At 40.7% G+C, this 72,089-nt stretch overlaps 1 protein-coding gene across 1 annotated transcript; it reads left to right on the top strand.

Annotated features, from left to right (window-relative positions):
- Window positions 1–7,239: 7,239 nt before the first annotated feature.
- On the top strand, window positions 7,240–49,361 carry COL6A6 (collagen type VI alpha 6 chain; the record flags this gene model as incomplete). Its single annotated transcript, XM_084281611.1, has 38 exons — window positions 7,240–7,360; window positions 8,293–8,883; window positions 10,350–10,946; window positions 11,427–12,050; window positions 13,168–13,719; window positions 14,527–15,075; window positions 15,601–16,185; window positions 17,734–18,309; window positions 21,742–22,091; window positions 23,316–23,394; window positions 24,802–24,947; window positions 25,052–25,144; window positions 26,581–26,634; window positions 27,607–27,686; window positions 28,171–28,189; window positions 30,848–30,892; window positions 31,148–31,201; window positions 31,451–31,513; window positions 32,516–32,581; window positions 33,437–33,490; window positions 34,417–34,452; window positions 35,084–35,146; window positions 35,960–36,022; window positions 36,909–36,971; window positions 38,315–38,377; window positions 38,798–38,848; window positions 40,619–40,654; window positions 40,768–40,830; window positions 40,995–41,057; window positions 41,458–41,493; window positions 42,380–42,416; window positions 42,956–42,967; window positions 43,070–43,563; window positions 45,186–45,276; window positions 45,903–46,574; window positions 47,189–47,282; window positions 47,549–47,814; window positions 49,189–49,361. 38 exons carry the CDS (start codon window positions 7,240–7,242, stop codon window positions 49,359–49,361), a joined length of 7,674 nt encoding a protein of 2,557 aa, XP_084137737.1.
- Between the last annotated feature and the right edge of the window lie 22,728 nt (window positions 49,362–72,089).

Consider the following 72,089-nt stretch of genomic DNA (forward strand, 5'->3'; position numbering starts at 1 on the left):
CTATGCTACGGTCAGCCTGCCAAGTATGTATCAATGGAACAAACTTTAACAGAGCACATCTTTTCTCTTAAAGTCTGTGGCAGGGTCTGCTCTTTCTTCTGGTTTCTAGCTTAATCACCTAGCAGCTACGAGCCAGTGTGAAGTCATGCAGGTAGATGTGGAGTACGCTCTGGGCCAAGGATTTTCACTTTTAGGTAAAAGAGCTGTTCTTCCTCATTCAGATAACTTGGGAGCTTTCTCTGTTTCCCTGACTCACCGTACTGACCTTTCTCTAAAAAAGGGAGACCTAAGATTGTGTTGTCTTCGTTATTTTACTCTTGGAGACAATATCAGTCAGACTAGGTTGGAAGAAGCATGGCAGGACTATATGCTGTCAGAATGCCATCTTCCATTTAAATAAAAATGCTTCAAGTAATTAGTTTTTTTTTTTTCTTTTCCTTTTTTTTTTTTAAGAGACTGCAAACATTGATATGTTTTTAGAGAACACTGATATATATTTTTATCTCTTTGAAGTAATGTTTTTGTTTGTTTGTTTTTAGCTTATTTCAGCGTTTAAAAGCTTGGCTTTGCAGTATAACAAAAGTTTAAAAAAAAAAGAAAAAAAAAAAAAGTGGACACTGCATTTGTAATATCCTTGGGCTAAAATCTCTGTTGCTATCAGAAAGACATTTCATTTGGCAAGACATGATGAGTTTTGAACTCATTAATTACAGATGATGTGGTAGCTTTGGTGGTTTGCACTAAGGAAAAATAGGACTGTTGCTTTCTCAGCTTTCCAGAGTTGTTACAATGAGAAAAACACTGAAAAGTTGCAGAGGAGCTATTAAAATTAACAGCATTCTACTTTGTTTCCTATTTCAGCGTATGCATTTTTTGCATCTTGGTGAAAGTTTTACTTACATTTTATTTACTTTAAAATCAGTGCCTAGAACTGTCGAGAAAGATGAGATACGTTTCACATCTTTAGCTACAAAACAACAGTTTTTCAGTTGTTTTCAGGGCAAATCTTGTGAAGATACAAGTCTTGATTATCTCTAGCTTTGTGTTTTCCTCCTATCAAAAGTGGTAAATTCTGGTAAAAACAACATGATTTCCATAATTAGAAATGAAAGGACTTCTGGCCTTTTTTTTTTTAAAGCCATGTGATATATACGTAAGTTTTACATCTATGCCTGTTGCAAGGTCACAGTTCTCTTGCTTAAAGCTTTTTAAAAGTAAGAATCTGCATCCTGCTATTGTACGGTCCTACTTCAAAGGTACGTATGTTAGTAGGTAATGTATTGGTGGCTCAAAGACTTCTGTAGCATTCATTGTGAACTGAGCTAGTGTTCTAGCATTCTGAACTGAAATCAAATGTTGCCTTTTATTTTGAGGTGATTTATGTTATTGCTATTCCAAAGCAAGACTTTTTGTAAAAGTAATTTTTTCCAGCTGAGACTGGGTTTGAGTATTTAGTCCCGTGTATAAGATACTTTCCCACTCAGTATTCTTGGGAGCAAGAGTCACATCTGCTAGGTCTCCTAAGCACTTTTGGCTTTGCAGAGCTGCTTTTATGAATGAAAGGTTTGTGTTTAGATCACTTAATATCCTTTACTAAATGAGTTAGTGAAGCATGTGCAGGTAAAGAGTTGATATTTTTAGTCCTTACGCTGTTCACCTTTGTCTACCTTCCAGTCAAAGGAACTGACAAAGATATTACAAATTATTTGTATCATTCCTGGAGTTTAGCTGGCATGTTTTACAAGACCTGACAAATGGTTTTAGTTTCCTGCTTTAATGCTTTTTTATTGGTCAATTTAATGCTTTTTTATTGTGACCTCCTTTACTCTCTCTTAATAAATCCTGGAGTAGGAGACAAATCCACCTTGCTGTGAAATACATGTAAATATATATATAGATGTTATTGATTACAACCATAAATTAGCGCCCTGTGTGTGTGTACATAGGAGGTATTCAATTCTTATAGCCACATCTTTTACAGCTATGGCTTCTAAGCCCTGAATGAAAGCACCTTTTGGAACATCTGGAACTTTGTGCTGATCACACTGACCTCCACAGTCAGGTAAGTCACCCTGGGACTCCGTGCTTGAATCAGTGTCTGGCCATGAGACTGTAGCTGGAATCATTAGAAAACCCAGCTTTCCTGTGAAAAATCTGGAATAGGTGAAGCTGCATCTTTCCTGAGACATTTCAATGCTAACAAAAAGATATAGGAGAAAAAAAAAAAAAAAAAAAAGATGTGTAGAGAGGAAATAACTGATAAACTGATAAGATTTCTTTGTTTTCCAAATGCCAGCTCACTGTAAATATTTTACATAACTCCTACAACCACATTTATCTTTCTTCTGGTATTACTGTGTCTTAGTGGTTAAAGTTCAGTATGTGGACATATGAGGAGAGTAGTCAGGTGTGGGGGCGGGATGAATTTCCCTTGGCTTTGCTGTTTGGTGATACTGGGAACTCATACAAATCAGTAGGCTTTAAATTCTCTTCAGTGAGAGAAAAGGGTTAGGAAGAAAGGAATAACCAAGGGGCGTGTGAGGCAAAGCTGTCTGTCTGCTCTACTCCAGGACTCTTTTTTTTCCCCAAAGACTTCAGAAGAAATGAAACCAGAGTGAAAATCTGGAGAAATCTATCAGGGGTGCTTCAGTAGGTAAGAAAAAGCTACATGATCATATTCATTTGCACTGATAGAGGTGGAATTTGAAGTTATCACAAGGAAATTGTGTTCTTTCTCTTAATATATGCAAACAGAAGAGGGAAAATACCCCTACACCAGGGTGTTTCAGAGATCATGCATGCAGCATGGTTATTATAAATCATAGGTGAAAAACAGATGTTGCCTCAAAATATCTATGATAAATGCACTTCAGGTGTATATTTACATCTAATTGTGCATTTCTCTCTGGCAGCAATAATCTAGAGAATCGTTTCCTTTAAGTGCATAAAACATTAAAACATTGAAGCAACTGAAGATTAAACTGGGACAGTAGCTGATTATATTATATATATATATATATATATATATTTTTTTTTTAATCCTCATGAAGACTTTAAAGAATTTAGAAGCACTGTTGATCTGTTTCTTCCTCTGAGATTTATTGTATATGTATGGGTGGGTCTCTGAGATCAAACAAGAAGGAAAAATGCTGACATTAAAGTATGCTGTAAAATATGTAACTTTTTTATGCTGGTTTCTAAGGGATTTTAATAATTGTCACCCTGCCTTTTCACAAAATAAGATTAAAGTGGTAATTGCTGTCTTAACATCTTACATAGATTATACCTATATGTATTTATATAATTAACTACTGATATATGTGTTTAGGTAGCCAAAGATATGCAGTGTTACGTTCAAATACGTTTTCATCTTAATATTTTGCTAGTTTAATATGTAGAATTGGTAATGCTCTGTGACACTGCATGTCTCTGAGTAATTTAAGGTTTGAACTGTAGTATCTGAGCTGTATGACTTGGTTTCCATTACGTTAGTTTCATTTTTGTTTAGCTAATATTGAAGAATGCACATAAGAGGCAAAAAGTACTTCTGTTTATGCAGCATGTAGCGTATGACTGGAAGTTCATGTGGTTTTATGAAGATAAAGACAAATAAACAGTGCAAGTAGGGAAATCAGTCTGCATGTATTTTAAAATTGCAGTTTCTCTGTGTATTTAAAGAAGTTGCCTATAGTGGACTGATCTCAGTATGGGTTACTGAAGGGAAAAATAAAGATCAAGTGGGTAACAGGTTCCCTTCTGCTCCTGCTGTTTAATGAGAGTAGGAGTTCTTCAGGCACAGGGTATCTGACCGTAAGAGCAGGAAAGATTGTGAGTCATAAAGTTGGAAGAAGCTGGAGGATTTCAACAGAGACTAAAGCTGCTAGGAAGTGTAGAAATAGTTGCATAGCTCAATAACCACCAATTATTGTGTATCTTACTGTGTAACAGCAAGGGCTAGACTTTGGTACAAAATTTGAATGGTTAAATAGTTACATTACTGTGGAAAGTCAAGCCCCTTGCTAAAACATCAACTCTGTTTTGCATATATGACTGCAGGCAGTCATACACACCCGAAACACAGTGATATTAGTGCCCTTGAGTTTTTCACAAACTCAGTATTTTGCTCTAAAAATTTCCACCACTGTTGTTACAGGAAAGTAAAACTTTGGAATTAGTGGCAGCATTTTAATTTTCTGCCCTTGAATAGGTATTTTCTGGCTGTGTTGAGAGACATGTTTATGCTTTGTTAAAATCGTATATTTCTAGATGCTTACTGCTTTGGTGCATTTACTTTGCTATAAAAGGAGGTATACACAATACACTAATGAATACCGATTCTTTTTATTTTGGAAGTCATTAAAATATTTATCTACCGCCATTTAAGTTTTTTGCTGATTAACATGTAAAAAAGGCTGATGTAATGATGCAAAGTAGTGAACATAGGTAACCAGTAATAAAGTCTGTCAAAGTGATCAGGGAGAACTCAAGAGGGTCTGTAACTATCAGGGATATATAGAGAAAATTTAAGTAAAATTTAAATATGAAGATGGCTTTTTGATGGCAAAACATTTTTATTTGGTATGGTTTTGTATATGACAGTATATATCACAGTTTTTCCTTTTCTTAGAAGTGCTTATTAAAGAAAACTGCAATGTGCAGAGACATTGATGAAGTTTTCCACAAAGTGCAAAATCAAGTTTTGCTTTCCCCTTGTCCTTTTTAAGGACCGTATGGTACCTGGAACACCTGCTGGTGTAGTACTGCAGTACTAGTAAGAGGTAAAGTGTCCCTATGTGATATCTTCCTTGAAATACAGCAGATGTGGCTTTTTCCTCCTCCAAGACATTCCAAAGAACCCTCCAAGAACTAGAACGTGGCTTAATGTCATGATACTTGGAAATGATGTTCTGTCCTTGCCTAAGGGTAGAACACAAACTCAAGCAGATTATTTTTATTCATTGTTTTTTGTTATTTACAAGACCTACAATAGTACTGCATGCCATTAATTTAGGAACTTGGAACTTAATCTCATGCTATGATGTAAGACCGGCTGCGGTTTTTCCAACGAACTGTGTTTGCAGATCCAAGATATAATTTAAAAGCCAGTGTAATGAAGTGTTAACAGCAGAATTTGGTCATTAACTTTATCTTCACAAATACTTGACTTGCTTTCCAGTAGAACATAACTGATGTTGATGTTGAGAATATGATAAACAATCAAATTGGCTCAGTAATACAAAACTGCAGCTGGTTTCAAAAGAAATTAGAACTTGTGGAAAGTGTGTTCTTCACCCAAATGTAACCTGAAAACCTTTGAAAGAGTCCGTGGAGAAGGGAGAATATCCCTGCATTGCTTAACTTTGTTTTTATACTCTTTCCTTAATCTAGTAGCCATTGTCAAAGATAAGGGATTGGGCAAGATGGATCGTTGTTCTGATACGACTTTTTTGGACACTAGTGGCAAGCAGATGTTCATCAAACAAAAGTGACAGAAATAAAGAGAAATAATATGCGTGGGAATGTACATATCCTGCCCCCAGCATATACCCTGAAGATATTGAGAAATCTAATGTGTGGATTAAGCTGTTATGCTGTAGCCATATCTTGTATACCCATAACAGCTTATGCTGTAGCAGTATCTTGGATATCCTCTCCCTCTTTATAGATTCAGTTCCTCATCATTTCACCACAGGAATTTACCCATGACTGAGAGGGGTTGCTTCTGAGAAAGATGCTTTTCAATTCCAACGAGTGTGCCTAGGAATCCCTCCAGCTGCTGGGAGGATGATCTGGCTTGTTTTTTGCCTGCTGTTTGATTGCTTTTGTGTAATTTCTCATACATTTTTGTCTCTGCTACTAATAAGTCTAGGCAGTATCCAATCCAGCATAGATATTAGGCCTTAAAGCAATGTCAGAGAGACAGATGCTGGAGAAATTTGTGTTCAAGTCAGCTCTGAAATTAGATTATAGAAGAATTGTTCTCATCAGGGTTCCAGAAGTCCTGATTTTATTTTTTTTAAAGAAAAAAAAAAAGAAAAAAAAAGGCAGGATCCAGAGTCTACTGAAGTTATACTCTGTGTCAAACTTGAGCCTCAAATATAAGTAGCTCAAGCTATCTCTTTGTTCTGAGTGTCTGCCAGGATGAGCCAAGGTGTTCAAACAATAGCCTGAGACAAAGCAGAGTTTGGATCATTCTATACTTCTAGTAGTTCAGCAGTGCTTGGTATAAAATTTGTTCTATACAGATGGTAGAACAGTAGAACATAAAGATAAGTAGCCATGCATTTTTCAAATATGCCTCTAGTGCAAGCTGTATATTAAGTATGAGATTCTTAGTGAAACCCCGATGCCTGGAATACCTTTTTCAGTCAATTCAGTTATTTAATGGAACGTCTTTTTCAAACACATGCTTGATCATGATATCTGAGTTATGTCAGTTGACAGATAGGATGTAAGACCTCTTCCCAGAAGAAAAATCTGAGGATTAGGGTGGGTATTCCCATGAACATGTCAGCTAAGTAACATTTAAAAAATACAAGCAAGTGCTAGCTATTATTAAGAAAGACATAAGAAATGAAACAGAAACCATCATTATGTCCTGGCTTATTTTATTTTATTCTTTAAACTATTTAGTATACATGTGTTCTACAATTGAAAGCCTTTCAAAACTGTGTTCTTCATTGTTTAGTATTCTTAAGCTTAGTGTGGCTTAATTTTGTACTTTTTTTGCTGAGATTTTTCATTCCCATTTCCATTAGCATTGAGTTTTGGCTCTATTATACGCCGTGTGTCTTCATTACTGGTCAACTGGCATGTTTAATTTGTAAATGAATGCTTGTTCTTATCTATGTCTATCTTATACAGAGGAAGCCACCAAAATTTTCTTTTAAATAATGTGTGGGTGGGGATTTCCAAGGCTAGCAGGGAATCTTGGAAGCTTAATTCCCATTAATCTTGCCTTGTGAATAACTTACTTTCAGCTGAATTTGGGATTGCGGTAAATATAGCTGTATAAATCAGAACACGGTATGTCTGTGAACTGTTCATTTCAGTTATATTCTGTACATCAGTGTCCAAACTAGCAGCTCTGTGTTCAAAACACGTTTGTTACAACCTGAGGGAAGAAAACATGAATTTGAAGTGTTGCTTTGAATGTATACAGCTAGAAAGCCTCCATGATGTTAATAAAATGTGCTTTTACGTTTTCCCCACAATTAATAAACTTCTTCTGAGGAAATAATGCTCTGTATTTCTTACTGTGTTTGTTTTTCTAGGGAGACATTCAAAATGGATAACTGGAAACCTCTTCTTGTTCTTCTCTTTGTATCCACCTTCTGCTCTATGGATGCACAGCAGACTGGTAATACATGAAAGAAAAGTCTCTTCAAACTCATAGCAATTCTTTTTCCCAGGTGCATCCAGTTCTGAAGAGAAAGATGAAGAATTGGTGATAGTTTATCCTTTGTTTAACTAGGGATGATATGATATATTTTTATGAAGCACATATTTATACTAGGTTAGGAGAATTGTCTGAAAAACAGAAAAATAATGTGCAATAGCTCATTAAAATTTGTTTTTAGCCTCAGACACTCTATATGAAGAACAGGGGAAAAGAAGGAGTTAATGAATGCTGAAAATTTACTAGGATAGATGGAAGATTTTTCTGCAAAAGACCAAAAGGTGTCAGATTCTGAAAAGCAAACAGGAAGCAATATTGCAATTTTATTCGATTACACATTCTGTAGTAAAACAGGGAAATTAAACAATGTTTCTTCAGTCTGTAGGAAAGCTTCTATAGCAGACGTTATCTTTCTGGCAGGTGGATCTTGGAGTATAGGGACAAAGAGCTCCAAGATTTTGCAAGGCTTTTTGTGCACAATGGTCAATGGGTTTGATATTAGGGAAGATATTAGGGAAAATGTTAGATAAATCTTAGATAAATCTTAAAATATCATAGGGAAGATATTAGATAAAGCATATAGAATTGCATTATGTTGCCAAAATATAGGTTTTAACTTCCTGTGTCTTCCATATGTTGTTAACTAGTTGTCAATAATACCAACTCTTAACTGATGAATTTTGAACAAGTCTACCTGTAAAATATTTAAAATAATGGTGGTGGGGGGTGGGGGGTGGAGAGAAGGGAAGAGGTGAGGGGAAGAATGGAAAGGCAGAAACACAAAACACAGAATTTATTTCATGAACAATAAAATGTACATTTGGCTCTTCCTTGCTCATGAACAAAGCTAAAGAAACTATAATAATTCATTCTTTTTTGTCATCTTCCTTGAGCAGCTTGCAGAAAAGCCACGTTGGCAGATGTTGTCTTTTTAGTGGATACTTCAACAAATGTTGCCCAGGAAAACATTCAGAAGGTGATTGAATTCCTCTCCTCATTGGTCTCAAATCTCGACATCGGCCATGATGCAATCCAAGTTGGGCTGGCACAATACAGTGATGAAACTTACCAAGTGTTCTTGCTGAATCAGTATTTATCAAAAACTGATGTTTTGGAGCAGATTGGGGATTTACCATATAAAGGTGGAGAACCGTACACAGGGAAAGCTCTGGATTTTGTCAGCACAACATATTTCAATGAATCTGCTGGTAGCAGAGCTAAGGTTTATGTCCCACAGTTAATGATTCTTATCACCAGTGGAGAATCCAGTGATGAAGTAGAATTGCCTGCCAAGAAACTGAGACACAGAGGCATTTCCATTTATGTTGTCGGAGTTGGCGTCCAGAATACATCTGAGCTTCAGCAAATAGCCAGCAAACCTTTCGATAAATATCTGTATAGCATCAAAAGTTTCGATGACCTTCCTGATCTCTCCACAAAGCTTTTGAAAAACTTCTGCTTTGCAATTGAAAGCCAGGTTGAAGGTAAGCATTTGTCCTTATAGTGGTACCATTTCAGTTGTTCATACCGTGTAATTGTGAGCAAAGGTGTAGAAAAATGGATGTGGTTTTGATGTTATTTTACACCAGCATTACTGTCATATAAAATACTTGAAAATAATGGGGATAATTTTAATTAGGTCACTGTTCAGGATGGACATCCCTGTTCTTTTTAACATGTTTCAGTGCCTGTGTTGAAGTCATTGAGGTTTAATTATTAACAAAGGAAATTGATCTTATAATTGGTGCTCTCTGTAAGCAGAGCCTTAACGTATTGCAAAGAAAATCAGGGTCAGATTCACAGATTCTTTGAAATACATTCAATTTGATGTTTTTAGAGCTGGTAGAGACTTTTTATAGAAAATGTTTTGTTTTGATGTCATTGAACAGTTTAACTGAATTATTTCTCAATCAAGCTATGCTTTTGGTAACTATCTTAATTCTTCCAAAAACCTAGTTAAGAGATTGTCACTCCTAGAATGTTCAAAAATGAAGGGGAGCCGTATTTTCCCATCCTTTCAGTATAGTTGCTGAACAGCAGAATTCACAGAACATGTATTTTGAAGGAATTTATATATATATAAAAATAAGGAGGCATGGTAGCAAAACTAAAATCAAAACAAAAAATGGTGTTTATATCACTTATAAATATTTAAAATATAAAATTTAATTTGTAAATACATTATGTTGTTTCTTAGTTTTGCAGAGGTCAATGTGGTTCTCTCAATGAGAAAAATTAGGGATTAGAGGCTGTGCTGGTATTTAGGCAGTTGGTTTTAATCCCCTTTTCCATCATAAACTGTTATACCAAAGGGTGCGTTTAGGCCCAGTGTCATCTGACTTGCACCTGACTTGCCCTCCTGAAATGTGCGTCTCTTTCCAATGACTGTAAGTGAAGTTAGAATAATTTTATTAATGTTCTGGTGCCTCCTCTGATATTTAAAGGGTCTGTCTGCCTTTTGGAACAATTCCTCATGGGATTGTTAGGAAGGTGAGTTTATTCTGAAGCGTTCAGTTGGGTTAAAGTCTTAAATGCAACCTAGATTCCAGCAGTGATATAGAGGACCTTGTTTAATGGAATATCACTAGAATGGAATGATAAAACATACAATCTCACTCCCAAAGTAGTAAGTAGAAGATTTGGTTGGAGGAAGATGAAACTTCTATCTGTATAAATACTGTCAGGTGTAAAGGTTTCTCAAGACATTTTAAAGCCATTTTTTAGACGGTTGCTTTCTTTAGAATTCTTTGTTTAATTTTTCAAAATATAATTCAACAGTAATTGAATAGCATGTTTCATGGTATGTTGTAGATGTAGAGCTTAAGTCCAAATTTAAAACTGTGAAGATCAATGAAAAGGTTCTTATTTAGATTGCATTCAAAGCCAGGTCTGGATATAGGTTGACAGTATTTCAGCAACTCATTTAATACATTTTTTTTCCTCTCTGCAGCATTTGCAAAACAATATGCTGATATTATTTTCCTCATTGACTCCACTGCGACCACGAAGCATTCAGCATCTGACGGAGTAAAACGTTTCATCTCCCAAATAGTCGAACAGCTAGATGTTGGGACTGACAAGTATAGGATTGGCCTAGCCCAGTTTAATGGTGTGGGAGAGGTGGGGTTTGCGCTGAACTCTTACGAAAAGAAAGAAGAGATCCTTGACCACATTCAGCGCATCGTTCTCACTGGAGACTCATCACAGGATGGAATTGCCTTGGAGTCTTTGCTGGAAACCTTGTTTACGGATACTTTTGGAAGCCGGATCAACGAAGGCACTCCACAGGTTGTAGTGATCTTCACATCCTCTGGATCCAGTAAAAATATCATGGGGGCAATCCGGATGTTAGAGGAGATGGGAGTGAAAAATTTCACAGTTGAAGTTGAACGCTTTGACAGGGTAGAAACAACGGAGAGCTACCCCTCTAATGCAACTTACCTTCTTCACGAAGCAAAGAACGTTGAGTTTGTGCAACAGAGAATTGTTACTGGTGTGGAAGCCTCACTCCAGAATCTTTATGAACTTGATCAAATGGTGCCAGCAGGTATGGTGCATCAAAAGAGCAAAACTTTGGTAGTCTTGAAGGGTTGGCTGCACTGGAGTTGCCTTTTCTGACTGAGGGAACAATTTTCCTTGGATTTTCCTTGGATTTTGTTTCCAAAAAATGGCCATAGGAAAGTTTGAATTTAACCACAGAATAACTTCCCTAATATCCTGAGTTTTCCTGATTTGCAGTCACTCTACAGTACAGTGAGGAAAGCCACCTGTCTTGCAAAGTTTGCTGTAGTGGGCAAAAGGGGGCAGTTAAAGAAATCACTGAAATAAACATGATCTCTTGACTGAAAATCAATACATAAATCTCTGCTCTTCAGCACTTTTAGGATTTGGATTTCATGTGTTATTGTAGCAGCATCTTGCATATTACCTTGAGTCTCATCTGTAACAGTGTTCTGACTGTCTCACCAATTATCCCACAGTGTGACCTACATTAATCTTATCTTCCTTTTGTTTATTTTACTTTTAGTGTGTTCCAGTGCAACTGTTGCAGACATTGCATTTCTTGTGGATGAATCCAGCAAAGTTGGGTCAAAAAACTTCCAGCTGATCAGGGCATTTCTCTTAAAAGTTGTTTATGCCCTGGATATTGGTCCAAGGAATGTAAGAGTTGGGCTAGTGCTGTACAGTGATGAACCAAGACTAGAGTTCACCCTGAACACATTCAAGGATAAACTGGAAATCCTGAACTACCTAAAGAATTTACCATATCGAGGTGGACGACCATACACTGGAGCAGCCATTGAATTTCTAAGGAATAAGGTTTTTACTCGAGAGGCAGGCAGCAGGAAGAGAAAAGGAGTGCAACAAATTGCTGTGGTTATCACTGATGGTCAGTCCTTGGATGATTATACTAAACCAGCATCTAAACTAAGACGTAAAGGTGTCACTGTCTATGTTGTGGGCATCCAGAATACCACACAGAGCAGCAAGCTTGATAAAATTGCAACATATCCCCCAATGAATCATGTCACCACCCTGAAGAATTTTCTACAGTTGTCAAATATCAGATGGAAAATAAAGAAACGGCTTTGTAATGACATTGTGAAAAGTACATTTGTAGTCCCATTACAATCGCAGAATGTGAAAGAAGGTAAGAAGCACGCATAAAAATGCCATTTCAGTGGTGCCAGGCTTGTTGCTGATGTGTACACCATCTGTACTTAATTCAAGAGGAAATAAAAATTCAGATAGATTTTAGAGATGTTTATAAAATTCTGTTGCTGATGGACCTGAATGTCCTCCAGCTGAGATTTGCCCTGCTTGGAACCCTCCCCTATTTATTCCTACCTTTTGGGGGAAGCAAGTGTCAGGAAGCCTTTGCTACTTTCACTTGAGCAAATTCCAAGGCTCCCTCACATTCAGGTGAACATGATTCTGCTCAGGATTCTTCAGGTTAGTTGTAGTGGTTCCTACAGCTTAACAACATTTACAGGTAGACTGAGTCATGTCTCAGTTACTTGAATCTAGGTTATTTTTTCCATGACATCTCTCCTTTAATGTTCTTTGCACTTGTCAAAACTATGTGAAGTTTATAGTAATTCTGAATTCTGACACTGATGAAATATTGTCATCTCTCACCTCTAGGAGTAGCTAGGCCATGCTGTTAATACCAGTTCAGGAGGCTAGTCTCATAATGATACAAATCCTAGTAATAGTTTTATTTTCACACCTAAATTCTACCCAGTCTCTCCCAGTAAAGTCTCTTACCATTCTTTTTCAAATTAGCTTTGTTTCTAGATACACTTCCTTTTTTTTTTTTTTTTTTGTCTTTGCAGGCTGTCACACTGTTACTGTACCTCATCTTATCTACTTTTATTCTATTTTTCTCACTTTAATAACTGTTGCAGTCCTGACTTCTATTTCATCCTGCTTGCTATCCTTTTACAAGTAACAGTACCAGTAACAATGGGTTTCATTACTCCATTTTATCTTCTCGACACATTTTATTTGTGTAGGGAAGTTTGGACATCTCTTATCCTATTTATTGAACACCCAAGATTTTACAAGATTTTTGGACTGAAAGGCTTTTCTCAAATAAAATTACTTTTGTTGTTTAGGTACCTATTTGTGAGGATTGCAAAGTTGTTAAGTGATTTTTCTTACTCTTGGAAGTGTCAAAACTTTTGTAACTCCCCCTTTCCATCCCCTACCCTCCTCCTCCCCCCCCTCCCCCCCCCCCGCCCTTGTCTTTTTTTCTTACTAATTAGGTTGCGTGAACACAGAGGAAGCTGACATTTATTTCTTGATCGATGGCTCTGGCAGCATACAATCAACTGATTTTGTAGACATTAAAACATTTGTGAATGAGACTACCAGAATGTTCCAAGTTGGTGCCAACAATGTTCGTATTGGTGTGGTTCAGTATGCATCTGAGTCAAGGACAGAATTCGTGATTGGCCAGCACAACCAAATGGATGATTTAACAAAGGCAATTCGTAATATTGAACAAATAGGTGGAGGTACAAGAACTGGAGATGCATTAATATATATGAAAAGTCTGTTCCAAATGGCATCTAGGGAAAATGTTCCACAGATCCTGGTAGTGATTACAGATGGTAAATCTGAAGATGAGGTGAAGCAAGCAGCAGGTGAGCTGAGGCAACAAGGGATCACTATCTACGCCATCGGCATCAAGGAAGCTGTTCAACAACAGTTGGAGGAAATAGCAGAAACAAGAGAGAGAGTGTATTTCGTGAATGACTTTGATTCCCTGAAAAATATTAAAGAAGGAATTGTGCAAAATATATGTTCAAAAAATGGTAAGAGCATCTCCTAAGCCTGATCCTTTCCAAGCAGCTAGTATTAGAATGTACTTACATGTTTTGTTAATACTGAAAATGATATTGCTACATATCAGAAATAAAGACTTGTGTGTTGGTAATCTCATACTTTGCCATTTCAAGACTAGGTCACCTTCTTTCAATGTACAGATTTTACTAGTCAATGAGCAATATAAAATAAAGCTAAGTAGCAGAAATTGAAATTCTTCAACTGGGAAAGTGCCCTATAGTAAAAGTCTAAGTACTTGTTCTTTGTCTTGACCCAATCACATTTTGTGAGAAGAGACAAAGAACCCAGTGATAATTGCCTGCAGTCTAACACCGGGTACTTGTGGTTCTGAACAGGTAAGCAGTCTGAGCACTGCAGAACACTTGTCTTTCACAAGTAGATAAATTCTGATTTTTCAATACCCAAGTCAGGGGATGTTTTTCCGACATGTGCAAGCTACTCTTATCCAGGGATTGTGTATGTCTCTTTCTGCACCACATAATAGCTTGGAGGAAAGTGGCTGTATCAAGTAGCAGAATTCTTTCTCTTGAAGTTGGGGGATGAACAAAGGCATCTTGAGCACTCTCCAGCCTTTGTTTACATGTTAGCTGTTAAGCCTCACGTTCATCTTTTGCAGTCAGTTATTTTTTGACAGATCTACTGACGACATCTACCCGCCCATTCTATCATTTACTGTCTTTTGGGTTTTGATCCAGCTGAAATGTTAAAAGAGCAGGTGAGAAGAGATTTGTGGTTTTAGCCTATTCTTTTTTTTTTCTTTTTTCCTTTTTTCTTAGTCTGTAAAAACGTGAAAGTTGATGTTGTTTTCCTCGTGGATGGCTCAGAGAGTGTCCGTTCAGATGACTTTCAGAAGGTAAAGGATTTCATGCAGTCATTTGTGAACAACATAGATGTTGGGCTTGATAATGTTCGAATTGGCTTGCTTCAGTTCAGCTCTAAAATGAGAGAAGAGTTCCAGCTTGACAGATATAACACTGCAGCTGATATGGGGAAAGCCATTCAGAAAATGAAGCAGATTAGAACAGGAACACAGACTGGGAAAGCACTGAACCTTGCTGCCCCTTACTTTGATCGACCTAAAGGAGGACGTCCTGAATTGAAACAATACCTAATAGTGATCACTGATGGGGAATCCCACGATTCTGTAACAAAACCAGCCAGGGCCATACGGAAGAAAGGCGTAACTATATTTGCTATCGACATGCTCCGTGCCAACAATTCGCAGCTTTTGGAGATTACCGGCAGTCAAGACAGAGTGTTCTTTGAGAATGACTTTCACTTCATACAAAAGCAGATTCTCTTTGAAATTTGTAATCTACAGGATTGTAAGTAGTGATGATATCCATCTCTGTATTTTTCTTTTTTTTTTTTTTTTTCTTTTTTTTTTATTTTATTTTTTTCTTTCCTGTTAATTCTTTGTAAGGCAACATTTTTTTTTTCTGTTCATGGTATGATATAAAGCTCTGTTCTCCATAATGATACACAGTGGCAGTGGAATGAAAAGCAGTATAAAAACATAGACTTGTTCTTTTTATAGGGTGTGATCTCATTCTTTTTCTTACGAGAAGGTAGGTAAATATTTCCCCTTCTTTCAGGAAGACACCCAAGCTTTTGCTTTCAGGCTTCTGCGGTGTCTTTGCATTTTAAGGTTACAGCTGGAATATGGAAACAAAAATCCCTACACAAAGGGTTGAAAGAGAGAAAGAGGTGAAGGAGAGAGACAGAATTATAACCTTGTTTCTTTGTTTCTTCTGTTTTCCATAATAGTATGCAAGAAAAGGGCTGAGGAAGAGAGACAGAATTATAACTTTTTTTTGTTTGTTTGTTTGTTTGTTTGTTTCCACTAACAGTGTGCAAGAGAGCAGAAGTTGCTGATATCATCTTTCTAGTGCATGGATCATCTGGTGTTACAGACCTGCAGTTTAAAAATGTGCATCATCTTATAGAAGCAGTAGTTAATACCTCAGTGGTTGGGTTGGACAAAGTTCGGTTTGGTGTTGTGGTCTATAGCTCTACGCCGGAGGTGTATTTCCCATTGAATTCATATACCTCCAAATCTCAGATTAGGAAAAAAATATTCAACTTGAAGCCTCTGCCAGGCAAGCCCTTTACTGCAAGAGCTTTGAACTTTGCCCGGCAAAGATTTGATGTGAACCATGGTGGACGTCCATCGTATCTCGCTGTCACTAGGATCCTTGTTCTTATTACTGATGAACCAACTGTACCATCAGATAAAGCCAACCTTCCCATGGCCATAAGAGCTTTGAAGGAGAATGAAATCAACTTAATTGCTGTTGGAATAAGCAAAGCAGACAGAGCAGAACTTAAAGAGATTACTGAAGATCAAGAAAGATTATACTTTGCACGGAACTATGATGCACTGGAAAGCATATATAAAAACCTTGCTCAAAACGTGTGTGAGAAATCTAAGCCAGGTAAAGATACTTTTGAATAGATCTACTAGGTCTTTTTCTACCACTTATGCAGACTGTTAAAAGCAAAGATTGGTGTTAAACATATTTTGTGGACGTAATAGGAGGATAAGTGGAAAAGTCTGGTGACAGTTCTCTGCTTAAAATGCAGTACATATTAAATGCAATCTCAAAAGTTACCTTCTACTGATGGGCTTCCATCAGCTATTTTCAAGAGGCTTCTTACACTGATAAATGGAGGCAGATTTCTTCTAAGTCCTAGGAACTAATTTTCTTTTTCACAAAGCAATTCTCTACACTTGAGCAGTGCCCTGGCTCCCCCATATATTGAGGCCGTTCTCTCTTGAGGATCCTGTTTCTCTGTGATCCCTTCTACTCTTCTTTCTCTCATTTTCTGTCTAGAAGATGGGTAGTTTGCAGTCAGGGTCTTTAGTTTATTGTTAAAGCTTCGTTAAAAGTGAGATGGTGTTTATCCCTGCATCTATTCTGTTATGGGGCACAGTTAACTATTTTTGATTTATGCATGGAAAAGTAGTTGGTGATAGATTTACTTCGTAAAGGCAAAGAGTTTCCACTTCCCTCCACTCATTTTCCTTTTCTGATTTCTTTCTTGTAGTCACCCAAATCAGTAAGATTCTGTGCAGTAATGTCTTCTGTATTCCCTCAAGTGTTAGGATGGATATGATACAGCATTCAGATGGTACACTGTTAGGTCCCAGCAAGGGAAAGCTATTGTAATAAAACTTTTGCTTTATTCTGTGTGGAAAAAAATGTAAAGGACACAAATTGTAGTGCTTCCAGGGTAAAGACAGGCACCGTGGCTATGCTGGAAGGGTAAACTTCCCGCTAATCAGGCAGACCAGCTCAATAATTGTCCACGATGGCTGGAAAGATGGCTTCTTGTCCATCCTTTTTTCTTGCTGCACAACAAACAGTATCAGGTTCTCTCTACCAAGCAATTAGATCCAGTGAAATACACCTTCGACACCTTGAATAGAAGCTGCCAATAAATCTTGCATATTTGCAACTCTGCTTATAACATATTTGGAACTCTGCTTAGGCAATGAAAATGACAGGCAAGAAATTTCTCCACTTCAGGGAGAAACTTTCTCCACAGAAGTCATGCAGTTCAAGTGTTTTTTCCCCAAAGTGGCCTTTCAGGTACCAAGAGAGGATGAATATTTTGAGTGAGGTAGTCATACTGATTTAACTTTATTGGTAGGTAAATTCTGACATTCCTCAGCTGAGGGGTTGACAGTGGTTACAAGTTCTGTTTTGTTATGACTCCCCCAGGCAGTGGTTTAGCTGTTATGTAAAGAACTGTGTTTCTTTCTGCAAGTTAATGCTGGGAAAAAATTACTTTTATCTCATGGAAGGTCACAGGGTTGAAGTTAGATGATGGATAGATGATGTCTTTGCATGACCTCTCTGTGAACAGCTTTTGTGAGTAAAAGCTTACACTGAAGAGAAAAAGGAAAGGTTAAACAGTGCCAAAATTATGTTCCTCAATAATTTTGTTGTTTTGTGTTCCTTCCCTGCTTTTTCCCTAAGTTTGCAACAAACAAGTGGCAGACCTGATGTTCTTGATGGATGGATCAGGAAGCATATCAAACAGTAACTTTTCTGTTATGAAGACCTTCGTGAAAGATGTTTTGGACAGTTTTGTTATTTCTAAGAACGGAGTGCATGTTGGGGTAGTCCAGTACAGTGCTGAACCCCAGAAAGAATTTTCTCTTAATGAGTTCTATAATGACATCATCATAAAGGAACGCATCGACAGAATCGAACAAATGCAATCCACTACATACACTGGGAAAGCACTGAGGTTTGTTCATAGTCTTTTTGAGCCTGCCCATGGAGGCCGCAAGAAGAGAGGAGTTTCACAGAACCTCATTGTGATTACAGACGGGAACTCTCATGACGATGTGGAGGATGCAGCCGTGGCTTTGAGAGGTGATGGGGTGCATGTCTTTGCAGTTGGCATAGGGCTTATAAATTCCTTTGATCTGCTTCGAACAGCTGGTGATGCAAGGAGAGTGTTCACAGTGGAGAACTTTGATGCCCTGAAAAACATCAAGAGGACTGTTGTCAATGAGCTCTGTGAATCCGAAGACCGTCCTATCGAGGGTAAGCAATGTAAATGTTTTGTTGGGTATATAACGGTAAATATCTACATGGCTGCATGCACACCCTGTCAGAAGTAACAAAACTATCTAAGAAGCAATGCAGCTATTTTACCAAAGAACTCTGCTCAGGTTACTCAGTTTTGTGTCTTTCTAAATGTGCACTTTCTTCAGTCAAGAACTATTATGCTTTTAGCTATGTAGCTTCTGAGGTGAGACAATGCTTCACATCTAGCATTCACATTCATATCTCCTCAGTGTCTAAAAGGAGACAGAGAAGACATGCCCTCAATATTCTAATCACAAGAAAAGAAAAGAAAAAAAATGCAATTTGGTGATATTTATAAAAGAGCCTTTCAAAAAAACTAACTTTTCCATCTACAGCTGACCATGACCATCCTGCTCCAAAGGGTCTGTCAGTAGCAGCTGTTGACAAAAGTCCTACACCGGCACTGTTGAGAAGGGGGTGTGGGAAAATGCAGCCTTGGTTATGCGGGAAGTATTGGCATGGTGTGAGCAGCAAATTCACAGTAATGCTGAGATGCTACCCAAAAGCTTTCCCTACATAAGAAACAGGAGGCAGTATTTCCTACTACATCTGATTGGTGGCAACAGTAGATTGGATGCCCTTCCAGGGATGCTGCACAGCCTGAGAAGCTCTCAACCCCAAATCGAGCAAAAGGTTCAGTTGTGCCTTTGATAAATGTAGCAACTTGTATCAGGTGTTGGATCCTGTTTTTGTATCTGAGCTTATTCTAACATGGTGCTGCAGTATCAGTCACCTAGTCGTGGGAAGATGGAGGCAGAAAACCCACAAAATTGTTCTTTAAAATTCGGTACTCGTGCCAGTTACACAGAAGGATAATACTGTAGGTGTTTCTTAAATTGCAATAGAAAAGGTGGCAAATGACAAATCAAAAAGATGATTTTTTTTCCATTGAATGTAAAGAAGGGACCTGCTGGGGTGTAAATGGGTGGGATTGATTAGGGACAGCAGGAAGAAAATGTGCAGGAGCAGTTCTCTTTCTGTGATCCCATTTTTACAGGGACTGTGACTGTCCTTAAAGCTCCTTCTCTTCCCTGCATATTTACCATAAAGATAACATCTTAAAAGAGTCAGATACACACTGTTTATTGTCTTTGTTATACCATAAAACTGATCATACCTAGCCCTCCACGTTTAATTCCCCTAGTGATCAGAAACTCACTGTGAGGAAGGCACACTGTGATGACCACACTCCTTGTCTAAGGCTTTTTGTAACAATGGTTAAACAAATAGAAATAACTTCACAAAATCATTGAACAAATAAAGTTAACTCTGCTGCACCCTGGGCTCGAGAGATCTTAAACACAGCAAAACTGGCTGATGTTTGCTGGAATGGTGGGGTCCAAAAAAAAGTGTTGAATCTTCCCTCCCAAAGCCAGAAGCTGCTGTCTATGTTAATGCTGTCTGCTCAGGTGGTTTTCAGAGAGGATAGCCTGGCCCTAGCCCTTTTTTCCCCATCAAAAACAGAGCAAACCTCCACCTGAAAAGGCAACCCCTGGCTCCTGAAAACAAACAAAGGGCTGCTGGGGAAGCAGAGCACACGGATGTGGAATACTATGAGTGAGGCACTAGCATCTCCTGGTGTCTCATGGCCAGAGAACAGGGAGATTTAATGGAAGATGGAACAGTAAACTCGATGTATATATCTACAGACATGCTTTTTAAGTTTAGAGAGAACAAAATTAAGGAAAGCATGTTGGTTCTGATCTTACTGGTTTATATGCTTTTAAGATTTAGATCAACTTGTCTCATAAACCAATGATGAATTTCCTATGAAGCCTGTGTTATCTTGGCTGGGAATCTGTTTTCCTGTATTCACTAATCTTCTTTCCCATAACAATTCTTAACTCCCCTTTCTCCAGTCACCATCTTCTAAACTGCCAGACTTTTAATTTAAGAACTGTATTCCAGGTATGGAAAGTCAACAGGGGGGAAAAAGATACCTTTGCAGCACAAAGATAGGCCAGTTTAACAAAGTGGATATGTGTGGGGAGAACAGGTGATTAGGAAAATAGGTTAGCTACACAGAATTATTTAGCCCTGCAGATAAACGGACTATTGGCAGAGTATGGAAAATGTTTTATGCATTCTCATATGCAACACAACAAAACAGAAGTGGATGCTTTACTGCTGTTTTGGTACTGTTGTTGCTGGTACATGAGGAGTTTGCAGGTAACGCTTCTAAGAGCTAAGCAATGTGGATGATCAGGGCTAAACTGGTGAGTCCATGGCTGCCCTTTGCGTTTCCTCCAAAGGATGTGGTTAAAAAAATAAAAAATAAATAAATAAATCTCATTTTGAAAACATATCTTCTATGTGCTGGATGTGAACACTTACTGGAAAAAATATCTTCTAAGTTTAACGCCCATGGAAATGTCTCATCAGAAAATCCATACACAATTAGAAAAAATGCTGTTCCTGAGCTGATGGTGGCCTGTGCATCACAGGTGTTCTGTGAATCTTGAAACCAGATGGGCAACCTCATAAACTCTGGCTAAGGGGCATGACCGTGTTGTGTTTTTATATGTATGTGTGTGTGTAGATATATTTAACTGTTTAAGAAAAATATTTACTTGCTGTGAACTACACAGAAAAGCTGTGTAGATTTCTTATGCTGTTCCAAGGTCTGAATGTCATTTAGAAAAATTGCATGTCACAGACTACCTTGCAGAGCTACAGTGATGGATGGTGATGCATCTAGGGACACAATAAAATCCAGCATAACACACGAAGAATCAAGGTACAGAAGAAATAAGCCAAGTAGTTGGGCTGCTTGACTAGGGCAAGAGGAGTAAGAGGCCACATCACAACATTTGCTGTTATTATCAGGAACTATGCAAGCAATTCTGTAACTGAGGTAGCCCTCACCTTACAGCAGCTGTTATTCACGGTGGCTATCAGATATTGCCTGTAGAGGATGCTGCCACTATCTCTTTTGTTTCTTTGGCCTGTTGTTCTACGTTTGCATGTAGTATCTGATCTTGTGGCAAAATGATAAAGCACAGTCAGCCATCATTGCAATTGGAATATGTACTGTGTATTTTCTGTTGGTAGTAAAGCATATGGAAATACTTGCAAAATTAAGACCTTTGAGGTCATTTGGCAGCTGAAGAAGAACAGTAAGCTCTTCTTCACTGTTTTGCAGTTTTTGTGTGTACATGTGTCCGGTAATATAGGATCAGGCCTTAGTAGCTGCAAGTTTATGTAGCCCCACTGAAACTGGTGGTCTGACAGGTTTTCAGGAAATATAAAACACCATCTCACTGACTCTGACTTCTGGTTTTAAATCTACCATGTTGATTTTTGTTCCACTCCCATGATCCTGATGAGAGACAAAGTTCATAAACGTTGTATGTTTATAATTTCCTGCTTCCTCTGCTTTCTTCACAGATTGTGATATGGACCTTTTTATAGCAATTGATATTTCAAGGCGTACACGGCCAGCATCTTCACTGCTTCTGAAACAGAAATTGCAAACATCCCTCCCCGAACTTTTACAACATATGAAATCACGGCTACGTGTCTGTTGTAAACCTGACGCTCCAGTCAACATTAGGTTCAAATTTCAAGTATTGACACAGGACAAAAAAATAATCTTTGAGTCTGATTTTGAGGGCTATAATGAAGGGATCATCCAGAAGTTCTTAGATGCACAGGCCACAGTGGACACGTACCTGAATGTGGACTTCTTACAGACATTTCAAGAGAAGTTCTTTAGTGCAGCCTCTGCTAAAGTAAAGGTAATTTAATGGTGTAAATATACAAGTTGGAAAAAATATGTAGTGTAAAATTTGTTGACTCTGATGCTGACTACTGCAGGGAAGCAAAAACGTAGCTCAGGAATTGGTGGTCTCAAAGGCTTGGCCTAATCTCTTCTGAAGGGAAAGGAATCATTCCATTTAAGTGAAAAATAAAAAATAAAAAAAATCTCATTGGAATGTTTCAGGATCATTGCCTTGACAGTTTACCTTTAATAAAGTGCTGACTCAGTAAGGCACTGGGCACGTTGTATAGTAGCTGTTTGAATATTTTCACTTGCTAAGGTCTCTGTTGAGGAACACCTTACTGAGGAAGGACGTGTTTGCCCTTGTAAGGGTAAATACATCAGAAGAAGAGACCAAGGGGTGACCTTATTAACGTTTATAAATATGTAAATGGTAAGTGTCAGGAGGATGGGGGCAGGCTCTTCTCAGTGACATCCAATGATAGCACAAGGGACAAGGGGTGCAACCTGGAACATAGGAGGTTCTGCTTAAATATGAGACAAAACTTCTTTACGGTGAGGGTGACAGAGCACTGGAACAGGCTGCCCAGGGGAGTTGTGCAGTCTCCTTCTCTGGAGACTTTCAAAACCCACCTGGACACATTCCTGTATGACTTGATTTAGGCGTTCCTGCTCTGGCAGGGGGATTGGACTGGATGGTCTTTTAAGATCCCTTCCAATCCCTAGCATTCTGTGATTCTTTGGTATGGGACATCCCTCTGGCCAGTTGAGGCTCAGCTGTCCCAGCTGTTACCCAGAGATGATGCAGTAGATGCAGCTCATATGGCATTCAACTGAAGGTGATCTTACAGAAAATAAAATCTTTGCTTCTTCAAACTTTTTTTCCACATTCACATATAGGAGAACTCCTCTGACACCAGCGAAAACTCTTCATTGTTTAAGTCACAGCAGAGCTGGTCTTCAGGCTAGTATACTAAGAAAATGACACATATAATACAATAATAGCAATGTTAGGAAATGGGTGGCAAGACAGATCCCTCACACTGGAGTGCTGTCAGAGAAAAGAGAGTTTTGTGTTCTATTCTTCTTGCTCTTTTTCCACTGTGCATGTTTTAGGTCTACCACAAGTAGTGGAATTTGAACTACCTCGTAGTCAGTTTTCAATGCAAACTGTACTTTTCACACTGGCACAGCTTTTAATATCTCTTAAGTGATTCAGTGTTATTCCCTTTCCTGACAGGTTGTGTTAGTGTTTTCAGATGGACTGGACGATTCACCTGAAGATCTCAGAAAAGCAGCAAATTCCTTTTACCTCAAAGGTATGAGAGCACTACATCAATGCTCCTACTGACACATGAACCAATGTATTGTTCTGCCACTACAACTTTCCTAAATAACATGACTCTCCACGTTGAGGGTATTCCTTGGAAGTCACTGGGAGAGTGTTTGCTTCTCCATGTGCATCAATGTTTGTGAAGTTCAGAATTATTATCCATTCTAGGGTATTTGCATGGGGTTTTTCATCTTCAGTTATACTCTTGAGCTAATATTTTAATGTAGTAAATGAAGACTGTTTTTAATTATTATTATTTTTATTATTTATTATTTTAAGCTACAGATATTTTTTTTTCTGGGTTTGATCTATGTCAAAAATTTTTTTCACTACTGATCTAAAGCAGAAATAATGCAGAGGCTGGTTCTAAGCATAGGATAGACACTTAGCTTCTGGAAGTACTTCAGGATGAATTCCACTGCAGAAAATTACTCTTTCGGTACAAAATACCTTCCATTTACTGTGTTCCTTTTCTGTAGCTTTGCCATCAAACAGAGCCTGTTGGTCAGAACCTTTTCTATCACACCACTGCATGTTCCAAGATACCCACTACTTTAAATGCAAGTGGTAGAAAGAGTGGAAAGCGAGGAAAAAATATTTCCACCTAAGAGGAAGACAGGAGGATAGAGATTTCCTCAAAAAAGTAGCATTTGAGGAAGGGAAGAACTGAACTTCATTCTACTGTAAGATAGGCCAAAGATGTATCTACAATAAGAAGGAAATTTTAATGACTGATTAAAATGTGTGATGTAAAATAGAATATAATTCTCTTGTGACCTAAAGAGGAATCCTGACTTTATTTGTCAGCAGAAAAGATCAAATAAATGGAAGCTGAGGAACCCTGAAATCAATCTATATGAATATATAATTTAGTAGGTAAAGTTAGACAGATCATCTGAGACTGGCCTCCAGCTGAAGAAATGGCTTGAGCAAGCTTTAGTTCCCTCTTCCCACTGTTACCCCCATGAACCATTCCATTCATGGGTTGATAGATGTTTGAAGAAACACTTCCAAGGGTGCAGAGGGCCTGAGATTATCCTGCTTTCTGGAGGGCAGCTTCAGCAGCTAGAGCAGTCCCTCTTACTGACAAATGTAGTGCCAGATGTTAGACCCAAATCTGTCTTCTACAGAAGAGAACAGTTTTACACTTCTCTTTGCACACTGAGGTTACCTCTTGAGCAGAAGTAGCAGTTTAGTCTGTCAGCTGGGAGAGAACTTAACTGGAAGACAACTAATCTTAGTTTTTGTCTCATATGTTGTTCTCAATGGCTTGATTTCTTTCAACATGCTATAAAATTTAAGTTTTAGAGAATTACTATTATTCACAATCATGTTGTTGGTTAAATAATATAATCCAGGCATTCACAAACTTCAATCTATGCTTATGTTGAAGGCCTTGATGCACTTCTACTAGTTGGGCTGGACAATACACAGAACTTGAATGAACTTCGAGAAATAGAGTTTGGCAGAGGTTTGGAAAACAACGAACCTCTTAGTATTGAACTTCAGGATATTCCAAGCATCTTGCAGAAAAACCTTGTAAGTCCTTTTTTGATATAAACAAAATGGGGGAAACAGTCTTTTTTTTTTTTTTTTTTATAATCAACTTTACACAAATGCTACATTACTTGCCATTTTTTCAGGATACTATAGCAGAAAGAAAATGCTGTGATGTTTTTTGTAAATGCGTTGGAGAAACTGGTGAACGTGGTGCCCGGGGAATTCCTGGAAATAAGGTAGGAGAGCTGCAGTAGATGCTACATAAGAATTTCTTTATTATTTCAAGGTTTATTTGTGTTTTTTGTGGTAATCTGAAGCATGCATGCAGGTGCCCACAGCCCTTGCTGTTAGGATAGATGAAGAAGAAACATGCAATGTGGTCATTTCTCTGCTGCATGTTCCTATTGCAAAAGTATTTTTGTAATGAAAATCATTCAGACACATAAAAGTCTTTAAGCACTCTTCTTTGCAGAATTCAGCAGAAGGCAGACAGAGATTTCAAAATGGTTTCTGATTAACCAAGCTTTTTTAGATAACTGTGAATAATAAACTTTTAAATAATAAACAGTTGCCAAGCTAGGAGTAGAAAATTCTTCTTCACTAGATGTGAACTTCGTCCTTTTGTGTGTTCTGGTTATTCTGAATATTCTCTATTGTGAGTTTCTACTGATCAATACAGCACTAATATACAGTATTTCCTTTAAGCTTTTATATTGTCTCCTTTATTGTTAGTTTTAAATATTGCATTTTTCACCACTTCTACAGCATAATAGTAGACCTCATTATTAAAGCTCTTGGTGTATGTAGTTACCATTTCTCTTGTGTTCTTTTCATTCCTTTACTTCAGCTTATTCCAGTAACACACTACATAACTTGTATTTGTAGTTTACACTCTTCAATTATCTGGTTTCAGTTAAATCCATTTTTGGTTATCTCTTAGCAAGGCTATAGTCTTGCAATAGGTATTCATAAAACAGTTTTTCGATCTCTTCTATTAGTCTTGTTGACATTCTTACACCTGCTTTATTGAAATGTCTGGATTATAGTGCTCAGACAAAGCAGTATTCAGAATGCACATGTAATTGTACTGCAGGTAGACAGGCATGATGCCTTGGGTTGCACAATTTACAATTTTAAAAGCATGTTCTTGCAGCACAAATTTGTCTCATTCTTGTTCATTTTCATTCCTAGAAATTCTGTCTGTTCTAATTTCCCTGAGAGATTTTTTTTTTTTTTTTAACCTGAGGATATGAGGCTTGCATCACTTCAAATACAAAGTTGCAATATATATATACTTCCTTATATTTTTCATTTTACCTTAGAATTTCATTACTGTATAATATTTCCATGTCAAAATCACAAAGAAAGATACTTAGTTTGATCAAAAACCCACTGGGTTTGTTAATTCATTAAGCAGTTTCATGAAATGGTATACTGAACTCTTATATTGGACATTGTTACACTGTGGGTTTTTTTCCCACAACCACGTGAAGTATTCTGGAATTGTGCAGAGTGGCTGTATAACTGCAAGTGGAGAAGCCTGCCCTCTCCAGCATAACCAGATCTAGTTTCCAATAAATGTTTTCTATCTGCATGTGCAGATTAATCCAATACTAATGAACCCATGTTCTTGGAGAATAGTTTATTATCTCGTATGTTCCCATTTTTTCAGGGAAGTACGGGTTACAGAGGAATTCCTGGTCATCCTGGCGAGGAAGGTGGGATTGTAAGTAAACACTCTTTCCTGCTGCAATCATGTTTGTTGGTGCCTAAATCTGTCTGCATTTACTCATTCACACAGCATCATCAATAATAACCTAAAATGTATTTAAGCAAAATGTATCTTAAGGTAAATGTATGGACTTAATTCTCTATGTATCTGTACTTCACCATAATAACTAATAGCTTTTTATGTAAGAACAGAACCAGTTAGAAAGAAACATACAACAGCATCTTATGTGGTATATTTTTGAGTAATTTATATGATCATTTTCCGTGACAGACTCTACCCAGATTGTGTGATAATCTCAGAGCCATCTCTTCCCTTCTTAGCATGACTGAGTATCTTATAACTGGGTAACAAAATTAAATTTTTTAGTGTTTTGGTGACGTTCTAAATCCTTTGCAGTGTGTTGTGTGCAGTGTGTTGCAGTGTGCATGTTCCTTTCATAGAATTCAGCATAATGTGCATATGCCAAAGTCCAGTCCCCTAGGAGTATTTCTTCTTTCGCTGTCTAAAAGTAAATCCCATGAAGAATAAGTAACTTCCTTAGCACTAAAAGCACAGAACTAGGTTTACAGCACTGCACCCATTACATAAATATCACTCCTAACTACAGGTCAGAAGCCTGCAAGCCAAGAACAAGCCAAGGATTTCTGTCTGCACCTAATTGTAAAGTCTGCATTGGAGTAGTTCCAATTCTCACAGTAGATTAGTCAGCCTGAATTTGCCTTTGGTGAAACTACCTAAGCCAACCCTCTGTTAAGAGGAGGACAGTAATGGAGAAAAGCAGCTGTCATCTAAGTTTATCCAGAAACTTCATTGGGATGGTGGTTTAACAATTTCTTTGGAAATCACTGGTTGTAACTAATTTCTAGAGAAAATTTCCACAGAAATATTTAAGATACACAATTTTATGTTATCACTGGTAACAATCTTCGTATGGATGAATTTTAACATTCCCTTTTGCTTCTTAAGGGGGGCAGAGGTCCAATTGGTATCAATGGAACTCGAGGAGACAGGGGATGTACAGGTGCCAGAGGCCTTAAGGCAAGTATGTTACTTGGAAGCATTTCCTAATCTTGTTTTCCACTGAACTATTTTTTGTACTGTGCTGTCTTCCTGAGGTACAGATGGAGAGCAAGACCTCCAGCTGTAAGAACAGACAATTTTTGCTGTCTCAAAAGAACTTTTTGAGAGGTTCTTTGCGTATTCAAAGTCTGGTCAAATGGAATGGGATTTTGCTGACTCAATAATTGCCAATGTCTTTACTATCACAAACTCCAGATTGGCTGCAGGTAAAACTCCTAAGCTTTACAGAAAGAGAATGAAAATGAAGTCTGTACCATCTTCATAAAGGAAGGGGGTCAATCCCCTGTGTGGTAGGAGGGGGATGGTTTTCAATAGGGGTTACAAATACTGAGCCCATCGGGCCTCTGCATAGCAAAATTGTGTCCTGCTTCTGAAGCTTGATTTAAAAGATAAAAATAAAATATTGTCACCAAATTTCATTCATGTTTATTTTCAATTTCAGGGCTACAGAGGTTATCGGGGAAGTCAGGTATGTGTTTTCATGTATAATCAATTTTCTTTCAGGACAACTGTGCTCTGCTTAATTTTAATTCATTATTACTTTGTAAGATAAACACTAAAGCAAGGAAGGAATAGCATAAAAACCTTAGAGTATTTAATATACTATTGACATGATTGTATAAGAATGGATTTAAGTATGAGATGTTAAGTCTTATTTGTATTGAGAGTTTAGGACGGTTGCAGTCATAATTGATTTACTCTAATTGACAAGAAAGGAATTTACTTCTTATTTTAGTCATCTGTCAAGGGAGTAATTCAGATTGGCTGAATTTCATATTCTAAATGCTGAGGAAGCAGAGAAGAAAGGGGAGGGGAGAAGACTGCCTGATATTTATTGCGGATTTAAGCAGTATTCTTCAGTCATTATTGACACTTTTTCAATATCCAAACTTCTTTTCAGCTATTTTTGTCACTCACTGATATTGCAAGTCTACTTATTTAACCTTTCAAATATACCTGTTCATCAAAGAGAGATTGTTACCAATTTGTTAATAAAAAGTGAATTCAGGAAGACAGTGATCAGAATGGCAGTATTAGGTTCCAAGCTAGAGCAGTTTAAATGGAATTTAAATTTTATGACATGCTTTCATGACAAAAACACTCCTAGAAAAGATTTAGGAGCCTCAGAGACTTGGAAAACATATACTTCCATCCTGAGAATCTGCATGCGTGAGGAAGTTCTGAGTGTGTTTTTTGATACCTCAGCTCTGTTTAAAGTACTGCTCTCAAATGACTTTTTAAATCCTCCTACGTATTTTTCTTTCCTATTCCATTTATATTCAAAATAATTTGTCCTCCTTTAAGTGTCTGAAACATCTCATTATAGAGAAGGGAGAGTACTTACTGATGATTTTGATTTGTTCAACTTGAATTGTACAGTGGGAATTGGTTTACCAGGAGCAAAAACCCTACTGAAATCTAATAAAAATGTGAATATTTCAGTATGTTGTGTCGTCAAATCCACTTTTTATTTCAAATAAAAATATTAAACTTTCAGCATATAAAAAAATGAATTCAATACTGTTAGCTCAGTAAGGCTGAAGATGTTTATTGAAGTCTGCAAGACATTTTAGTACAACTATTTGAAAAAAAAAAAGGCAATACAGATTATTTAACACAATGAAGTTTAGATCAGGCTGTCTGAGGTAGGAAATGGGTGAGGGAGAAAATAAGACTTGAGCAAGAGTCTTGGATTCAAGAGTCAAGGCTTGCTGAATACTTATTCAAGAAATTTTTGTTTATGATGTTAATTTTGCCAGAAGGTACAGCCACTTGATTTTTCTTGTAGTACATTTAAAACTGTTAAAAATGAGTAACACTTTTTCTCAGGAACTTTACCTTGGTGGTTTTGAAAATTCAATTTAACAACAAAACGTACAAAACTATTGCATCTGTAGACTCTGTCAGACTGAGGCTCCAGTTGGTTTAGCTGACATTTAGAGCATGCTGTTGTGTCACATTCAGTGATTTGTTGAATACTTTTTCAGCTCTCAGGTAGTAAAATGACTGTGGCCTCAGCAAATTTCATTTATTAGTAAAAATAAGAACATCACAGTTAATTCTTTTCTTATATCCAGCAATGAAAGAGGGAAACACTTCAAAATATCTTTAAAAATGAATATATTGCGTGGCCAGATCTGAAAAATTGTGGAGGGTGCATAAATGAAGGGAGGTTCTGACAGCTGTAACTCTACTCAGTAGCTTCATTCTTTATTTCCAGAGCAAGTTAACATCACTAATTCCCTCAGGTTTGAGTAGGTATTTTTATGAGAAAATGACTTCCATAAATGGCTGCAATGTGGTGATTGATTTCTGCAAAGGGAAGAGAAGAGCAGGGCTTGTTTGCATGGGAACAGGGTTGCTCTTTATGTGGCACAAAAGGCAAGATAGACCAACTTTTTCTTTAATCTCTTTTCTTAGCTCAGCCAGAAGCAGCCCTCTTGTATTTATAGTGTTGTCCTCTCAAGCTTGCTATGCAAGACTACAATTAGTCTTGTCCTAATTGTACAGCTGCTTCATTGATCCCATGAACACCTTGGCAAATAGTGCCTTCAGTAGTTTTGGAGGTGTTAACGTTTTGAATAATACTATTTTATACCACAGATGTCAGGACTGATCCTGATGGAAACAAGCATTACATTGCCAAAGCAATGATTTTTTTTTAAATGTCCCAAAGCCTAAGATGTATTTTCTATAATTGTTCTTATCATGGTTATTCCTTTTAGCTTTTCATTACACCATTCGCAGTAATAAAATGAGTTTTAAAAACAAACCAACAATTCAGACATCTAAGGTAGTTGTATTTCAGAATATACCTAGTTTTTGAAGGTGCTGCAGTTGTGAAAAACTAGCATATAGCAAAGCACAATTTAAATCCTGGATAAGATCTGTAGTTTTAACAATTGTTCTTATTAACTGTTCTTAACTATGAACTCTTTTAGAAGTTAATAATTCTTTTAAAATTCTTAATTATTAGTTCCTAGTTATTATTCTTAATTATTCCTGCTAGCCATTAAAAAAAACTATTCTTTTTCAAGTATCCAAAAGCAGGGTCAACACCTCTTTCCTCAATCAAGGACACAAGTGAACTGATGCTAATATGATGGCTTTTTGCTTATTGCTATAGGGTGAACACGGCGACAGTGGACTAGATGGCATTGATGGAGAGCAGGTAAGCTATGCTTCAAACATGTAGTTCAATTAAAAACCTAATTTTGAACCTAGTTTGAATCCATTTCAAGATTCAAAAGCACAGATTTCTGCCTCTTTGAATGGGCTTTAAATCTGAACAGAAAATCAGTTTAGTGTTTGGAGTTGCATGTCTGATAGAAGTTGGATCCTATCAGACAGAATTTGTGAACCGCATTTATTGGAAAGAACATTCATTATTTTTTATAATTTCTTTCTTCCCTCTTTCTGAGTCTAGGGAGACAAAGGACCTCCTGGGCTTTCTGGAGAGAAAGGCAGCCCTGGAATACGGGTGAAGTATCATTTATAGTAACAAGATTTTACAAAAATGTCTTTCTGAAGTGTAATGCCTGTGATTTTTTCTCTAATATAATATCTAATATATATAGCTGCCTGTTCTCATACATGATGAGGCCTCTGCTGCAAATCAGTGTAGCTCCACTGATTTAAACAGATATGTGTTATCTTGTCTGGCTTCTCTCTACCACAGATACTGTCTCTACCCACACCAGAATTGTTTGTACTCTTTTTATAACTTTAGGGCAGAAAAGGCCCCAGAGGAGAACCAGGTGAACGAGGACAACCTGGTCTAAGAGGGGATCATGTAAGTGTATTTCTTCATTTTTGTTAGGTTGCACTGATTTGTGCCTGTATTTTCTGAAGGAGCTGCCTGAGATATAAGTTATTTGAAGAGTTTTTCATGATCCTAGATGGTGCAATACTTTCCAAAGAGTATGGCATATTCCATCTGCTCTTCAGATGCAGATGGACTTGTGTGTTTTGATGCGTTGCTTGGAAGTAGATGTTTAAGCTTCAGGTCTCCAACTTGTTCCTTGCATTTTTGTTTTATTTATTTCTTTTTACCATGGACAAATAACTCCTTTTGGAGCTGTTTAGTCCTACCTTGTGGTTCTCGCCTAATAGAGGGATTTCTCTATCACTTAAAACCCAAGTGAACTGATCCTTTGTTATAAATTTATAATGATGCAAAGGCAAATTACTTTTTCATGCTGACATTTCTTCTATGCATGCTTTAGAGCTCCCTATATATATGCAGACTCTGAGGGCTAAAATTTCAGTGGAGATGTTATCTTCTTGTATCACAACTGTCCTATACGTATTCCAAAGATCTTCGTTCTAAAGAGTCAAGGATTATGTGATGACTCCTGTCTTCTAACGCTTTTAAAAGAAATCAGGTGCCATGGTAACTTGGCCTCTTTGAGGGATTGGGATTTCATATGTGTCTAGCATTAAGTGGCTAAATGAAACTCCATTCTAGCATGAACCCATATGAGAATTGGTGACTAGGTGTGATCTTAATTCAGTTAACAATACCCAAACAACCAGAACAGCTTCACATTTTCAAGGTTTGCTTTGTTGCCCATTGGAAATATTTATTTTTACCTCTTTGCAGAAGAAATCTGTGGACTTTGCAGAAGTGCTTATATAGTGTTCTTGCAAGTGTGTTCATTCAGAATAACATCTATATTCCTTTTTGGCTGCAAAGATAAATGTCATTAATCTTATTTCCATATCTTGTGCCTGTAGTTAGAGTAACAAAGGTATAGTCACTGAATATGCTGAACTTTCTGCTTTGCTTTTCCAGGGAGATCCTGGGATTAACAATAATGTTCGTGGTCCTAAGGGTGAAAAGGGAAACTCAGCATGGCAGGTAAGCAAGTAATTCTGCATTAAGAGCAACAGTTTGGATAATTGCCAAGCTGTATTGGCTGTCCATTGACAAAGCAGCTCTTTTTTTTTTTCATGTTGCAGTTTGCCTTCAGTGTATGTATGCAACACAGAAAGCTTTAAAATGCACATGATGTTGGTTTTTGTTTTATTTTTTTATTTAAAAAAAAAAAAAAGCTTTAAAAAACAGTTAATGAAGACTGTGGTAATATTCTCATGGAATACACCATCAAACTGGGCTTGAGCTAAGGGAAGATAAGAATTTAGTATAAATGTATCATTCTAGCTCAATCTTATATCATCAAATAGATTCCTGGTTATGAGTTGCAGGAATTTAAAAAAAAAATCTTACTGGGAAAAATGTGTTGGATATCACCATGCTGTACCCACTTTACTATGTAACTGCTGTTTTCTTGTGGTGATGGATAAATTCCATTTTGACCTGTAGAACATAAGAACTTGGTTATGTGCAGATAAAGTGATGTCTGAATTTTTACTAGGTTTTTGAGCCATAGTGCAAGAAAGTAAGTCTAACACAAGAGCACAGACTATTGACTGTCACACTTAACTTAGAACAATAAGCAAAAATAAGTAGTAGGGAAGTATCTGTAGTTGATGGTGGATGATGGTTTGAAATTCAAAACAAGCATAGTCTGTCTCATTTATAATTGATGATCAGGAATTGTTTGCAGAAAACAAGTCAGCGTTTAGCGTTTTCGCTGATTGAAGTGAAATTACTTAGGAGAAGAATAAAACAAGGATCAGAAAAAGAAAAATGTGTAATTACAAGAAAAAAGAAACAGTATTTAAAATGCTTGTTCTTTACTTTGTTTTGCAGGGAGAACCAGGACCACGTGGACTCCAAGGAGAGCAGGGTCATAAAGGCCTTCCTGTAAGAACAGTAATCAATACATGTTGAAAATAACTGATCTAAGATGCAGTGGGGTTCCCATTCAGACAACCAATTTTTCTCTTCTTCCTTTTATCCCACACGTCAAACTTCTGCAATGAAAGGGAACATAAATCTTCTACAATTTTCATAGTTCAATATACTTGGCTTCAAATTTACTATCTTATATGCATTGTACTGGTTTTTGTTGTTGTTTTGTTTGTTTTTGTTGTTTGTTTTTTAATCAGGAATTTGCTATAAAATTAATTTCAGGTCTGATTCATGTGAAATTGCAAGCCTTAAATTCAGTGCAGACTTTTCTGTGAGGCTTAATAGCTTGGTAATTTTGCCATAGATATTTTTATCCCTCCTTCCACCCTGTGACAGTAAGTTCCATATGCCTGCTGCTCTTTTTCATCCACTGGGGACTAGAACCTGTGAAATCACCTCTTCTAGTCTGTTAGAAAGGTTCCTAATGCTAATGTATAAGATTGTGATCGCTTTTCATCCAAGCTGCAGAAGCATTCTGAAGGTTGCTAGTGGTGTTAAGTTTAACAATCATGTTCACTAGTGCTTATGAACAGTGTGCAGAAGGAAGCAGTGCAAACCTTTTAGCTCAGAGGTAGAGGAGATGGCTCTTTTTATTTTAGCCAAGGAGCCGCTGACTGGGAAGATGTTTTCCAGAATTCTGTTGAGATGTCTTCCCTCTTCACTCACTAAGGGCCTTTTCTTTGATGAGGGTAATACTTGTGTAAGGATTTCTGTCCCAAATCCATTCTTTTTTTTCATTTTTACCTTAATCAAATGGGATTTTTATTTCTTTGGAAATAGTCTCTGGTCTCTGTAAATTGAATGTATTTACTTAATTATAAGTTGTTGTTTCACATTGCTTGGTGTTCTGGATGTAATCTCATGCCATTCCTTCTTAGGGAGCAAAAGGTTGGATAGGCCCTCCAGGTCCAGAGGTGAGTGGCTAACCCTGCTGCTGCCTGTTTACATGTCCAGCCTGAGCATTTGTTCCTCTTTACAGGAAAAATTTCAGTGTGATCCAAGACACAAGTATTCAGCAACAAAAAGTCTATTTCAAGCCAAGACAGCCTCGGGTGAATGTATTAGGGGCACTCCTGGCTTGAAAGATTTAGAACTGGAAAAGAGAAAGACAGCTTTTGTTGAAATAAAAGGACAGTCTCTTTTATTTTTAAGGCAAATTTGGGAACACAAGTAGAGGAGAGACTTGCTAAAAATGAGGAATGAACGGAAAGGCTACAGAAATGCAGGAATATTTCTGAGATTGTGGTGTGAAATGTGAAGCAAATGGAACTGACATTTTGCTCTGTACCTCAAGAGTTCATCACACACCGTATACCAAAAAAAAAAATAATAAAAAAAAAAATTCTTTTGCTTTACAACTGAGTTTTCTTAACTGGAAGTTGAAGCAGATTGAAAACTGCTTGGAAACTCTGGAAAACATTCTGTCAGCTAATACTCTGTGCAGACATGAAATGATTACCTGTTGATATGCATATGGCAGGTGTTAATTTCTTTTCTTACCCCCTCCCCACTTTCTGTTTTTAATGTTTGCTTTTGTTCTGGCAGGGTGGAGAAGGAGATCTGGGGGAAGCAGGTTACCCAGGAAATCCTGGTTTTAAAGGCCCACAGGTAGCTAAAAGAACTTTAGAGGTGGTCTACATGTTCGCTGTGGAGAAAATGAGTTGTCAGTCTTAATCTTTTGTTTTTCTTTTGGAACGCCTTGTTTTCTTCAACTAGTGAATATTATTAGGAAAAATCCTTGGCAGATCTCCTCTGTGGCCCTAAGGAATTAAATGGGCCAAGTTTCTCTTTCTGTTTATGCAAATGAGTCTTCTAGTGAAATCAAGAGGAAAATGAGTAGCCAGAATAAATAATTTAGTCAAGATGTCTCCAGCTTCCAGGATAATGTCAAGCAGATCTTCAAAATGAAGATTTTCATTAGAAATTGCTAGTAATAAGTACGTAATTTCATTGCATTTTTGAATGTACTCTATTTCCAAAATGTGTTGGAATTGTGAAAATGATATACTTACTGACAAAAACAATGAGAAAATCCTTCTGTTTAAAAAAAAAAAAAAAAAAATAGTGTTTGTGGAGTTATTTTAAAGAGAACCATAGTGGTAGAATGCTTATTGTAGATTCCAGCTTTAATATTCTCCATCCACTGATAATATCAGCATCTGAAGAAAGCAGGCCTAGTAGTGTGTTGTGTAACGCTTTATTGGTTTCATAGACACCATAGAGGCTCCCTGAGTATAGCCCTCAGGCAGTGACCTTCTCAGCTGCTTCACCTAATTCCTACAAACAAACAGCCAGAAGTTTCACCTGTGCATTGAGGCTTGCAAAACAGGCCCTTGAATTCTGCTCATTGCAGTAAACTAATCTTCGTTGAAAGGCTGTGAACGCTGAACTGACTTTTCTTTCAATGCCTGTTTATGTCAGGGCCCAAAAGGACTACAAGGGATCAAAGGACTTCCAGGACCACAGGGCATGCCAGGCCTTCAGGTTAGCCTTAAATAAATAATATATCCTTGCTGCACACCTTAGGGCTTTTCATTTTTCAATGTTTGTGTTATTTTTCTAAAGAGTTTTTAACAAATGTAAAAGAGCAAAGAAACTGAAGATTTTTCAGTATATTTCTTGAGCAAACTGATGGTCATATGAGGCTACAAATCTCGAGAAATAAGTTTAGGTGGGTGAATAGGAAGAGACCTTCAGAGTTAGCTTTAGATTCCTTTCTCAGTTCCATAGTATCAGGAATAACACCATGGCTTGCAGCACCTACAGGTCCAGATGTACACTGGATAAGTTGAGGGCATAGTTAGATACTCAGCTTGTCAGTGGTTTCATTAAAATATGACCTGTAAGATTTAATGCTAAGGTATGATGAGGTTTTAACTATTGAGCACTGACTGCTGATCTTTCTTGCATTTGTGTGATGCTGTTGATTTTGGGGCTCTTATTCTGGAATTAAACCAGTATAACTCAGCATTAGAACATCTGACTATGTCAGTTTCGGATATCTACTTTAGTCATGTTCAAGTTTATGTACCCATTTATACGTGTGTGTGTGTGTGTATATATATATATATTCATATTGCTTGTGCTTTCACTGTCATACTTGTAATAGCTATGTAGATAGAAAATATTTATATCATACTTAATAACATTTTGGAAATTTTAGAGTAGTCACACAGACACCAGGAAATAACTTGAATGATAGCTTGATCCATAACTTACTGTGGTCCTCAAAAGCTTTGGCAAAGTCTGTTTATGTTCTAGTGTGTATATTGATTCTACAATAATTTAAAGTGGCAGTGAATGAACCTTGAGTGTAATGAAGCCTTGAATTCTTCATCGTATACCATTTTACTGATATTTCTGATTACAGGGTAGTCCAGGTCCCGCAGGTCTGCCTGGCTCTGCTGGAAAGCTAGGTGCAAAAGGAGCAAAGGTAAACATTTTTAAAGCACGTGATTGCAGCAATATGAGTGCATCATTCAAGAATCTGACTGAAAAAGCATGAACTAACACTTGTGTTGTTGATGTGGAATATGTAAAAATTGTTAAGTTTTGTAAGAATTTTTAGATTGCATGGGAAGGCAAGCAATATGTTCAAGGTCACTTACCAGTGTCAGAGCTACACTACGAAGCTATTAGTCAGCATAACAGCTGTTCTAATTGCTGTTGTGATCATGGTTCTTGATGGGACCTGGCTTCTTACAAACTGTAATAGGGGTATGGCAGTGGCGACCCTTGAGCTTGTTTTAAGATTCTTAAACTCCTTCCAACCTATTGAAAATAAGTACCAGTTAATGAAGCATAGCTGTTCATTTTAACCTCTTTGTTCCGAAGATTCCTAGCCAGTTCAAAGACCCCTGACTGTTAGGATGGCTATTATAAAGGAATTAATTAATTTAGTTCTTCTCAACATAAAGGCTTATCCTGAATGCATGGTCCACATATATTATGGCTCAATTACTTGTAATAAACGTTATCCCTTGCTTTCCTGTAATTAATGTGCATTGATACAGGAGACTATTAAATAAAAATACGTGATGTTAGGTGTTGTTGTATTTCTGCATCTAGAAGGCATAACGAATACCAGTTAACAAAGCCTTTTTAGTCTTTTTGAAGAATTATTACGTTCAGTACAGAGAGGTGTCAGAATGTCAGAGTGCTGCTGTGAAAAGAGTTGCTGTGTGAAAAGACGCAGTGACAAAGTTAGGAAGAAACACTGAAACACTGGATGTAATCACCCTGTCTTTTGCTGTAGCCACCATATTAACTGTTTTTTACTGGAATCACTCAGAGTCAGAGTCTGTTTCTGTGCTCTTTACATCTGGGGTTCTTGTTCAATAAGAAAGTGAAAACCAAAAAAAAAAAAAAAAAAAAAAAAAAAAGAATGAAAGAAAAGAAAACAGCCTTCCTGAGAAATACCCTCTGCTACCATCAGATGCTTTCATGCTGGTAAAATTCCAAGATATGTCCCGCCTACGTTAATATAACTTTTCCTAGAAAACACTCTTGCCAATAGGAAGTTCTGTGTAACAATGGGAGGTTTTTTGAGGAAAGCCCATGAGGTTTTCTCACTGTCTTCTGATTTGCCCAGTACTTTCCAGTTACATACCCAAGAAACCTTCTCTCAAATATCATCTGTAACACAGTGTTTTAATCTGCATCACGTAGCCTGTAAAAAGTATAAGCACATTTCAATCTAGCACACATGTTTACATTTCAGAAACAAGTTCTCCTGAATGAGCCAAAATAATGTTTGTTACATTTCAATTATGACAGGGTGAACCTGGTGATCCTGGAAAGAAAGGTCCTCTGGGACCAACTGGACAGAGAGGTGTACGAGTGAGTATTTCTGCCCTAATTCTGGACCCCTGTAATTTAATATTCATTCAGCTGGATCAGTTCAGTTTATTCTATTTTCACTGTTTGACACAGTTAAAATAATTTCACATTTGGTTCTCAGTTTCCTTATGGAAACCAGATTCCTTGTTGTCTAGAGATAATATCTTTTCACTCAAGTTCTCTATATGCACTAAAGAGAATATGGTAGAGGTATGTCACACAGGGGAGAATGGCCTTAATCCCTTTTTTCTCTGTATGGATTTTGCCATCATTTAGACGGTGTCATGATAGCTTGTCCTACTTTGTCAGTATCAGCAGTCTGGACACAGCACTGTAATGGGAGGTCTCTTTTCCAAAATGGAACTGGATATAAATCCAATCCTTTATTAAAAGCTTACTGATTATATTCAACCTTTGCAGGGCATGGATGGCAGACACGTGGATGGTCCTGTAGGGAGCAAAGGAGCAAAGGTAAGTGTTGGGAGTCAGAATGTCTCTCAGTCTCCATTGCACAAGGTCACTTTTAATGGGACCATCAAAGTTGATTCAAGGGGGATGTAAGATGTGGCCACAATGTGCTCCTGAGGTTCAGGAAAAGGTTTAGCTTTCCCATATCCATCCTTGTGAGAAATTCTGAAAAGGGTTATCTGAAACTGAAACAAATGTGGCTGTGACCTCCAACTCTGTTTCATGGGAGTTTAGGAATGTGGTTTGATACAAACACAGGTTGACTCTGGTGATCACTGAAGACTGGAGAGAGAATTATGCTCCCATTCTGAACAAGTGGTGACTTATGATGGTAACACATGAAAAAGAATGGGAAGGAGCTGCTCTTTTGAGATCCACTCACCCTTTCCTTGGTGTGTATGAATATGGGGGTGTAAGTTGAACTTTTTTGGAGTACCCAGTGCTTTCTCCCTGCTCCAGTCTGCTTGACTAGCCACTCTTGTTTTCAACTGAGTTGTTTCCTCTTGTTTGGGAAACAGAAGCAAACCAGTGGATTCACTGGAGGTCCATCTGTTTCACTCTCTGATCTTTTTGTGGGAGAAAAATAATGCTGCAGAAGCTGCAGAAAAGGTATGAAAGGCTTTCCAGGAGGCTCTCCAACTGATGATCTCTTGTTTTTCTCAAATGGCTTATTATAAAAACAACTCTCGATACTTCTTGCTATGCAAAAAATAAATAAATAAATAAATAAATAAAATCTGTTTTCTTGCCTTCTTAGGCCTAACAATTTCCTTTAATGGGAGATTCTCACAGGTTACACATATGTTATATAAAAGACTGGTTCTTTTAATCTTCTGCTAAATCTCCTTGTTGTTATTCATTGTTTTTAAGGATTGACTTCAAGCCCTTCTTAAACACTGATATTTTTGCCCAAGGTTTGGCAGGGCTTAGATTAAAAAACTAAAAATAAAATAAAAATAATTCAGCCCAGTATGATGATCCAGAAAGAATGGGTTTTCCCCTAATAGCTAAGTGCATAGGCTTAATGTTGCTATAAATCACAGAGGTACACAAGTTAAATTACACTCTTATTTATAATGGGGGATCTATGTGCATGTAACTTTCCAGAAATAATAAGATAAAGTCATGTGATAAAAATCTGCTGGGCAAACCTTGATTGCTTTGTGATGTTTGACAACCATGTCTAGTTTCATAGGAAAGAACTCTTAAAACAAGGACATACATAAGTAGTGTGAATTCTGCTAGTTACTCTAATGTCAAGGAAAGATATGCTTCCCTTCTGATCAGTCTTCCTGAGAGTTCTCATTTTTGATGCACAGTTAAAGAGTATGCCAAGAACTGAAGTAACCCAAAACAATTAATGAAGTGGCTTCTAATATGCCAATAATATGTTATCACTGCTCAGTATGGAATGTACAACATTCCGAAACTGCTTTTAAACACTGCTTTGAATATTTTGTTTTAGTGATGATCACTGAATAAGATTTCTGCTGTATTTTACTAGGAGTCATAAATAATTTTTGTTAAAACACTTTTTTTGAGAAATGGGATTGTTGAAAATTCGGAAACTGTTGGAATGATTTACAATGCTCTTGCTTCATGTGAAAAAGTTGTTAATCTAAAAAGAAGTCATCTGAGAGTCGCCGCTGCTACTTGAATGGGCTGGAACACCAAGAATAATTTTGAAATTCCTTTTGGTTTAAAGAAATCAAATGCTAAGCAGATCACAAAGTTCTAGATTCTTATGAAGTCTTATTTTCTTTCTTCTGGCAGGGAGAACCTGGATTCATAGGGTATCCTGGTCCAGAGGTATGATTAAATGGACATGCTTGCTCTCATTATTTCTTGTTCTACACTGTTCTCATTTGAAATCTGTCTGTTTTCTCCCTTCATATAAAGTTCTAGATTTCATTAATTTTTAGGGAGAAGATGGAAACCCGGGTATTCCAGGAGCTAAAGGACCCAAAGGAGTTAGGGGTAGAAGGGTAAGAATGATAAATCTGTTAAATTTTATGAAGAGTTCTGTAAGTAAAGCCCATATGTCCTGAGTGTTTCCAGCTCACAGTGCAGTTTTAGAGGTTTTTCTGTGCTGAAATTCTACACTTGAATGTGGTATTATAAAGAATAAAACTTTTGTTTCTATTTACAGGGTAATGCTGGCAGACCAGGTTCCGTGGGAGATCCAGGGGACAGAGGGCCACCAGGACCTATGGTAATGTACTTTTATTAAAAAATAATAGTAATAAATTGCTCTTAGATTGATCTTAAATTTGTGATTAGATTAATGGAATATTTGATAGTGTTTCATATGATAAACAATACTTAATTAACCTGGGGGCACAAGAACGGAGATCCTCAAGAGCAACAGGTAGTGAATATTTAAAAGAACTGGAAGGAAAATGTGCTGAGAAATGTCAGACTAGTGGTCTGCAACTCTTTCAGAAACAGGTCAGAGAAATCCATGCTGTGCAATTTTGTCTCCTCATATTTCAAATCAGCAAATGATTATTGGGGAAACACTGTATGCCTGCATTTTCTTTGGCCTACAGAGTCACAGATGGAAATATGTTATCAGAGTCTGATTTTCTGGATCTGTATTTAATTTATTTCAGGGTGCGAAGGGACCAAGAGGCTCCATTTTTATGGAAGTAAGTAATTACCTCACAGATAACTGCATTGTACATGGCACTAAGTTTTAGTCATCATCTATTTGTATGCACTGAATGCAATGAGCACATTTAATTGTTAGAAAACAGTATCCTTCTCAAATACTGGTCAGAGTACAGTGAGTATGGCCAGTCCTTCTGTTTGGCAAATAAAGAAAAAAATACGCAGATTGATTTACACTATTTACAAACTTTTGGGCCATTAATACTCCTTTATTTGTTACCCTATTCACATCAGTTTAAACACCAGCTCAGGTTTAGGGTTATTTCTCACCCTGTTGTAAAGAAAGACATTTCCTCAGCAATAGCTATTTTAACTGGGAATAGCAGGGCAGGATTTCTTCAGAATCCTAACCCATATAGGATGAACATTCCTAAGCAAAGGCTTCATCTAACCCTTGCATGGACAACTAGGTGCAGGCAATACTACTGCAGGTATATTCTGCCTTCCAAGGAGGGGAGGACAAGTCCACTCCTTCTTCACAGACCTCCCTCTTCCTCTGCAAGTTGCTGCTCATTTTCCTTTGGAAGTGTCATTGCTCAGTGACCTCCTAGGTATGATTATTACACAAAATAAAGAATGGCTAAATAGTTGTTTCATACTCCAAATTGTGGCTAAATGCCAACAGAGCATGTCTGGAAAAAAAAAAAAAAAAAAAAAAAAAAAAACACTTAATTTCTGCATCAGGCATCAGGGACAAAGTCCCTGTACAATTTGAAATAGAGAGGAACTGGAATGTATGAATCTGGACTCCAAGTCCAAGTTCAGCAGCTTAGATCTGACCTTCAACTCAAACTAGAAGTAAGATTCCCGGTCTGGGATGGTCTAGGATTTGCTGTTAATTGCTTTTTCTTTTTGCTCCTGCAGCCTTGTGATCTTGTGAATTTTTCACGAAAAAACTGCCGTAAGTAGGGAGCATATTCTTTTACTCTGACTCCACCTAGTCACCCTTAAAAGAAAAAGCCTCCACTGGAAGCCCTGTAAACTGTTTGTATCAGGGCTTGGGTTAATGTTGACTAGTAGCTTTTAATTGTCAGAATTTTTCAGCAGGTATGTAAAGCAGATTTATACTTTCTGCTTGTTTTTCCTACCTTGTAATTACAAAAATCGTAACAAATTTCTCTTCTCTTCATTTACAATTAAATTATTTGGCATTGTGCCAATCCCCCTTTGGTGACTTCTCAGAGAAGAGAATATTTTTATATCATCTGTCCTCCTGTTTGGAAGTATTTGTTCTCTCTCAACCTAGAACAACCTCTTTAAATCTAACCCAGTCAAATTGCACTGTTTTGAGTATTTGTTGAAGAGAAGTGTTGTCCCTTGTGATGGTTTCTGATACTTGTCTGAGTTTTAGATCAGGCTCCTTAAAGTGAGTGAATATGTCTCTATTTTCATGAATGTGATTCCAAAATAATTGATCTCCTCTCCATCTCTTCATTCCAGCTTGCTCATCAGGTAAGCCCATCAGGCATCTGCATGCCCATTCTTCATAGACTTGAAAAATACTAACAAAATTTGAGTTGTGGAAATACTTTGACACAAATGTTTTGTTTCAAGATACAGGCACATGTCCAGCTTATCCAACTGAGGTGGTGTTTGCCTTTGATATGTCTGAAGATGTTACTCCAGCTGCATTTGAAAGAATGAGAAACATTGCTATGTCATTGCTGAAGAGCATTAAGATCAGTGAAAGCAATTGCCCAACAGGCGCTCGTGTCTCCATTGTTTCTTACAATACCAACACGCGTTATCTCATCCGTTTCTCAGAATTCAAAAGAAACGACTTGCTGGTCCAAGCAGTCCAGAAAATACCACTGGAGAGATCCACTGGCAAACGTAATATTGGGGCAGCCATGAGATTTGTTGCAAGAAATGTCTTCAAACGGGTTCGTCAGGGTATCCTCACAAGAAAAATTGCTATATTTTTTGCCAATGGTCCATCTCAGAATGATATGGTTATCAACACAGCTGTACTGGAGTTGAGTGCCTTGGATATCACTCCAGTGGTTATTGCCTTCAGTGAAGTGCCAAATGTGAAACGTGCCTTTTCAGTAAGTAGATTGACTATAAAAAATTGGATCATCCTTATAGAAGGAAATTGTGTTACATGTAATGAAAAATGTAAGAGTTGGAGGCTAAATTGTGATTTAGTAGCATCTAAGTCAGTCCTTTAATATTTTGTATTGCAATTTTTCTCATGTAGCCTTTTATCTATTAGACAATTCACATATTTGTTTGACTGTTAATTAACCTGAATGAAAGAATTCAGTTGGCATATGAGAAGGAAAATTATTCCCTGGGCTGCTTCACTGGTTAAATAAGAACAAACATCATTATTTTGTTTTATTAGTACAAGCAGATTATGAATCTGAATGCATATAACGTGTTACTTACAAAGGTGCCAATTTTCTGTAAGTCAGTTTTAAGAGTAGAAAAGATTAGAAAAAGAACACCCACGTTTTCCAGTTAATCCATATTTCCCATTGGCTGGAAGAACAGTTAGACTCAGCATTTTAAACTTCCCCCAGAAATAAATAGAAGGTTATACTTCCTGCAATGAGATGCTATCATACAGCCATTTTTATTTAGCTTAATCGACAAGGAAGTATATTTTCTCTTGAATCATATCTAGATGGGGTTGGATGGTCAGTGAAATGGTAAGATGCTGGGGAAGCATCTTCAGGATTCCTCAAGCCTTTGTGTGATGAACTTTTTTTCTGCTGGAGAATATATATTTCTTCAGTTGGTCACAGGCAAAACATTTGTTGTTCTAATGCTAGAAGTTTATCTCCCAAGAAAGCATTTTCACTAAGGAGGATTTTTCTTTCTCAAAAAGAGCTGAGACAGAAAATCATGTCTTTTTCTCTGTAGCAACCTACTAAGAAAAGAACAAAGGTTATGGGCTTTCACTGGCAAAAAGTGGTAGTATGTTTTACCTGTGCTGAGATTTCCACTGACATCTATAAAGATGCCTCCTCCCACATTATTTTTTGAAAGACTGTGTTACTCAGGCCAGAATATACGCTCTTCATTGTCAAGGGGAGGCTATGGTGACCTGCACAAAAAAGATTTTATGACAGGAATTGGAATTCTTTTCATTCATTTTCTTTCATTTACTTGCAATCACACAATGTCTCATTTTTCCCCTCATTTGTGGTATAGTAGCACTCAGTCACCCTAATCAAGATATGGGTCACCTTATGCGTACAGAGAATAAAAGTCGAATCCCTACCTAATCTAGATTCTATGAAGAGTAGAAAGGCAAAGTATAAAATTAATGTGTGCATAGGAGTTAAGTTCAACACCATTCAGAAATATTTGAGCTAGCTTTGAATGATCTATTATGACTGTCTTACTCTGGCTAATAAAAGCATTAATACCAGTTGATTGTCCTTAGGAGTTGCAAAGGTTTAGCAATCTCTGTACTGCATGGTACTAAATCTTTAGGAGCATGGAGATCTTCTTGTAATGCTCCAGGGCAGATAGAATGCTCCAGATAGCAACTGAAGCCTTCTGTGTACCTGTTCAGTATTACGATAGCAGTGAAACCACCCAGTTAGGGACAAAATCTATTGTAGTAATGATACTAAGAATTAAGAACAAAGAGAAAACGTGATCTGTGTTTGCTGTATATACATTTTAACATTACTTTTATGTCTGCTTTAAAACCTAGACTGATAATACTGGAAGATTTCAATTATTTGTTTGGGAAAGACAACAGAATGAGAATTTGGACACCATCATATATTGTGTACTTTGCTTTGGTAAGACGTTTTACATATTCCAGCTGTTGTATTGGTCTTTTTACACTTTCAATGACATATCCTATGTTTTTGAATAAAATAATTCTTCTGGGCAATATGAATAGTAAGAATTAGAGTCTCAATACCACAAAAGCTATTTAATTGCTATTCAATTGCTATTTAATTATAACAGAAATGCACTTGAAATAATGTCATGGTTTTGGGAAAACATGTTCGTATACTATAAATTCTGTATTTTGAGGTGGAGAGAGATTGCGAAATGATGATAACATTTCGGAATGTTGAACAGTGGTCTGATGTAAAACATAGAATTTTGCTCCAGTGTCCTTTGCCATGTTAAGTTTTTGATAGAAAAATTCTCAGGGGAACTCTGACCTGTTTTTACCTCATGAACACTTTTTGATGTCATACTTGAGTAATTTCCCGTAGTATCTCAAAACCTTGTTTAACAAAATTCATCCGTTGTTTCTAATAAGAACAACAAGATTTCTGATTGCTAAACTGATTTTTTTAATAAAAAAGAATAAGAAAAAGTAGATAAATAGGACTCAAAAATGTCTTTTTCTAAACTATTGTTTTTGCTATGTTGCTAAATAGTTTGCTGGATATTGGCTCTTCTTCTCTAGATAAATGCAAGCCCAGTACGCCATGTGAAGCGCCCGTTTCTCTACCTCTTCAGATGGATATGGATATTGCTTACGTTGTGGACAGCTCTCACAGCATCACCAGTGAAGACTTTCAGAGAGCCAAAGACTTTGTGAGCGATATGCTAGATCAGTTTGATATTGCCTCACAGCCAAGTGAATCACGTGGAGGCATCAGAGTGGCATTGGTACAACAGGCTCCCAGGGGCTTCCTGCCTGACAGAAGAAAAACCCCTGTGGCCTTGGAGTTCAATCTAGGAACATACAGTAATAAAAATTTGATGAAGAACCATATCCAGGAGTCTGTTCGCCAACTGGAAGGGCCATCAGCCATTGCCTCTGCCCTACAGTGGACAGTTGAAAATGTATTTTTTAAAAATCCCAGACAAAGAAGACACAGAGTTATATTTGTAATAATTGGAAGCAAAACAAGCACATGGGACAGAGAGAAGCTGAAAGATATTTCACTCGGAGTCAAGTGCAAAGGATTTACTGTGTTCACTCTTGCGCTTGGCAGTAATGTAAATGACAATGAGCTGATAGAACTGTCAAGCTTCCCCACAGATCAGCACTTACTGACATTGGGCAGGGTTTCTACATCTGAGATGGCATATGCGCAGAGGTTTAGCCGGGCATTTCTAAACCTGCTACAAGGTAAGTAGTATGCAATGGTGTTTGCATAAGTTACAGAAAGAATGCGGAAATGCTGTGTAGAAAAAAGTAGTCAGTGTATGCACTATCATTCTTTCTAGTCATAACCTAGCTAGTCTGTCTTTCATCTATAGTTTGCAGCAGATGCTGGACACTAGAATCACAAAATTATTAAGGTTGGAAAAGACCTCCAAGATCACCTGGTCCAACCATCCCCCTACCACCAATGTCACCACTAAACCATGTCCCTAAGCACCACGTCGGACCTTTCCTTGAACACCCCCAGGGACAGTGACACCACCACCCCCCCGGGCAACCCATCCCAATGCCTGACTGCTCTTTCTGAGAAGAAATGTCTCCTCATTTCCAACCTGAACCTCCCCTGGCACAACTTGAGGCCATTCTCTCTAGTCCTGTCACTGGTTATCTGTGAGAAGAGGCCGCCACTCAGCTCCCCACACCTTCCTTTCAGGCAGTTGCAGAGATCAATAAGGTCTCCCCTGAGCCTCCTCTTCTTCAGACTAAACATTTCCTTTCCTTTCCATTCCATTCCATTAAACCTACTAGGGTTTAGAGGAATTTAAAATTTACCTGTGGCACATATTCTTTCCCCACAGAACAAATTAACGCTTATCCTCCTCCTGAACTTCAAGAAGAGTGTGAAAGATTAGATCGAGGTGACGCTGGAGAGCGAGTGCCTGTCATTGAAAGGTTTGGAACTGCCTATTAAACCTGTTGCGTGGGTATGGGATAAAATGATATATTTACAATTGTCTCCAAACATAAGATCTCCCTTTGGATTGCTAGATATATTCAAATCGTCTTTGACAGAAAAAAAATCTTGCAATATTCAGAAGGAATGAGCCATGTGTAGTTTTAATAGCTGTACTGGTGCTTAAACATTTTTTTTTCTTTTTGTTTTCTTTTCTTTTTTTTTTTTTTTTTTTGTTTGTTTTTTTCCCCTCCCTCCTTCACAGGATGCCTTTTCCCAACACTGATGAAACTGATTACAGTGGCTATTTAAAAGACATTGAAACAAAGGAAAGTAGAGTCCTGGAAACAGTTAGAGAGATTAGCACAGAACCTGTATACATGGTTCCAGAAGCGGAATATCATTCTGAGACGGAGTATTTCACAGAGGAAGATGCTAAAGGAGAAAAACCACAAGAGTATAGAGGAGCTCAGGAGAAAAAGGAAAACCTAGAGGCAACACTGGAAACTGGAGCTGACTATAGTGTTTATGGTATGATTTTAGAGTACAAAACTCTCTTTGAATTCTGTAGAAAGACCCTAAATTGTGAAGGACTTGATTGAATATTTACTCAGTATGAAGCATTTCCATTAATTACATTTTCCAAACTTTTTTGTTGCCATGTCTTTATTTGGTCCAGATCTGTACAGTAAGAGATTGTAATTAAAGGCTGAAAGGTGAATCTGATTGTGAGATCAGTTTTCTTACCAACATCCTTTTAACAACATCCAACAACATCATTTAAGTGTTTCTATTGTGTAGACTGTACTTGGAAATAATTTCTGTGGAAAAATCCAATGGTATCTGCATAACTTTGGGAGTTGTTGCTCATTAATACAGCTCCCATCCCTCTGTTTTACATCTTTCTGGTCAAAAAGGATTCTGCAGAACGTCTGGTAGCCCCATCCCGAATGAGATGGCTAGTGCTTTTGCAAAACTTTTTAAATAATGGATCTTTGAATGAAGAGCTAACATACCTCTGAAATCCCAGACATCCACAGTGCATGACTGGCTTGCTCTGCACAGACAGAATTGGTCCCATGGCCTAACTACCTGTCTACATTCTTGGATCACTGCTCTCCATTAATAATGAAGATATGTTACTGTTTTCACTTTGCAAATGAAGTGTTTCCTGTGACGAAGCAGTCAGGCTCATTGCACTCATGGGAGCAGTGACATAAGGCACTTACAGGAGAGGTGTGAACTGCAGTTCTCAATCCTGATTTGTAATTAGTGACCCAACAATTTACTTCTAAAAATATGTAGCACAGTGTGAGAATTTGCTTTTTGAGAAATGTGCTTTGTAGTGATCTGTACTCACCTAATACCAGATTGCTACAAAGTGTGCAACTTTCACCTACTTTTTGGCTCATTTATACAGTTCTACTCTGTATTGCTCTGTGATTTGGCTAAGGGACTCTTATGGATAATTTAACCATCTGTGTATGTTCAACTGTGAAATTTTACTGAAGGCTACTGGTGTAAAGCAGAGGGACATTCAGAAAAGTGTCAAGAGTGGTTTGTGCTAACTTTGTTTGCCCGTGCTTTATAGAATGGGTATAATTATTTTACAACAATGTTGGTAATTGTCCATGTGAGAAGACTAAACACCTTCTAGCAGTTCTTCTGGTTTTGCCTCTGAAAATCTAGTTTCAGACATTCCTTCTTATCATATCGATCATAAGTGGCGCCTCTGGCCACACTGACACTGTAGGTTTGTGTGTGGATACTTAGCGACTCCTTTTAAGACTTTGAACACTGACTACCTCTCTCAACTGCTAATTTGTGCTGAACATTTTTTTCCCTGAAATTGCAATGACAGTGTGGAACCTTTCATTAAAACTCTCTCTTATTTGCCTTTTCCAGATGCATGCGACCTGCCTCAAGATAGCGGAGAATGTCAGAATTATGATCTGAAGTGGTACTACAACAAAGAGCAGAAAACGTGTACTTGGTTCTGGTATGGGGGCTGTGGAGGCAACAGAAACAGATTTGAAACTCAAAAGGAATGTGAATTATTGTGTATAAAGTCTTTTTAGTGCAGAGAAACTTAAATTCCTTTGTATCTTTGGTTACACTATCAAGATGATGAGCAAAAGACATTGAAGGGAAAGGTTTACACAGCATTTCAGCCCCCAGATTTCAGCTGAAATACTTGTTAGAGAAGTTCTTATCTAGTAATTTAATAGTGAAAAGAAAATTAAAATTATTGCTCTGTTTATCTGAGATGTTGAGAACTGAGAAACTTCTGTTAGCAAACACCCTACTGTTTAAAGTATTGTAAATGTTCTTCTAAAGCACAAAAATGTGCACTTTTAAAATGGAATGAATAAAATGAAATAACTCTTCAGATATTTTGATGAAATTATGTTAGATGCGAGACACTAAAGTCAAAATGTTTTAGTTAATTTGTTTGTATTTGCCTTATATACAGAATAATACTGAAAAGCAAGGGTCTGCTGGGTCTGGTTGGGATGGAGTTAATTTTCTCTGCAGTCACTGAATTACCAGAATGTACTTCACTTTGGTGTGGAGGATTTTCTACCATAGAATCGTTTTCAGCTTTTTCTTTTTTTTTTTTTTTCCTGAATAATACAATATATAAATAAAGTCATTCTTTCTCAAATATTTCACTTCTGCCATTGGTTCTTTGAAAAGTTTGGAAAAGAACTCTAAGATCATCAAGTCCAACCATTAATCTAGCAGTGACAAGTCTACTACAAAACCACGTCCCTATACAACACATCTTTTGAATACCTCCAGGGATGAAGACTCAGTTACTTCCCTGGGCAGCCTACTCCAATGCCTCACAATCCCTTCAGTGAAGAATTTTTACTAATATACAACCCAAACCTCCCCTGCACAACTTTGAGGCTATTTCCTCTTGTTCTCTCGCTGTTGCTTGGGAGAAGAGACCAATCCCCGTTCTCCTATAACCTCCTTAGAGATAGTTGTAGTGCGTGCTAAAGTCTCCCCTGAGCCTCCTCTTCTCCAGAGTAAACAACCCCAGTTCCCTCAGCTGCTCCTCACAGGACTTGTGCTCCAGGCCCTTCACCAGCTTTGTAGCCCGACTCTGGACATGCTCCAGGGCCTCGATGTCCTTGTAGTGAGGGGCCTAAAACTGAACACAGTTCTCGAGGTGCAGCCTAATCACAGCAGAGTACAGGAGCACGATCATCTCCCTGGTCCTGCTAGCAACACTACTCCTGATACAAGCCAGGATGCCATTGCCCTTCTGCGCACACTGCTGGGTCATGTTCAAGTGATCATCAACCAGCACCCACAGATCTTTTCCTCTGCACAGCTTTCCAGCCACCCTGCCCCAAGCCTGTAGCACTGCATGGCGTTGTTGTGGCCAAAGTGCAGGACCCAGCCCTTAGCCATGTTGAATCTCATCCCATTGGCCTCTGCCCATCAACCCGACCTGTCCAGGTCCCTCTGCAGGGCCTTCCTACCCTCCAGCAGATCAACACTTCTCCCCAGCTTGGTGTCATCTGCAGACCTACTGAGTTCCCTCACCCAAATCATCAATAAAGATATTAAAGAGGATGGGCCCCAACACTGACCTGGTCTAGCAATTTTGGAGTAATACATCAAACTGGGGTTTGTTTTTTGCCACAATATGAACAGTGTTATAATTTTGAAGTGATTAGTAATTGACATCCAAATTGCCTCTCTCTGTGTAATGGGTATTTCTTTACATATGCTGCCAGCTGGCAGTGGTTTCGTTCCTCTTCCAAAATGAATGGTTTCCTCTCCTTAAGTCAGGTGTACGTGGGGAAGGTAATTCGCCTTGTTTGGAAAGCTGGTTCAGTTTTTTTATGAGAGACTGACAGAAATTCTGCCTCTAATACAGGGCAGTTTGGCAATCTGAACTCCTAATATATTTAGAAGTAATGTTTTTGTTCAGGCAAGTAAATAATTACTTTTCTTGGAAGACACAAGTCGAAAGTCAAACATCTACTCTTTGTAGCAGAGGCTGTTTCTGTTACCTCATGTTCTCTTTGGCCCAGGAGATGTGGAGTCCCCTGGGGGATCTCAGCTGCTTGCAATCCATCTCTTCCTTTCAGCTGGCTCTTGCTTGCTGTCTGGGGCTAGTTAGTCTCGATGCTGGCTCAAACTTCTTGTGTTTTTTTTTCAGCAATGGGAGAGTCTTAGTGTGTAGGATCCTTGCTCCTTGATAAGGAAATGTGTATGCCTGTGTGGACTGAACTGTTCATTCTTCACACAGAAGCACAAGTTGTCTTCCATCAGACAGGCTGGTTGATGAACCTCCTTCCAGAGCAATGCAGGATAAGACCAACTAGCTGGCCCTCCTCAAAGAATGATTCTTAAAGCCTCCTATTTTTTTTTTTTCTTTCATCCCTAGCATAAATCCCTTGACTTTTCCCTGAAAGGAGGAATATTCTAGCTACCACAGGATGTTTAGATGTCTAACGGCTGTCTCATCCTTCTGGTTGTGTCAGATGATCAGCAAGTAGCATTTGCTGACTATTTTTTTCCCCTTTTCAAGCACATGGAATACTCTAGAAATTTGAAGCAGTTACACAAAGTAAACCATAAAAAGGATTATTCTGTAGGCAACCGACCATAATTCTCTGGCTGCTGCATTTCACTGAGGAATGAGTTTCAGTGTTCAGCAGATGGTGAAATGTTTCGGTAAAGCACTGAGTTCTAGTTCTAGTTCTGTTGCTATTTCTAGGCACTTAACAAGCTTTTGTGAGCAATCTAGATTCTGAATGGCATACATTGTCTGAATTTATACTCTTTTTTTCTGTGTTCTGGGCTCTTAAACTTCAAAATATTGTTCTAGGTAATGGAGCACCTACATTTTTAAACCCTTGGCATTCTTTTGAATGGCCATGGTGTAAGCAAATGGTGGATCTGTACAAGGATCTCTGGTGGTCTGTGTTGCTTGTGGTGATCTTGGGTCAGGGATCAGCCTTCCTGCCACTCCCTTTCCCCAGCTGCCTTTCTGCAGCTATGCTTGCATATGTAAGCCATATATTTGCACCTACAGCTGGCTTCAATCTGAAAGCAGTTTAGACACTGCAGATTAAGGCCTTTCTGTGCATGCTAATAAGCTCAGCATTTTAAAGAAGAATAACTGATATAGGAATAGCTGCCCATTAACAGAATAAAAACTGAGGTGTGACTGTTTGTACTGGGATATGGCTGTTCGTCCTGAGATAACATCCTGTCCTCTAAGGATTAAAGTCTTCTGAAGATGTACCTACTGCTCAATTGTGTGAATATAATACAACCTCTACCTGCTCAATCCCACTTTCCTCCCAAAGTATAAAAGAAAACACATGAATCTCTCAGAAGTAACAAAGAAGTGGCTTCTTTATGGATGATGCCAGAGGTCATGGTTAGAGAGTCAAGCCACACACTTACAAATCTACATAGGGAGCAATTTAGTTTTGCTACAGTAAACCTTTGTGTGTGACTGCTGCCTGCAGTCAGATTGCATGAGTGAATCCAGCTGGAAAACAAGCTTCCAGCAGCAACTCTATGTGGACAACTCTAAGCGGGCACTCACCCGCTGCCATAAAAGAAATGTATAAATTTCTTGTTAAATAAGAAGTTTTAATGATAGCCAGCAAAGAATTCAAATTACTTGGTTCCTCTTCACTCAAGAAATGTTCTGCACACATTGCCAAATCAATTGGTTGTAGCAGGACTTTCTGTAACTGAACAGGCAGAAGCTGGACACATCACAAAATCCACGAGGCTGCAAGATTTTAGTGCAGTGTGACAGTCCAAATTCAGAGATGACAGTGGAGGGACGTGACTGACCCCATGCACAGAACTCCTGGGTGAAGGCAGCTTAGCTGCAGATGGAAGCTTAGCTGGCAGCTGCGTGGAGCTACACCCTTCCCTGAATCTCTTCCCCTGGATCTCTTATACTTTGTTGGCAGACAAAACAAAGTCTTCAACTGTGACTTTAGCAGTGTGGCCCTCCCAGACTGTGCTTGTTGAGGGAATGCCACTAGCACCGTGACAAACCTTAGCTTTCCCTTAAGTCAGCAGGAATCTGCAGGGGGTATGCTGGGTTATTGGCTGCATGGAGTCAGTGGCAGAAGTGAAGGGTTGTCAGCCTCCTCTGAGATTGGATGCATTTACATAACAATGTGTTGATAAGCCTGGTAAACCTGCACAGCAGAGTAGTGCCACACCCAGTGCTATGCTACCCAGGAGAAGAGGAGAAGAAATAAGAACTAATCATGGACACCTAGAAATTCTGTGATTCTGTGATCTACAAAAGGGCGTGTAAGAACACAGCTGCTTTGAGTTTGCTTCATTTTCAGGAATGAGGGCACTGATTCTCTTTGGGAAAACTCACTTTCAAAGAGTAATGCTGAAAAGATTAATAGAAGGCTTGACCTCATTTAACTAGAAATGACAGGAATACTTCTAGCAGCAGCTTTTTTGTGCTTCTTTGGAAAAAAAAAAATAATAATAATAATACTTAAAAAAAAAAAAAACAACCTGCAACAATACACTGGAAAAAAACAGCAGTAAAAATCGTGTACAAAATGTGTCCTACTGAAGAAATAAAATGAAATAATAACATATACTCTATATACAAAAATGACCAACACGGATTACAAAAAAATGTCAGCTTCTCCTGAAATTTTACATTACCACTTAAAATTGTACGTTTTGCTTTGATTCAAAGGAATCATTTGCACAATAACAAGGACTTTCTAGCAAGTTCTAATTAAAATATTTTGCAACCAATTAATTTTTAATTTTTATTTTTATTTTTCATTATTTCTTGACCAAAGATCATCTCTGCCCTTTCTCATTTCTGGAGAGGAATTATATTATGCCGGTCAACAGCCATTTTTTTTCCTGTTTTTCCCATTCCCCTCACTCTACTCCCTGAACAAGAGTCCCTCCCCAGCTTTCCTGTAGCCCCTTTAGCTACTGGAAGACCATTATAAGATCTCCCTTGAACCTTCTCTTCTCCAGGCTCAATAACCCCAACTCCCCCAGCTGCTCCTCACAGGAGAGGAGCTCCAGCCCTCTGATCATCCTTGTGGCCTCCTCTGGACTCTCTCCAGTACATCTGTGTCCTTCACGTGCTGGGGCCCCCAGAGCTGAATACAGAGCTCCAGGTGGGGTCTCATGGGAGCAGAACAGAGAGGAAGAATCCCGTCCCTCGCCCTGCTGGCTACACTGCTAGTGATGCAGCCCAGAACACAGCTGGTTTTCTATAGGCTGCAAGAGCACATTGCTGGCTCATGTTGAGCTTCTTGTCAACCATCATCCCTAGGTCCTTCCCCTCAGGGCTGCTCTCAATCCGTTCTTTGCCCAGCCTGTATCTTGAGATGCTTGGGATTGCTTCGACCCAGATGCAGGACCTCGCACTTGGCCTTGTTGAACCAAATGAGGTTTGCACGGGGCCACCTCTCAGCCCTGCCCAGGTCCCTCTGGATGGCAGCCCTTCCCTCCTGTGTGTCGACCGCACCACACAGCTTGGTGCTATCAGCAGACTTGCAGAGGGTGCACTCAATCCCACTGTCCACGTCACCAACAAAGACGTTAAACAGCACTGGACTCAGTAATGACCCCTGAGGAATATCGTTCATTGCTGATCTCTACCTGGGCATTGAACTGTTGACTGCAACTCTTTGAGTGTGACCATCCAGCCAATTCCTTAGCCATTAAGTGGTCCGTACATCAAATTCAAGCCTTCCAAATTTAGAGACAAGTATGTCATGTGGGACAATGTAGAAATCCTTGCACATGTTCAGGCAGATGATGGCAGCACTGACAGAGGTCACCTGAACGTTGTGAGACTTGAGATGGCTGCACCACGCTGACAGGAGCCAAGCGGAGAGTGGTATCAGGCTAAATAAGAAAAGCCATCTCGGAAGAGACCGAATCCAGGACTGGCCAAGGAGTGGGTCCTGAGGTATCAAGAATAAAGTGTCACTTGAAATACCTGAGACTCCCATCAAGTCAGTGCTGCCATCAGGGGCACCCCAGACCCTGCTGATGTCACCTCTGGCCTCACAGAAGGGGGCTGCCTATAAAAGCCCTGTGCAGGGCGCCTGTGGCCAGTCTGGCTGGTGGTAGGCAAGAGCTCGAGTCTCCACGGCTGGAAGGAGATAGAGAGGCGGAGCTATTGCTATAGGCATACGCGAAGCCATTGTTGTTGCGCGCAAGACATCAAGGGCCTTCGGTAATGCTCTCACACCTATAGACATCTGTGTACCTCATCTGTCCTAAGCGTAGTCTGTGTTTGCAATCCATACACAGACTGCTGACAGCTACGGTACTCTAGACAACTTGGTAGAACCTAGAAAGCGAATGTCTGCTTGCTGATACAACATTTTCTTCCTGCTTCTCTCTGCAGTAGTCCTCCTGGTGGCACGTGAGGCGTTGAGGTCCTGCCGGCGACCCGCGAGACATCGAGGTGCTGAAGACCCCGGGCAGCTGCTGAGCGCCCAGCACCAGGGCAGCCTCCCCCACAGGACGACCGGTTCCACGTCGCGGAAGCTGCAGGAACCATGAGCTGGCAGCAGGAGCAGCCCGAGGAGGCCCCCGGGGACGAGATGTGCCCCATCTGCCTGGGCCCGCTGTCCAGCGCAGCTCGTGTGGACCCCTGCAGGCACTCCTTTTGCCTGGAGTGCATCCACGTCTGGGCGGAGGCAAGAAACACCTGCCCGATGTGCCGCGGGCCCATCGCAGCAGTGGTGCGCCTGGCCCGAAGACCCCGCGGAAGATTCCAGCGCAACGCGCGGCTGGGGCGGCGGCAGCAGCAGCAGCAGCGGGGGCAGGGGCAGAGGAGCCCCTCCATCTACCGCTCCCGCAGCGTCTCGCCCCGGCGCAGGGCGCGCAGCCCCTCCACAGAGCGCAGACTTGAGAGAAGCTTCTCCTGGCACGCGGGGCAGGTCGGGCGCAGACTGCCACGCTCCCCGCAGGACGCCGACGTCGGGGACACATCCTGGCTGCACAGGGTGCAGCAGGAGGAGCCGGGACACGGGGACCACGCGGGCCGGCAGGCCGGGCCCCCCGCCTGAGCAGGCGGCCGGGCCTCACCTGGGGATGGGCTGGGGGTGGCAGCCACAATTCCCCCAGGAAGAATAAATTACCACTCTTCCACCCTGCAAAGCCTCTGCCTGCACTTCTTACCGCATCGGTTAACTGGGGGGGTTAGGGGGGGCTGAACACAGCCCTCTTCCGCTGTCCCCGCCATGAATTGGTTTGGGGATGTCTGCTCCTGATGGGGAATGGCTGCGGGTGGTGGGTCCGCGAGTGAGACTTGGCGGTGAGAAGTCAACACGGGAGTGGGAAGGTGTTGGGAACGGGAGCAGACACAAAGGTGACCTGGCCTGACTGGAAAAAAGGCTGACAGCAAAAGTCTCCTAAAAGCCTGGCAGCAGAGAATGCGTGCCAGCTGCGGAACTGGGCCTGGCAACCTGCAGCATCCCTGGAAGGCGCTGCTGGCCTCCTGCAAGTGCAGCCTAAGGGTACCTAGGAACCAGAGGCTGTCTCCAGGTGCCACCACCAAGGGCAAAAGCAGGGAACTACAAGAGCAATGGGCTGTCTGGGAAGGAGGAACGGCTCTGGGAAAGGCGCCATTCCCAGAGACTAGGAAGCATCGGTGTCTATCGCTCGTCTCAGGTGAAACACAGAAATTAGCAGCAGCTTTTGGCTGCTCTGAGGAGGTGGTGTCCTCTGCTCTCTTCTGTCTCTCTTGATGGAAAAAGGACTCCTTCTTGACCCTAAATGGAGCGCCTCTCTCCCTCAGAACTTCTTGTGCTGCACAAATTGTTCTTGCCTACATGACATCCTTAATCCAGTGAACCTGTGCTGGGGATTCCCGGCTGACTCTGAACTCTCTGATGGGAGCCTCACGTCTTTGCAGTGACACTTTGTTCTTGATTCCTTGGGGCCCACTCCTGGGTTCGGTCTCTTCCGAGATGTCTTTTCTTAATTAGCCCGACTCCTCTCTCCACACTTGCCTTGAATCACAGAATATTGCCTAGTGGGGGGTTGTGGCCATGTGTAATAATGAGAACTTTTCAGCAAAGAAAGCCTCTGTGTATTGCAGCACCCTACCAACTCCCACTTGCCGTCTCTCCACACCCGCAGGCAGGGGGGCATCCCTGCAGGGCTCAGCCCTTCAGAAGGTCACGGCATGAACTTCACTGTTGTCAGAAGTGACATTCCATAAAACATGCACTCCAGGATGCTTTTGAGGAGATGGTAGAAGAACACTGGGAGGTGCACGAGGCTGTCCTGGTTTCAGCTGGGATAGAGTTCATTGCCTTCCCAGTAGCTGCTACGGCGCTGGCTTCTTGATTTTGGAAGAGAGTGATGCTGATAACACACCGCTCTTTTAGTTGTCTCAGAGCACTGCTTACACAGAGCCAAGGCCATTCCAGCTGCCCACACCGCCCTGCCAGCCAGGAGGTTGCGGGTGCACCAGGAGCTGGGAGGGGACGCAGCCAGGACAGCTGGCCCAAACTGGCCAGAGCCATGTCCCATACCCTATGGGGTCGTGCTGAAGACTGGGACTGAGCAGGTTGGCCGGAGTGTAGCTGCCACCGCGCGGGGTCTGTTTGGGCATCATCACTCAGTGGGTAGCGAGTGATTGTGCTGTGCAGCACCGTGCATTCATCCTGGAGGAGAGAAGGCTCGGCGGGATCGTAGCAGTGTCTAGACATCCCCAAAGGGAGGATGCAAAGAAAATGGAGCCAGGCTCTGGTCAGCGGTGCCCAGTGGCCGTACGGTTCTAGGTGGACCTGCCTGAGCAGGGGGTTGGAGCAGATGACCTCCAGAGGTTCCTTCCATCCCCAACCCCTCTGGGAGCTTCCTCCCGAGTTAAAAACAGGCTCTTTTTAGACCACTGACACAGAAGACGGCATAGGATGTCACCACTTCAAGTAACCAGTGAGGCGTGGCTCATTTCTATCATCCTGAGACAGCCAAGAGGTGGCGATGTTCCTGATTTTCTCTAAATGAAATCACATTTTTATGCATGTTCCCACTGTCCCTGGCCAATTTCTGCCTTCCCAAGTGACAAGTTGTTCCTCAGTTTCTTGTTGTGTCCTTGTTAACAGTGGAACGCAAAAAGCAATGTAACTTTGCCCACAGAAGGGGGCTGCCTATAAATGCCCTGCGCGGGGCGCCTGTGGCCAGTCTGGCTGGTGGTAGGTGAGAGCTCGAGTCTCCACGGCTGGAAGGAGAGAGACAGGCGGAGCTAGTGCTATAGGCATACACAAAGCCAATCTTGTTGCACGCGAGCCATCGAGGCCCTTCGATAATGTTCACCAATCTACAGACATCCATGTACCTCATCTGTCCTCAGCGTGACCCTGCCAAGTAGAAGCTATCACAAGATTAGCCATTCTAACAGCCATGTTTTCAAACTGTACACAGAACAGTTACTGCTACAGTGCCCCCAGACAATTGGTTGAACCCAGAGAGCTAATGTCTACTTGCTGCTAGAAGATTTTCTTTCTGGTTCTTTTTGCAGTCGTCCTGCTGGTGTCTTGCGAGGCATCGAGATCCAGCCAGTGACACGTGAGGCATCGAGGTGCTGCCGGTAACCTGCGAGGCAAGGGAGGTGCTGAAGACCCCGGGCAACTGCTGAGCACCCAGCACCAGGGCAGCCTCCCCCACAGGACAACCATCTGCACGTTGCGACAGCCGCAGGAACCATGAGCTGGCGGCAGGAGCAGCAGGAGCAGCCCGAGGAGGCCCCCGGGGACGAGATGTGCCCCATCTGCCTGGGCCCGCTGTCCAGCGCAGCTCGCGTGGACCCCTGCAGGCACTCCTTTTGCCTGGAGTGCATCCACGTCTGGGCGGAGGCAAGAAACACCTGCCCGATGTGCCGCGGGCCCATCGTAGCAGTGGTGCGCCTGGCCCGAAGACCCCGCGGAAGGTTCCAGTGCAACGCGCGGCTGGGGCGGCGGCAGCCGGGAAACAGGGACCACGCGGGCCGGCAGGCCGGGCCCCCCCGCCTGAGCAGGCGGCTGGGCCTCACCTGGGGACGGGCTGGGGGTGGCAGCCACGATTCCCCCAGGAAGAATAAATTACCACTCTTCCACCCTGCACAGCCTCTGCCTGCACTTCTTCCCGCAGCCGTTAACTGGGGGGGGAGGGGGGGGGGGGCGAGGGTGAGAGGGAGGGAGGGAGCTGAACACAGCCCTCTCCTGCCACCTGCGCCACAAATTAGTTTGGGGATGTCTGCTCCTGATGAGGAATGGCTCAAATGCAAGCAGCCACAAAGGTGACCTGGCCCGACTGGAAAAAAAGGCTGACAGTAAAAGTCTCCAAAAAGCCTGGCAGCGAAGAATGCCTGCCAGATGTGGAACCGGGCCTGGCAACCTGCAGCATCCTTAAGGATGGGACTTAGGAAGGTCCATATGGAACGACCTCAAGAGGTCCCTTCCTTCCCATCCCTTCTGTGAGCCTCCTTCTGAGTAAAAAACAGGCCCTTCTTGTACCACTGACACAGAAGATGGCATAGGACGCCACCACTTCACATAACCAATGAGGCGCTGCTCATTTCCATCGTCTTTCTGAAACAGCCATGAGGTGGGAAAGTTTCTTGATTGTCTCTAAACAACCCTAGATTTCTCAGTCATGTTCCCACTGTCTCTGGCCATTTTCCACCTTTCCAGAGGATAAGTTGTTCCTCAGTTTCTTGTTGTGTCCTCATCAACAGTGAAATGCAAAAAGTGATGTAACTTTCTAATCACCCATCTCTCTCTCTCTATCTCTCTCTCTCTTTCTCTCTTATACTGTCCTTAACTCAACCCATGAGTTCTTACACTTTTTTCTTCAGTTTTCTCCCCCATCCCACTGTGAGGTTAAAGGAGTGAACAAGTGGCTGCATGGTGGTTCACTGTCTTTCAGGTTAAACGATAATGCCTCTTCTGAAATCAGAAGTTAGATTATCTATTAGTATTGTGTAAACATCTTTTCACCACAGTTTACTAAAAAGAGAACAAAAATAAAAGATTAAAACTTTTTATGGGAAATGGTAGCAGTTAAATATAATCTACCCAGTGTTCCTAATATACAGTCATGCCCTTTCATTAAAGGTAAATAGCTGTTCAGAATTCAGTTCTGTTTGTTTTTGTTTTTTTTCCCTTTTCTCTTGATTTTAATAATTACCATTTGATTAATGGATGACTAGTTACATGCTTTCCAGTATCCCCAGTGTAAAAAACAAACAAAAAGCAAACAAACAAACAAAAAAACAACTGTGCAGAACATCTCAGTCATGCATATACTTTTCATATATTATAATATATGCATATGCATTAATATATATATGCATGTATATATAAATATATGTTAAGATATATAAGAGTTAGTTTTCTTAGCTCTTCTGTCAGTGGGAACTTCACCAGACTGCCACGACTTCTCAAATATGATAGATAGTGGCTTAGCAACTTTATCTGCCAGTTCCATCAGGACCTGTGGACATATCTCATCAGGTCCCATGGACTTGTGCACTTTCAGATTCCTTAGATGGTCTTAAACCTGATCTTCTCTAGCAGTATTACTCCTACTGGTATTAATTGTGTTTACTGTCAAGACTTAGGCATGAGGACTATGCTGGGTGATCCTTTTCTTGAAATTCACATATTTAAAATCTAACTAAAAGCCAAGTCAACTGGATTTGATAAATGGAAAAAATTTAGTTCTGTGAGTGGGAGGAACAAGATATAATCTACATATTTGTGTTAATGCCTGAAAATCAATTTTGAGTTCCACTTTCCAAGACAGCTGAATGAAAAAAGTGTAAAAGAAATGTAACTGATCAATGAACCTTAGACTTACAAGTAACAGTGAAATAAATACAATATGTTGACCATGTCCTCCTGAATATGCCTAATAGAGACTTGTGCTCTCTTGTGACTGATAGGGCTTCAGAAATATTGGGTTAGGTGTTTTGTTTGTTTGTTTGTTTGAACAGCTACCTGCTTGCTGTGATCTTCAGAAGAGCAATCCCAAGCTTCTTTACCTCTCTGGATGGCTTGCTAACTCCAGTCCTGGAAGATGAATCCAGTCCCAGCAGGGGCACAAAGCAGCATTGGTGTGGTGCTTCTTGTTTCTCTTCCTCTCTGTTACTGGAAGAATCATCTTGAATGCAGTCCCACAGCACTCTGAAATTCCTCATGCAAAAACTATGAGGAAGTTCATCTTGGTTGTGCAGAAATACTGTATGTGGGATCCTTTATGGTTAGCCAAGGAAGGGGACATGGGCACTCGCAAGTATAGAATTACAAAGAAACAGGACAGGACAGGACGGGACGGGACAGGACGGGACAGAACGGGACAGGATAGGATAGTTGGACTGGACTTAGGAAGATCATTGAGTCCAACTGCCTGACCAAGAGACACAGCTGTTGTTCCATGACAACTTTTTTTCCCTTTGTGTGGGCTGTTTTTCATTTGTTGTCTGCTGCCAGCTCAGAGCTGGTTTCTGTGGGTTTGTTATTGAACAAAGTTGTTGTGGTGTGCCATGTGCATGCTTCGGTGTCTTTCCCCAGAAGTTCACATAACTTTTATTAAAACCTTGTTCATCGGAATTAGCTAGGGTTTTATAAACAGCCTAGTTTTATAAGAAAACTAACTTTATACTTATTTTCATAGTCTCACAAAAACATTGTTCAGTAATACAGAATTTCTCCTTCACCAATCTTTTGAAAGAGTAATAGAATTAATGCTCTTTCTGTGTCCATTGAGAGGGGCAGACACTCCTAATTAATTACACTTTTTAGCCACTTGTGCACAATTATTTTGAAGTTTTTCAGTAACATCATTTATTGAATACTTTAATTATTAGCTTAGTTTACAGAAGAGAAAATTTAAAGTTCTTTCTAATAGTCTTGCAGTTGCTACGCTTCTGCTATGTGTGGGAGAATTTCAATTCAGTTATTTAATAAGTAAACTAATTGCTCTAGATGAAATAAATGGAACATTTATGACTTGTCAGATAGAATGAAAGCAAAGGAAATCAAGCCCTTTTTATAGTTATGATTTCAGCTATTACTACAGGTTTCATTGATACTAAGAACACTCTTAGAGTAAGCTTGGCCTAAGCAACTTCCTCAGTTATGCTGTGAATCAAGAGCAGATCTACAGAGAAAGTTGGAGAAACACTGGAATTTTGCTGCTTGAGTGGAATAGCTGTAAAAGACAAATAACAAGTTACATAAAACACAATACCCCATTTCAGCTATCTGAATTGACAAAGATCTTCTACAGAGCCACTTGCTAAAACTTTTTGTACTTGGCACTCAAAGATGCCCATTTTCTGCTGGTGCTGGGCAGTGACTACTGCCATGAATTTTAAAGAGATTGGTCAATATCAGTTTTTTCAATGTTCTGCTTTAGGAGACAGGGACTGAGAACTAGCTCTCTGAGAGCAAGAGACCATGCTGCAGTGCAGCCCCCTGGAGGAAAGGGCAGAAGATCCAGGCAAGGCTTCTCCAAGACATTTCTTACTTGGCTCTTCCTTGCAGCTGAGCTGTTTTCCCAGAAGCCTGAGTGGCTGAGATGCGGACACCAGCTCCAACTCCAAGCGAGGACAGCTGTTGGCATGGGAGAAACTGCAGAATTGCTGGAATGTAGCATTTCCATCAGATGGGACATTTACTGGCATGGACAGATCATAGCACAAAAATGTGGAGGGAATATATAAAACATAGCATAACATTTCCTAAGAAAGACTGGGAAGTATTTCTGCCAACTGGCAACTAAACTTGACTTTAATTCTCTCTCACATTGTGTTCTGAGACTAATGATGAAGAGACATCAACTATTAAGGTCATTCGTATGTGGTGTTAGCATTACTGGTTCCATAGCATACAAAAACTGGTTGCAAATGTGATATAACTCATGCAGGTGTATTTTTTGGAGTGACATACAGTAAAAGGGACATCATTAGCAACTACCATTGAATTTAGCTCAGTGAAACTGTATGCAAAATGAAATTTCACTCTGCAAGTCGCAAGACTGAAAACTGTCTTCTCTGCTGTCTGTGACATTTCACCTTCTCCAGCCCAACCCTTGGCATTGGCATGGCCCTTCCTAATTCAGTATCCTGCTCTTGAAGCCTGTGGCACATTTATGTCACCTTTGGCTCTCCAAGAACTGAGAGGGAAGGTGAAGAGCAGATTAGAGGGTATCGTTTCACAACTGCAGTGCTAATGCATGCTGGTTGAGGCACTGAAGCATTCCCAGTCTCCCAGTCATGAACATTCATGAGGTAATCTCTGCGTGAAAGAGCTGCACAACATCTTTTGGACCCCAGTCACGCTGTAAAAGGTTGCATACCTTTTTAGGGCTACTACTTAATTAACAAAAATTGAAATTAATATTAAAAAAAATATGGTGAAACGTGCTGCAGTGTGCATTTTGTGAAGTCAGGCTTTAAACTTTTTTTAATTATTAGAGATCAAGAGACAGAAACTGATTATCTAACCTTCTCTAGAGTGCTCATGTATCTAGAAATTGCAGACTTTCATTGGAGCTATGTTGTATTCAGCAAGCAATGAACTTCTACAAAAATATCAAAGATACGGTTTTCTGAACAGAGAAAAATGAAAAGAGTTCAGATATGTAAAAATCTCTTTTAGTGATGTTTTCAGCTTGTGCTTTTTTGCACTCAGTTCCTAAAGGATAAAGTGAAAGCCAAATGATAATGTGGACAAAAACTTTAAAGTCCTGTGATTCTAAGCTTGCAACATTATTCACTACTCTGATGCTTATCAAACATTAACCATCAATGATGCAACCAGTTTTTCCACTAGCTTTCTGAAGTCACGGATTTGTCTTACCCACTAAATATAAATTATTAAAATAAAAGCATAGTTTTAAAGCTTTCAGAATGTTAAATGTTAACTGTGAAAGCTGAATGGTGCTGAAGAGGATTGTTTCCTGTGCAAGGGAGTAAGAGAGGCTAACAGTAAGGGATGAAGGAAGAACACAGGGTTTAATTCTTTTTCTTTCTTTTTCTTTTTCTTTTTCTTTTTCTTTTTCTTTTTCTTTTTCTTTTTCTTTTTCTTTTTCTTTTTCTTTTTCTTTTTCTTTTTCTTTTTCTTTTTCTTTTTCTTTTTCTTTTTCTTTTTTATTTCTTTTTCTTTTTCTTTTTTTTTCTTTTTTTTCTTTTTCTTTTTCTTTTTCTTTTTCTTTTTCTTTTTCTTTTTCTTTTTCTTTTTCTTTTTCTTTCTCTTTCTCTTTTCCCTTTCCCTTTCCCTTTCCCTTTCCCTTTCCCTTTCCCTTTCCCTTTCCCTTTCCCTTTCCCTTTCCCTTTCCCTTCTTTCCCTTTTCCTTTTCCTTTTTTCCTTTTCCTTTTCCTTTTCCTTTTCCTTTTCCCTTTTTTCCTTTTCCCTTTTTTCCTTTTCCTTTTCCTTTTCCTTTTCCTTTTCCTTTTCCTTTTCCTTTTCCTTTTCTTTTCCCTTTCCATTTCCTTTTCCCTTTTTTCCTTTTCCTTTTCCTTTTCCTTTTTTCCTTTTCCTTTTCCTTTTCCTTTTCCTTTTCCTTTTCCTTTTCCTTTTCCTTTTCCTTTTCCTTTTCCTTTTCCTTTTCCCTTTTTTCCCTTTTTTCCCCTTTTTTCCTTTTCCTTTTCCTTTTCCTTTTCCTTTTCCTTTTCCTTTTCCTTTTCCTTTTCCTTTTCCTTTTCTTTTTCCTTTTCCTGCTTCATAGTATATATAGTATTTATATAATAGGCAAATCTAAACTTAATTAGTACTAGAGAAAATTTTAAATGGTGGTGGATTTTGAACTTAAATAATTAACTTACTTCTCAGGATGAGCTGGAAAGCATTTTTTGACAGTTGACCACTGTGTCAACTGTTTTCTTTCTGCCTTCTGTGCCCAAGTGAGAGATGTCAGCTCTGGAAGGTACCAGCCTGCCACCACAGGAGTGGCTTTTCCTCCAGATGTGTATGGAAGCTTGTCTTCCATCACAAATTTCCTACAGAAGCCCCAGGCAGAGCAGCTAACAATATACTTAGTGCTCTATGATTCTTGTTGTAAAGGAACACATTTTCCTAATCTGCACATTACCACCTAAACTTCATGAATGATGAAAATGTTTAACATGGGGCAGTCATGTTGTTTAGCTTGATGATTTAAGCATACAGGCAAGACAAAGATGGAAGTTTGTTGGACAAGGCAGGTCTCTCACTTTAGTTTTAAACTATGGTGAGAGGTTTGAGGGGTCCCATCTAATACATATAGACAAAGTTGTAAAGACAGACAGCACTACTTTGTCAGCCTCTTTTCCTGAGCGTCTTCCTCTCTGAGAGCAGTACTTCCCTGTATCCTTCAAGTTTCTTTTCAGTTTCCATAGACGTCAATTAAATCAATAGCTTTTGTGAACATACCAATTTTTTAGTTTATTTACCTGCAGGGGAAAAACTTTTCATATTACTTTCAGTAAAGTCAGCATCTTTGTCCCAAGAAGGCAGTTGTGGTTCTTATTTAAATAAAATAATGGGTAATACTGTTTTCTGTTATTGTGATGGACCATGCCTACAACTGAAAATCAGTCTCTTTTGTCTCAAGCCGTATATATATCCATCAGTTCTTATATAAAATATCTGGACACATAAAGCATGTATTATCTGTCACTTTTTGACATGATGTTTGTGTTTCTGAGTATTACAGAATCAGAAAATCAGAGAATGGGTTGGGTTGGAAGGGACCTTAAGGCTCACTTCGTTCCAACCCCCTACCATGGGCAGGGACACCTCCCACCAGATCAGGTAGCCCAAAGCCCCATCCAGCCTGGCCTTGAACACCTCCAGGGATGGGGCATCCACAATCTCTCTGGGCAGCCTGCTCCAGTTCCTCACCACCTTCTGAGTGAAGAATTTCTTTCTAATCTCTAATCTAAACCTACCTTCTTTTAGTTTAAAGCCATTACCCCTTGTCCTATCACTCTATGTCCCTGTAAAAACTCTCACCTCACACCCCCTCATTACGGAGAAAAAGGCCAAAGGTTTCCTAAACCACATTGCATTGTGACACTATGACCTGTGAGTTCCTGAGAACATCCAGACCTCCACCCAGTCCTGATTCTTTAACTATCTGTATTTTCCACTGGTATGTGGAGGACTTTACTTCGTAGACAGGGCCAGCAGTGAATCATCACTCACAGAGACATTTTAAGAGCCATTTCCCGTAGACGGCTGGAAGCACAACACAGCCCACGTGGAAATAGCCTTTGTTTGGCATAGTAGCCTGGCAACTCTTCAAATTCAGTGTAGTACAAATAGAAAACTTCTCTCTTAAGTGGGATATTTCCTTCTCCTTTTATACTGGCTATCAAAAGCAGCTCCAACATTCAGGACATCACTGGTTCCTTTGGTTGTTAGTTTATTAACATAAGCACTCATTGTTTGAATGTTCGACAATGAATATCAGCTAAAAATGCTCACACAAACCAAGCCTCAGAGTGCATATCACTCATGCAGATGGAGCTGGTACCCCCAGGACACTGATCCTGAGGATCCACTTGCTACTAGACATTTGCACTGGCCATATGGGACTGTCAAAGGGCGAGCGAGTCCTGCTGATCACTCCTTGGCTCTCCAGTTAGTGAATCTGCTTGTGGAGGGGAACTGGGGAATCTCACTTGGTATGATATTGCCACCGATGCACCGTCATGGTAGCAATTGGTACCTGCTGTTCTTAGACCCCCAGCAACCCCATAAGAGAAGGGGAGACTTCACTGAGAGACTGGGCAAGGCAGACAACTGTTTAATGCCCTCCATCTCCAAGGCAGCTATGCCAAAAGCCCACTTGTTCCTTTTTGGGGCCTTTGAAATATCCTCTCCTGAGGCAATCTATGCCAAGGATGCACGGAACCTCCAGGCACTGTGAGGTGCTTTTGACACTCCTTCCCAGCTGGGCTCACTTCAGCCTCCAATACCATTAGCTGTTGGGATCCCCGTGTCACTCCATAAATACTGGAGGTGGGTTCTGCCCCTTGGTAGCCTCAGGGCACACTATACACCAGTGCCCACTAGAGCCTTATACTCCTGTGGGTCTGATGTGCCAGGCCATCAAATCCACGCAGTCAGATAAACCCGGTTGTCCCTTCCCTCCACCTGGCTGGAGGTGTGTACCGAATGGCTGGAGGTGTGTACCTGTCTGGTGGACACCTGGAAACTGGGTCACTTGGTGGCAGCGAGGCTTGGAAGAGACTCAGGTCTCTTCCGATCAGGAAAGGCTCTGCCTGGCCTTGCATCTTTTTGCTTTTTCTATAAACCCGGGTTCCCCATTCAGACATATTCAGGATAAGGGGCTGACATGGCCCTTGAATGGGGGAACACCCTGACTACCACAACTTTACAATTAATTACTGCTCCTTCTTCCTTCTTCTCCTCTGTTTTGGGATTTATTGATCATCTGCAGACACCTACAGCTGTTCTAACCCTCAGCAGCATTTCTCCAATGCGTGGTTCCTTCTGGCTTCCCACAAATGGCAGTTTCTCAAGAACAGCGCTGGCATGGGCTCCTCTCCATAGGCCGCACTTCCAAGAATCAGATCCTGTGGGGCCACTTCACAGGCTGCAGCTTCCTTCTAGTCAAATCTTCTTGCTCTGCTGTTGGCACCTCTACAGGCTGACAGGAACCTCATGCAGTCCAACAAGGGGAAGCACAATGTCCTGCCCCTGGGAAGGATCGACCAGAGGTTGCAGGGCAAGCTGGGAGTGTCCAGCTGGAAAACAGCTCTGCACAAAAGGCCCTGGGCCAGCAATGCTCTCCAAAGTGCCCTAGGAGGTGACTTTGACAAGGAAGGTGAGGAATGGTAAGAAGGGCTTCTACAGATAAACTGGTGAGAAAAGTGAGATTAAAGGCAGTGCACACACCCAGCCCACAGGAAAAAAAAATAAGGAAAAATAAGACAGGAGAACTAGTGACAACAGACATGGAGAAGTCAGAGGTACTCAACAACATTTTGGCCTCAGTTTTAACTGGCAATCACTCTTCCCCAGTCTGCATTAGGAGAAACGTTACCAGAATCTCGAGGTGATCCTTCTCCTTTCCTGAGACTACGATAGACCACACCTGAAGGACCATGTCCAGTCCTGAGCTCCCCCATCCAAAGCCATACTGAAGAGAGTCTAGTGAACAGCAGACGAGCTGGTGGAAGGCCTGGAGAATTTCTCCAAAAAGGAAGGACTAAGAGAGCTCCGACTCTTTATCAGGGAAGACATAAGGCTGGAGAGATCTTAGCAACATCTTGACATCCCCAAAGGGAGGATGCAAAGAAGATGGAGCCAGGCTCTTGTCAGCAGTGCCCAGTGGCCATACAGCTCTAGGTGGCCCTGCTTCAGCAGGGCCTTGGAGCAGATGACCTCCAGAGGTCCCTTCCATCCCCAACCCTTCTAGGAGCTTCCTTCTGGGTAAAAAACAGGGCCCTTTTATACCACTGACACCGAAGATGGCATAGGACACCACCACATAACCAATGAGGCGCTGCTCATTTCTATCATCCTCCTGAGACAGCCAAGAGGTGGCAATGCTCCTGATTTTCTCTAAACAACACTAGGTTTCTCATGCATATTCCCACTGTCCCTGGCCAATTTCCACTTTCCCAGCTGATAAGTTGTTCCTCAGTTTCTCGTTGTGTCCCCATCAATGGTGAAACACAAAACGCAATGCAACTTTCCAAGACTCCTTTAGGAGAATTAAAAAGCAGGTATTCTTTATTAACAACACTGGGTATGTGGGGGATAATTCCACCAAACAAGTACACCTAAGCAAGACAAGAAGTACTTATTTATGGTAAGGTGATATCCATATTGTGCAGTTCACAAGAAAGGGCAGGATTTATGGTAATGGATTATCAGACCTAATTATCATATTGTCCCTCCTGCTGTCGCTGGTGTAGTAACCTCTGGTGGTTGCACTTTGGGGGCTTTCTGATGCAGGTTCATAGTCTTCTTCATATTGTACTTCTTTCTGTTTTGCATATGCTCAGTCATGGTTTAACTGCACTTTCGATCTTATACAAACTCAGATAACTTAATTAAGTTCTACTTTATGTACCATGTTCTTTTCAGCCTGGATTTGGTGGGTAGAGCTGAATTTTCTTATCATGTGGGGCTGATACTAAGCAATTTAAATATTTGTGGCTGCTCCCATCCCCAACACTTTTCCATTCCCATGACAACTCTTCACCCCCCAAATGACTTCTCACCCCCACGTCTCCCTTGGGGACACACCACCTGCAGCTGCTCCCCATCAGGAGCAGACATCCCAAAACCAATTAATGGCGGGGACAGCAGGAGACGGCAGTGTTCAGCCTCCTTCCCCCCCCCCCCAACCCCCCTCCTGCTGAGCGATGCGGGAAGAAGTGCAGGCAGAGGCTGTGCAGGGTGGAAGAGTGGTAATTTATTCTTCCTGGGGGAACCGTGGCTGCCACCCCCAGCCCGTCCCCAGGTGAGGCCCGGCCGCCTGCTCAGGCGGGGGGCCCGGCCTGCCGGCCCGCGTGGTCCCCGTGTCCCGGCTCCTCCTGCCGCACCCTGTGCAGCCAGGATGTGTCCCCGACGTCGGCGTCCTGCGGGGAGCGTGGCAGTCTGCGCCCGACCTGCCCCGCGTGCCAGGAGAAGCTTCTCTCAAGGCTGCGCTCCGTGGAGGGGCTGCGCGCCCTGCGCCGGGGCGAGACGCTGCGGGAGCGGTAGATGGAGGGGCTCCTCTGCCCCTGCCCCCGCTGCTGCTGCTGCTGCCGCCGCCCCAGCCGCGCGTTCCGCTGGAATCTTCCACGGGGTCTTCGGGCCAGGCGCACCACTGCTACGATGGGCCCGCGGCACATCGGGCAGGTGTTTCTTGCCTCCGCCCAGACGTGGATGCACTCCAGGCAAAAGGAGTGCCTGCAGGGGTCCACACGAGCTGCGCTGGACAGCGGGCCCAGGCAGATGGGGCACATCTCATCCCCGGGGATCTCCTCAGGCTGGTCCTGCCGCCAGCTCATGGTTCCTGCAGCTTCCGCGACGTGGAACCGGTCGTCCTGTGGGGGAGGCTGCCCTGGTGCTGGGCGCTCAGCAGCTGCCCGGGGTCTTCAGCACCTCGATGTCTCGCGGGTTGCCGGCAGGACCTCAACGCCTCACGTGCCACCAGGAGGACTACTGCAGAGAGAAGCAGGAAGAAAATGTTGTATCAGCAAGCAGACATTAGCTTTCTAGGTTCTACCAAGTTGTCTAGAGTACTGTAGCTGTCAGCAGTCTGTGTATGGATTGCAAACACAGACTACGCTTAGGACAGATGAGGTACATGGATGTCTATAGGTGTGAGAGCATTACCGAAGGCCCTTGATGTCTTGCGCGCAACAACAATGGCTTCGCGTATGCCTATAGCAATAGCTCCGCCTCTCTCTCTCCTTCCAGCCGTGGAGACTTGAGCACTCGCCTACCACCAGCCGGACTGGCCACAGGCGCCCTGCGCAGGGCTTTTATAGGCAGCCCCCTTCTGTGAGGACACCCCAGATCCTGCTGATGTCACCTATGGCCTCACAGAAGGGGGCTGCCTATAAAAGCCCTGCGCGGGGCGCCTGCGGCCAGTCCGGCTGGTGGTAGGCGAGAGCTTGAGTCTTCCCAGCTGGAAAGAGAGAGACAGGCGGAGCTGGTGCTAGAGGCATTTGCGAAGCCAATCTTGTTGTACGCAAGCCATCATCAAGGGCCTTCGGTAATGCTCTCCAATCTACAGACATCCATGTGCCTCATCTGTCCTCAGCGTAGTCTTGCCAAGTATAACCGATCATAAGCATATTTGCTGCTCTAACAGCCATGTTAGCAATCCATACACAGAACAGTTACTGCTACAGTACTCTAGACAACTTGGTAGAACCTAGAAAGCTAATGTCTGCTTGCTGATACAACATTTTCTTCCTGCTTCTCTCTGCAGTAGTCCTCCTGGTGGCAACGCTGCTGGCACGTGAGGTGTCAAGTTCCTGCCGACGACCCGCGAGACATCGAGGTGCTGAAGACCCCGGGCAACTGCTGAGCGCCCAGCACCAGGGCAGCCTCCCCCACAGGACGACCATCTGCACATCGCGGAAGCTGCCGGAACCATGAGCTGGCGGCAGGACCAGCCTGAAGAGATCCCCGGGGATGAGATGTGCCCCATCTGCCTGGGCCCGCTGTCCAGCGCAGCTCGTGTGAACCCCTGCAGGCACTCCTTTTGCCTGGAGTGCATCCACGTCTGGGCGGAGGCAAGAAACACCTGCCCGATGTGCCGCGGGCCCATCGTAGCAGTGGTGCGCCTGGCCCGAAGACCCCGTGGAAGATTCCAGCGGAACGCGCGGCTGGGGCGGCGGCAGCAGCAGCAGCAGCGGGGGCAGGGGCAGAGGAGCCCCTCCATCTACCGCTCCCGCAGCGTCTCGCCCCGGCGCAGGGCGCGCAGCCCCTCCACGGAGCGCAGCCTTGAGAGAAGCTTCTCCTGGCACGCGGGGCAGGTCGGGCGCAGACTGCCACGCTCCCCGCAGGACGCCGACGTCGGGGACACATCCTGGCTGCACAGGGTGCGGCAGGAGGAGCCGGGACACGGGGACCACGCGGGCCGGCAGGCCGGGCCCCCCGCCTGAGCAGGCGGCCGGGCCTCACCTGGGGACGGGCTGGGGGTGGCAGCCACGATTCCCCCAGGAAGAATAAATTACCACTCTTCCACCCTGCAAAGCCTCTGCCTGCACTTCTTCCCGCATCGCTTGGCAGCAGGGGCTGAATGTAGCCCTCTCCCGCTGTCCCCGCCATGAATTGGTTTGGGGATGTCTG

Source organism: Netta rufina (genome assembly GCF_964035555.1).
Source record: "Netta rufina genome assembly, chromosome: 2".
Taxonomy (NCBI): Eukaryota; Metazoa; Chordata; class Aves; order Anseriformes; family Anatidae; genus Netta; species Netta rufina.